The following is a 72089-nucleotide window of genomic DNA, read 5'->3' as shown; positions in this document are numbered from 1 at the left end:
AATATGAGTAGCCTATATACATAACAACAATAACACAAAAACAGAAAAATGACCAAAAGCCAAGAACATGTTTTACATAGCAAATAGGCATGAGAATATGCAGACCTTCATCAGTTTTTAGGAAAATGTAAATTCAAATTACAATGAGGTACCATTTTGTGAGATAGGCAAAACTGAAAAGTCCAATAATACCAAGTCTTGGTAGGGATACAGAGAACACAAAGACTAATTCATTTCCTATGGAAGTATAAATTAATACAAACACTGTAAAATTAAACAGGTACATATTTTGATCCCCAGTAATTTCCCTTTTATATACCTGAGAGAATCTTTTGTATTCCTTTCTATGAGGTTGATTAGAAGACAGTTCACCTAGTAATTACGAGTGTGACTTTTGAGGCTAGATCATCTGGTTTCCAAATCTCTTCTAACATTTCTAGGTCTAAACCATGGGCTCATTACTAAAACACTCTGTACTTCAGTTTCCTTACATTTGCAGTAGGGATAATACTGGTACATGGTGTTTTCCTCATAGGTTTGCTCTGAGCATTATATGAGTGAAAGCTTGCTAAGTAACTTTGAAATAAATGATGATTATGATGGTTATGGTGGTGATAATGATGATGATAAAGAAAAACGTGGTAGCTGTACTGATTGAAATAAGAGAAACTGGAAACCCCTCAACTGTTCATGGACAGAAGAGTGGATACATGTAATGCAGCAACAAAATGAATGAGCTATGACTACAGGCATCAACCTGAATGAACTGAATAAAAAATTCGAATGAAAAAAATCAACTTACAAAAAGATACAAGCATACTATCATGTATAAACAATTTTAAACATTCAAAATAAAAGCATATTTCTTACGAATCTTGTATTATCAGTACAACTCTAAAGAAAATTGTGATAAACACAATTTCATGCTAAATAATGGGGGACTAGGTGGGGGAGAACAGGAACAGAAAATGATATATTTGGGGAAAAGAGGAAAATTCAGCAGTATTGACAATATTCTCTTTCTTACCCTCTGTAGTGGGCATGCTAGCATGTTTTATTATTCTTTATATTTATATAATTTATACTGTTCACATTTATAACATTCACATTATTATAGTATTCACATCTTTTCTAGGTGTGGAATATTTCATGACAAAATGATTATTTAATAAAAAGGAGTCACTCCTTTTGTACTATCATCATTCCAACATGTGCTTTTCTTTATTCTTTGGAAAATATATAATCACAGACTCCCTAACTTAAATGCTTTCAAGTTCAGTTCTGATAACTGCTGTGACACAGAGACATGGAACAACCAGTATGTCATTCATGAATTAAAAGTAAAAAGTCCTGGATTCCCTTATGTTATCTATTGCCAAATCTTAATTTACTCTTCAAATGTAGAAACTCTTGTGATCCCCATGAACATTTTGATGCTCTTCTGCATGACCTTATTTTCAAGGGAAGCCTTGCAATTTACGGGATTTATTCCACTGCTCAAATTCAGCTAAGATTCATCAAGTGTCTACCCCATGTCAAGTGTTGTGCTAGCTGCCCAGAGGAGACTCCCTTGTACAGGATAATCACAGATCCTGGCTTCATGGTAATTAGAGTCCAGCCAGGAAGAGTAGCAATAAACAAGTAGTTTCAAGTTTGATGACTGTCATAACAAGGCATGTTCCTAAGCAATACATAGCAAGGGATCGTAGTATTTTCCTCTTGTCCCAATCAGTAGGATATCATGGACCTAATGCAGGTGGTCTAGCCTAATGGTTAGGCACATAGGATCCTGAGTCAGAAGATCTGGTTTCATGTCTCTGCTACACCATTTACCAACTTTTGACTCTTAAGTAATTTACCTAACATCTCTGATCTCCAGATTCCTTATAATATAGTACCTAACGTGATATAAATGCTCAAATATTTGTTGAATTCATGAATGAATGAACTGAGTGGATTGAATAATCATAGATGGTATTTTATACCATATGTGTTAGAATTACTATTAATTGGCTATTAATTATTAATGGGATAACCAACAAGGACCTACTGTATAGCATAGGAATATATACTCAATATCTTGTAATAACCCATAATGAAAGAGACTATTAAAAATATATATATTTATATGTATAACTGAATCACTTTGTTGTACACCTGAAATTAACACAACATTGTAAATCAACTGTATTTCAATAAAGATTAAAAATATTAATGGGATAATGATAATAAGGACATAATTTTGTCAGGTAATTTGGAATTACATAATGATTGTTTTCCTGCAGAAGTTATATACCCAGGAAAATGTTGGTGAGATTTGTATATAGTAGCAGCAAAACAAATATAATTGCTGAGACTACTCGCATTTATCTTAGAGCTTTATTTATTTTCCTTGTTTATGCAACAGAGTGAACTTACAATCATGCAAATGGAGAAAATTTTATTTTTCTCCACATTCTAATTCAAATATAAATCACCCTTCCAGATCCCTTGACCATAGAAATGACAGACTCCCAAATTCCCCTCTCTCCAGTTAAGGTCTAACCATTGACTCAGAAAAGGATAGTCTTCTGCTTTTCTTTCTTACATCTTCCCCTTTCTCCTGTTAGGACCTTCAAGATCAGGAGAGGGACGGTAAATAAAAGGAAAATAATCAAAAAGTCATTTACTTAGATGCTGCTGTTGTTTCTTCTCTCTTGCTATTGATGCCATCTGTCATGGGGGACTTCTAGATTGACAGCTTTTTATATTTCAGGACACTCCTTTCTTGCCTCCCGGCCCCCTACATGCATAAGGATCCCTGCACTGGACAGCTTCTGGAGTGAAGGATGCTCTCTCCAACTGACCATTTGGGATGTACCATTAGACCTGTTCTCTCCTGTCCTACCCTCTATTAATCAGGGATAACATCAGGCATCTCAAGCTCAGCTACCTCTGCTGCATCCACTGGCCTCAGAAAACTTACAATTTTCTTTGAACGCCCTGAGGTAAGTCAACAATTGGCTATTCTTTTTCTTTCCTGTCATCATGGACTGTTCCAGTCAGATACTTGCCTGCAAATCTTCAGACAAGAGTCAGACACCATCATTTTGTTCCTGTTCCACCTCAGACTTTGAGAGATATGGTTGAAGTTCCCCATTCTATTACCCTATTCTGGTCAAATGGTAGTCAGTGGGCCAGTGAGCTCAGCAAACTTCCAGACAAAGTAAGACAAGCCACCTACTCTTTCTCTGTGTTTCCTTGGAACCTTCTCATTTAGATTAAAGGCAGATGCTTAAAATCCAACCTCTCTGGCAAGAGGACAGAGGCAAAACACCAAGCACTCCTCTCCCAACAAACAATTCTTTTTCCTCTTTGACTTTCTTAATGCAATCTAGTCTTCTGCTAATAGGTATTGGGTGGAGAATTACAGGGGAAAGTGTAGAAGGACCCATATGGCTTCCTTTTATCCATCCTTGAGGTGAGTATGTGGAAGTCCCTGGGTGTTCTCTACAGAATACAGAGGTACTCACCACCCATTGTGGTCAGTTGGGCCCTCCAACTGGAAAAATTCCTTCCCACAATATATTACTTTTACTCTCTAGATGGAAGCAGAATGAAGGAAAATAAGAACCAGAATCATGAAGGGATTGTTAGTAGAAGACCCATAAATACACACAGGTCCTAGATCATGACTGGGTTTAAATAGAAGCCTGTGAGCTCTCTGTGGGGCATATCAGAAATGAAATGAAGCTGAATTCAAGAAACCCAGTAGACCAATGAAGTAACAGAGAAAGTGATTCAAGCCTAAGAATATAAGCTCTTTGAAGACAGGTACTATGCCTATGATCTATCTTTGATTCTCTGAGTTTAGCAAGGCACTGAGTATATAGGTAGACTTGATACATATTTGTTAAATTAATGATTTTCATAATGAGCCAATGTAGTTCTGGAAGAAATGTCTTAATTGACCTTCAGTAGCAGTTAGCAGCTTGGTTTCAAGAGTCATAATATATAACTGGTGGCCACACCAGGGTCTCCAATCTCAGACAAATTATATCACATCTCCTGTTTCTCAGATTTCTCAACTGGACAGTACTTTTATAGTAGCTTTTTATAGTTACTGTAGAATATTTATTACATGCTGGACACTGAACCAGGTGATATGGTCCAAAAGATTAAAATGATCCAGTCCCTGTTCTCAAGAATCTTTCTGGCTAATTGAAGAGGAGGACAGATAAACTAAAAATTGCAGTAGATTTATGACATGTGCTTTGTTAGTCATAACAAAGTGTTGCGGTTATAGAAAGAATGCATATTTAATGATCAGGGAGAGGTGAATACAAATTGAATCTTAATGGATCAGGAGTTGTTTGGCAAACAGACAAGAAGGTGACCCAAGAAGAGGGCACTGCATAGTCAAAGACCCAAAGGTATGTTAACATCACTGTGACATGATTATTACCAAGCTATAAATGGTTTTGTGAAGCTGGAAGGTGAGATGCATATGGAGGAAGGGTGGAGCATGGGGCAGTTCCTGGTGTAGACTGGTGTTGCCTGCAAACAAATGCAGAGTTAGCAGCTCTCATGTCAGAATACCTTTGAATTATGATACAGCGTTAACATGACTATGAAACCTCATCCACAGTCTAAGGAGGGTGGCAGGAGAACAGGGTAACTTGGGGTTCTAGGAAAACATCCAAATTCTGCTTCTACCCTCTTGTAGAAGTCAGGCAGTTTCCATAAGACCAGGGTTGAAATGGGGTGATCTGCTGAGAACAACGGGACACACCAGAGTAGGGGGCAGAATGGAGGGAGAAAGAAGAAAAGCAAGTCCAAGAAGTCTAAAAAATGAAATGAGGGAGTCTGAATCAGGAAGTTTCTAAATTGTAGGGAACAGAGACAGTAATTTTTCTACAGATCAAGGAAGTCAACTGAGGGTCTGGAACAACTGCTTAGAGTCAGAACTGTTGTCGACAATGTGTAGGGTGTTTAATGATGGGATATAAAAGCTCTCATTTAGGATGGATGTAAGCCACCAAATTTATCTGAATAATTCAAGGAAGAAAGGAGTACAAGCAGAGAATAGCTAAAGATATAAATCACCTATGTAGTTACAATTTCCCAAATGCACAATGTCAAGAACCATTTCACTAATGTTTTACTTCATTTGGGTCAGATTTTTAGCGCCAAAAAGACAAATGTTCTTTGAAAATATATGGACTCTATTGGAATGGCATAGTTGCCACAGAAACTCATAGGTTTTGTTAATGCACATAATATTAAGAGAAGAAAGTGCAGTTTAGAGAAAGCTAGCATACTACCCTTCAGTGTCTAACAAAACATTCATGGAATGTCAAGTGCATGTCGGTGTCAACACAGTAATAGCTGTGCCTTGGTATTCAACATCTTGCTGCATGACTTGGAAGCAATGGCCATATATGGCTATCTTATTAGGACACATAGTCATTTTCCTATGCACAGCAAGCACAGTATACCATGTGAAATAACAAGATAAAATCCAAACATGGCAACAACCCAAAACACATCAGCATCACTGAAATAGAGACCATTGTGATTTCAACACTGTTCCCTGAGGAAGCTGTGTGTCTTGACTAGGGGGCTTTAAAATCCCAAAAAGAAATTCTACTAAGGGCAGCAACGTGGCTTCATCATTACTGAATGAATGATAGGCCATTGGCCTTTTCGCACAGGAATGCAGATAAAAGCCCATTCCACGGAATGTCGAATTTCCAGACACTATCTTTAATACGTGCCTTTCAACCACAGCATTTGAGTCTAAGGAAGCATAGGTGCTGTGTTATTGTATATTTTGGATACATGAGAAAACCAGGTAACTCATTTACATAATAACATTTCATATGCAACTCACCAAAAGCTGATCTCACAAGGATCACTATATTCCAACACAGCATCACAAGCTCATGTGATTAGATAGAGCAAATATCACTCTATTTTTACAGGGTGGAAATTGTGGTTTGGCGGTTACCTGCTCAAGATTAAACAGTTAGTAACAGTAAATATTTGCTCCAAGTCTTTTGACTCCAATCTAGTATTCCTTTGATTTATAAAATGTTACAGGGCTTCCCTGGTGGCGCAGTGGTTGAGAATCCGCCTACCGATGCAGGGGACACGGGTTCGTGCCCCGGTCTGGGAAGATCCCACATGCCGCGAAGTGGCTGAGCCCGTGAGCCATGGCCACTGAGCCTGCGCGTCCGGAGCCTGTGCCCCGCAATGGGAGAGGCAGCAACAGTGAGAGGCCCGCGTACCACACACACACACACAAAAATGTTACAGCAGTAGAAAAACATGTATGTTTTTGCTAGAAAAATTAGACCAATAAAATATTCTGTATATTTTGAGTGTTTTATTTGTAACATTAAAATATGTTTATAGGCAATTTATTTGCAAAATTGGCAGAAATTGACATTAATTTTCCATTAAAATAACACTGAATAGGAAATTATATTAATAAAATGAAGAAATTAGGGCTAATAGATTTTAATAACAGAAAGTAATGACTTCATTGTTCAAAATCACCTTAAAAATCATGTATTTTTTTAAGGAAGAGTATTGTAACTAAAGAACTATCTCCTGAGGGCACATTTTATCTGAAGTCTTCTAAAGTACCTAGAAAAATGGTACAGATGAACCTATTTCCAGGGCAGGAATAGAGACACAAACATAGGGAACAGACATGTGGACACAGAGGGAAGGGGGGATGGGATGAACTGGGAGATTGGGATTGACATATATACACTGCCATGTGTAAAATACATAGCTAGTGGGAACATGCTATAAAGCACAGGAAGCTCAGCTCGGTGCTCTGTGATGACCTAGATGGGCGGATGGGGTGGGGTGGGAGAGAGGACATATATGTATACATAGAGCTGATTCACTTCATTGTACAGCAGAAACTAACACAACATTGTAAAGCAGTTTTACTCCAATAAACAAATAAATAAAATAAAGTAGGTTGAATTTTCTCTGAGATTCCAGGTACCTCTGGGCCAAAATATAGGGTAAGAGTCTTCTTTACAATAAACTTCCAGAATAAAGGAAATTACAAGATACCCAGTAGTCAGTGTATAATTGGAAATACAAACCTGAAGCTTCATAGACAAAGATTTCAAACTCAGTAATAATGATGAAAGTAGTACAAAAAAGATTTGAGATCATTAGGATTTATGTGAATAAATTCAACACCTAACCATAGATCTGCAAAATCTTCCAAACACAAATCAAAAAGTTCTGTCATACATAGTTCTGTCATTCTAAGATGAGAATTCTCTGAAGAATCACCTCCATCTAAAGCTGTAAGGAAAACTCCCTCCATGAAATAGAAGATCATCCAGTCAGTTGATATTCATTTGAAGTTAGCAATAATGGAAAGAGCAAATAGGCTTTAAACTTGGAAATTCTCGACCTGCTTTAATTCTGTTAATCTCCAAAGTGAATTTCATGGGTACTTAGATTCCAAATTCAAATCCTAATTTGTTCTCTGTACTGTGCCTTATATATATGGGTATTCTGCATATAGTAGTTACTTCCCTGTGTCTTAAATATGGAAGATATAATAGAATACTTACTATTGAGACATAAAGAAGAAAAAGTATGTTTCTTTACTATGGGGAAAATTGTGCCATTATGTAACTAAATATATAGTAAATGACTTCATTTTATGATCATGAAAAATCAGAAAAATGTAAAATATATCTGTCAATGTCAACAAAAAAGTCACTGCATGATATAATAGGAAAATCACTGGGCTTGTGTTCAGAATACTATATCCAAGTCCCAACACTACCATTTATTAACTGTGAGAATTTAGGCAAAAAATTTAATCTCTCTAAACTTTTTAGTTTTTATCTAAAAAAGTGAGAGGAGGGGCTTCCCTGGTGGCGCAGTGGTTGAGAGTCCGCCTGCCGATGCGGGGGACATGGGTTCGTGCCCCGGTCCGGGAGGGTCCCGCATGCCGCGGGGCGGCTGGGCCGGTGGGCCGTGGCCGCTGAGCCTGCGCGTCCGGAGCCTGTGCTCCGCAACGGGAGAGGCCGCAGCAGTGAGAGGCCCGCGTACCCCCCCACCCCCCCAAAAAGGTGAGAGGAATAGTACCTAACTTGTAGGGTTGTCATTGTAATTAAATGAAAATCCACATAGAAAGCAATGTGTAAACCACTTAACATTATGCCATGTAAATTTCAGTTAAGCATGGCCCCTTTAACCAAACGTTCATTAAACAGATAAATAGGAGAAAACCTTGACTGAAATTAAGTCCCAGGCATGACTTGAGAACAACAGAGGATTGGGTGTGTAGCTAGATCAGTTATATTTCTACCTAAGACATGCCATTCAATAGTCCTAGAAGTAATAGGAAGCTAAAGAGAGTTATTTCTTATAGTCTTCCAAGTTAGGTGGGGTGCTGGGAGAAAGAGGAGTGCAAAGAAAAAGAGGATTGCAGAGTCGACAATCTCATTACCTGAATTATAATTGAATAAAGACAACTCCATTCAAACGGCTTAAGTGCCAATTAGTTCAGTGACAAATTTAAGCTGTGATTCCTTGCTTAAGGACAAGGTGAAGCTCTAAAATTAGTGGTGTGAAATCCAGAATACAGTGGCTGTCTGCAATGCCTGATGTGCTGAAGCTCATAAGCTATTATTAATGACTAAGAAAAGTCAAAATTGAATCTAGAAGAAAATGCTTTTCATGAGATGTAAATGTTAGTTTATATTCTATATTGTTTTGCAAATAATGTATACAAATATTACCTTGTTCTAAAGGGCATTGACCATGAAATAAATGCAGCATTAGTTATTATAAAAAATTAAAACCTCAGTTTTGGTGAATGAGGTGTGGTATCTAATAAAAAATTGAAAAACTAAAAAGAGAATTTTAAACTCTTTTATCTAAGTCAGAAGTTCTCAAACCTAGCTGATCATGAGTAGCGCCTGAGAAGCTTTGTAAAAGTACCACTTTATGGGCTTCATCCCTAGAGCTTCTGATTTAATATGTGTGAGTAAGACCTGGGGAACAGCAGTTTTAAAAGCTCCACAGGACACTGAACATGTCTGATCTCCACATAAGATGTACAGCCTTTACATAGATCCTAGAGCTTTCATGCATTTAGACCTTTTAAGCATTGTCACCAGAAGTCACTGAATAGACAGAGTGGAATTGTGACAAATAATATTTTAATTTAAAGAGACATAACACCACGCCATGCCCTAATCACTCTATAATTATTCTTATTTAGTTTCTCCAGACACTGCCTTAACAAGCAAGAAGATTAACATTCTCCTCTATTCTGTTCATCTTCTGACCAAATATTACCGTACATAATAGCTCTATACGACATTTGTCAAAACCATCAAAATCATCATCTCTCCTTACAAAATCTCAGCTGATCAGCTTAGCTCATTCATTGATCTGGCAGTACATTTTGAAGAATATTTAACCTAGGAGACCAATCAGAATGGAACCATTCTCAAAGGTATTAGATTTGTCAGGAGTCAAGTTAAAGTTTGCATGGCAGTGATGAGCAATTGATCGTTGTCTTGCTCCAACTTCTCCAGAACTCTTGGTCCTGCTAGTAAATTCTTTGCAGAATAGAGCACCAAATTAGCAGTGTACTATATAAATACTGTTAGTTTTGTCTTTAGGCTGTTTTGCATCCTCCATTTATGCAAACATTCTGTAGCCCTCCATAGAGAATACATGTCCAGTTCTTTATCCTTCATAACACATGTACACACCTGTTATCTAAAAACATGATCATGACACTTCAGGCAAACCCACTCCAGATGATTTGCTAAACTGCTCTACAACTCCTGACAAAAGCAGTGCTAACGTACTGAATCTTTTTTTTTTTTTTTTTTTTTTTTTTTTGCGGTATGCGGGCCTCTCACTGCTGTGGCCTCTCCCGTTGCGGAGCACAGGCTCCGGACGCACAGGTTCAGCGGCCACAGCTCACGGGCCCAGCCGCTCCACGGCATGTGGGATCTTCCCGGACCAGGGCACGAACCCGTGTCCCCTGCATCGGCAGGCGGATTCTCAACCACTGCGCCACCAGGGAAGCCCTATCGTACTGATTTTTACATTACCTGAATTCTAACTCACTAACTACTCATTTATTTAGATTATAAGGTCTCCCCTGATAACAAAATAGTTGATTAGAAAGCTAAATAACTGGTCTAGTTCTTAGAAAGTTTTAAATTGTCATCATGTCGTGTTTGCTTACCAGACAATAAAGTAAATTTAAACATATATACATGATTTTAAATAAAATATATAGTATATACAACATAATATTACCTTGTACATGTAATATTTTAGACTAGTTATTACTAAATTTCATAATATTAAAACCAACACTAGCCCATGGAACTTTCTACAATGATGAGAATAATGAAAATGTTCCATTCTGTATGAACGAATAAAATAGCCACTGGACATGGAACTATGTGGCTACCACATTGAACCTTAGTAACTTTGTAAGACTACCACTTTATGGGCTTCCAATATGTCTCACATGTGATATGTGGCTAATAAAATTGAGAAATTTAATCTTCAGATTTATTTAATTTTAATTCACTTTACTTTGATTTTAAATAGACACTTATGGACAGCTATGATTTAGACAAATTTTGAGTTTTTCAAATACAAAATGATGAATGCTGTAATTGCTTATATTATGTATTTAATAAATAGCTTTACTTGTCAAGAAGCACCTATGAAATGCCAATATGTACTCTTAGGATTTTTAAACAAATATATATTAAAATGTAGATTATGTAATAATATGAAAAGTTGATAACCATATATAATATATATACATATACATTATTTAAAATACGGTGTGTAAAGTTCTTGTATTTCATGGTTTAAAAGTCACCTACCTTCTGTTTATAATTTTGATGTGTTGTTTCTAAATTATAACTTAAGAAAGAGTCAACTTGATCAATCAAAGTACGTCTCCTCAAATCATGAATTGAGGGATTTGTGAATAATCTTATTCCCAATTTGTACAAACCATAACTATATTTTCTTATTTTAACATTTTTCTGTTCTTTTGAATACTAAAGACATCCTAATGTGCTCTAAAAGAATTCTGATGAAATGTACAATATGTTGATATAGTAAAGAGAATCATAAAAGGAATTACCAGAATTAGTGCCATTCGTACACTCCTGATTAACTTATACTTCAACAGCAGTCCTTAACAGTGTTTCACTATTGGTATTAATTATTTTATCTAGGACTAAAAATAAAACGGATTTAAAACTAATATACAATGGCCAAAATCATCGTACTGGTTTAAAGTGCTTGGGTGATTGATAAGCTGACTGACTGAGTTATGAATTATGCTTCTAACTATTTGGTATTCACTCAGAGACTTCTCATATGGCTCCAATTCAAAAGAGAAATTTGGGGGAAAACATCCTTTTGTTTGTTTCTCTTTTAAAACAGTAGTTTCAAAAGCAGAATTTTTAACAAGGCAATCCCCCAGGGGCACCTTTAAGAACCTCTAGATAGTTTCTATCCACTGGTTAGGAAATGCTGCTGCCTCCAGTTTATGATTCACTTGGTTTGCTACCCAAGTACCTTTAGATACACTCTGCACAAGAGCATCAACAGGTGCTGCAGAGCAATGTGCAGTAGCGGTCTTCCTTCTCCCTCTTATTGAGACATCCACAGCTTGGAAAGGCACATTCTTGGCCATGGAAGCTTTCCAGAAGATAAAAAGTATCTCTTGGGTCAGGTCACATTTCCTAGCATTTTTATTTTATTTTTATTGGCTTTATGGATGAAAGAGACCTGAGGGTACAATTATTTTTATAGGTGAATCACTCATGGAATAATTCCAAGATTTATCAGGAACTTGAAACAAGTGTAAAGAAACAAACCAAAAAAAAAAAAAAAATTGCAAATTTGATGCTATGTTTAAAAACCACATCATATAATTTGTGAGACATGGAATACTTAACAAGGAAGCTTTGAAGTAAGGGTTTCTGGGAAGATGACAGACTAAAAGTTTATACATATTGCTCTCTTTTCCCAATTTCAATCCAAGCACTCTCCACTTCTCCAAATCTGGGACTTAAAGTACAAAACTGTTTTTATTTAGCTAACTGTAGAAGCCTAAAAATGGGAGTAAACATTTTAAAGCCATATGGTGAGATTCAGGAGTGGGAAGAGAAATTTAACATGTTAAATATCTAAATATCTCATTTTATTGTGAAGGGAATTTGAGGATTAGAGTGTAGTAGTTGGGTGTGGGGATAGACTTGGTTATTTATATCCTTAAAATGAGAAAATTATGTGTTGGATTATGAATATTAGCTATACACAGGTAATCACTAATGGAATAAAAGTTAGAGCATTCAAAAATTTAAAAATATATATATAAGAAAAGAAGAAATGATAACTTAACTCAAACCAGCAGGATTAAAAAGAATCAAGAAAAGGAAAAAACAAAGTAAAATGTATAATTTAAAGAGACATAGATTAAATCAAGTACATCACTTGTTATAATAAATGTGAGTTGGTAAATTCCACATTAAAAAGACAATTGTGGGACTTCCCTGGCAGTCTAGCGGGTAAGGCTCTGTGTTCCCACTGCTGGGTGGGTGCATGGGTTTGATCCCTTGTCAGGGAAACTGTATGCTTTGCAGCACGGCCAAAAAAAAAAAAAAGACAATGGCCCTAGAGTTTCAGAGTTGAGTATTAACTTTAAAAAAACAAGCATATTTTAAATATAAAACTTTTAAAATATAAATCTTTAAGTGAGACATAATATTATTTGTTATTCTCAGTCAGATAACAATATAGAAAATGTAATCTCACTTGTACTTTTTCCAGTGCATATTCTATTGAAGTATTATTGACTTAAAATATCTTAGATTCAGGTGTACAACATAGTGATTTGATATTTTTATACATTACAAAATGATCAGCACAATAATTCTAGTTACCATCAGTCACATATAAAGTTATTACAATATTATTGACAATATTTTCCATGCTGTACATTACATCTCCCTGATTTCTTTATTTTATAACTGGAAGTCTGTACCTCTTAATCTCCTTTGCTCATTTCACTCATCCCCTCTGGCAACCACCACCAGTTTGTTCTCTGTATCTATGACTCATTTGTTTTGTTATATTTGTTCATGTGTTTTGTTTTTTAGATTCTACATATAAGTGAAATCACATTTTGTTGATAGTGTCCTTCACTGTGCAAAGTTTATTTTTGCTTTTGTAGCCCTTGCCAGAGGAGATATATCCAAAAATATATTGCCAAGACCAATGTCAAAGAGCATACTGCCTATGTTTTATTTTAGGAGTTCTATGGCTTTGGGTATTACATTTAAATCATTAACCCATTTTGAGTTTATTTTGGTGCATGGTGTTGAGACAGTAGTCCAGTTTGATTTTTTGCATGTAGCTATCCAGTTTTCCCAGCACCATTTATTAAAAAGTGGGGTTTTTGTTTCTTTTCTTTTCTTGGTAATATGTTGATTTATATCAACGATGACTTCTTGTTCCATTTTGTCTTTCATATCAACTATTAAAATTAGACATAAATACTGAGTGAGCAGGCACTTCAGATCTACTCTACATCCAATCCTCAAATTTTATGGATATGAAAATTCAACACCTTTTGCTCTAATATCTGAGATTCAAGTATGCATAATTGGGCTTCCCTGGTGGTGCAGTGGTTGAGAGTCCGCCTGCCGATGCAGGGGACACGGTTTCGTGCCCCGGTCCGGGAAGATTCCACATGCCGCAGAGCGGCTGAGCCTGTGTGTCTGGAGCCTGTGCTCTGCAGCGGGAGGGGCCACAACAGTGAGAGGCCTGCGTACCGCAAAGAAAAAAAAAAAAAAAGAAAGCATAATTTTATTTACATTTTAGAATGGCTACTATTTACTGAAAACCACATAAGATCCAGGAAGAATCTTTGAATGTAACTTAATTATCAGCAGTAATTACACATGGAAAATATGTTGCTAGTTTATTTTGAGAGGTAGCTCGGCATAGCACATGTAGCTGATGACACCCATTGTCTTTGCTCAGCTGAACATGAGCTATCTCATCTCTACATTTTACATCATAAAGCTTCCTCAATTTAGAGTCACTGAGATATTTACTGTTTTCATGTTGTCTCCACTTAAATGCTCCTCTTGGAACATATACTTTCAACAAATAAAAAATGTATAACCCTGGGTAAGTGATTAAATGAAAAATATGGGATCTTAAGAGTGCTTTTCAAATGGGTCTAAGGACTGAAATATTACCTATGTACTTTTCCTTTCTCACTCCCTCACCCCTATGTGGGATGATCTAAGGTAACTTAATGGTTACTATTATCATTTGGATGCTAAAAAATGCACATACACATTATTATCGTTACCGTTGAGTTATTTTTATATATATTTTATGAGTTTTTGCAAAGTACAGTAAAAACAGTACTCCAAACTTTAGAACTGTGAATATATATTTATATAAATTATTGTAAATAAAATGCTCCAAACTTTCACAAACACTCTTATCCTATGAATAGTTAACTCCTAATTAACTGTTTTTCTTTATTTGGTGAAGATGAAGAAAAGTGTGTTTTTGTGTGTGCATATGTGTATATTGGCTTTGAGTTACAGTTATAGAAACAGTCAAAGATGTTTCACAGAAACAAGAAGCAAGGGCCTTGTATCTTTGTTATGAGTTAACATTCCATATATGGCTTTTGAAAACTCCTATATTGACTTTGTGTCCTAATTCTGGTGAAGTTTTCATACCAGTCTAAGTTCTGGGGCCGAAGGTTTATAGGGCCTGTAGTAAGTATAATAATTCTTTGACACCAACAGAAAAGGAGTTAATATACTAGGTTGACAAAATTTTAACAAACACACAAAACAAGAGCCAAGTCAAGATTGAAGCAGAGATTTATTTCATAATATTTTTTAAATTTGGGGAGATTTTTTTCTACTCTTCACATAAATATATTATTTTAAAGATATACACATTCAAAAACAGGAATCTATGAGTACTGGCTCCAGCCAGATAAAATTATTAAAAGCATAGACTCTGCACTATTCTTCCCCCAGATTTACTTAATTGCCTTAAGAGATCTGAGACGAAACTGTCATTGAACCAACTAAGTAACAGGTCAAGTCTCTGGAATGGAGTATTCTAGTAATGACTCGCATTGAGTTTGCTGTAAGTCCAGGTACATGTAATTTGTAAATAATTCTCCCAGTCACATAGTAATCTCAGGCACACAGTCAAAATACCTGTTTTCAAAATAACGTAACCTTTGCATTTCTCACTCTTCACAGGATAGTTTCCTCCTCATAGTTTTTTTCAAACACATTTGGAAGAACAGAAAATATAATTGGAAGATAAAATGTTTTTCTTTAACATAAAAAAATATTGTCATAGACCAAATCTGAGATGGAGATTTGCATGAGAGATTTTTATCTGGGAGTGTTCTTGGTCACAAACCTTGTGAGGGAGTGAGGTCTGAGTAGAAGAAAGGGTGGATGGAGATGCAATGTCAAATAGGACTCAGCAGATTCCATGACTTGTTGTGGAGTTGGGATAATTCTGCAGAGATGTCCCAAGGGAGCCATGAATTGTAACCCCTACAAGACCCTGTCCTTGAATGCAGGCTGCCCCCAGTGAGAAGGTACAGCCTTGGGGGAGGCAGCTCTGCTTGGGCAGGGGAGAAAGACTCAGCTGTGAGCTGTCAGCATCCTCACTCCCAGCAGCTGGGAAATGAACACACGGATCCTGAAGGATGATCTGTGTGGTGCACCTCAGCAGCCACGACATTTAGTAGAAATTTTGTGGTAGCAAGTTGGATCCCAACAGCACATAAAGGAATGATGGGTGAGTTCAAGGAGGAGGAATCAAGTACCTTGTTAAACAGCTTCCTGTTTTTCTTCCTTTTTTATTTTTTAGTAATGGTGTCCTTACCACTTCTATCTTTGGTGAAGGTGGAGGGATGGGTAAGGGGAGATGTTTGGACAATTCTGGAGCCACTATTAGTTGGCTTCACATTCTCTCTAATTTATGCATTGAGGTACACCCCAAACATTGTTTACTGGTTAATGTCCCTTGGTCTTTTTATCTATGGATTTTTAATATATACAGAACTAAGAGAGTTAAATTAGAAAAATATCTGTAACTAAGAAGAAAATGTTTTCTAAAAAATACACTGCAAAATATTAAGAGTTCATTGTTTAGGACTTTGAGACCTCCAGGCTCCACGTAATATCAAATGGTGAAAATCTCCCAGAGATCTTCGTCTCAACGCCAAGACCCAGCTCCACTCAACGACCAGCAAGCTACAGTGCTGGACACCCTATGTCAAACAACTAGCAAGACAGGAACACAACCCCACCCATTAGCAGAGAGCCTGCCTAAAATCATAATAAGGTCACAGACACCTCAAAACACACCACCAGATGTGGACCTGCCCACCAGAAAGACAAGTTCCAGCCTCATCCACCAGAATACAGACACTAATTCCCTCCACCAGGAAGCCTACACAACCCACTGAACCAACCTTAGACACTGGGGACAGACACCAAAAACAACAGGAACTATGAACCTGCAGCCTGTGAAAGAAGACGCCAAACACAGTAAGTTAAGCAAAATGAGAAGACAAAGAAACACACAGCAGCTGAAGGAGCAAGGTAAAAAACCCACCAGACATAACAAATGAACAGGAAATAGGCAGTCTACCTGAAAAAGAATTCAAAATAATGATAGTAAATATGATCCAAAATCTTGGAAATAGAATAGAGAAAATACAAGAAACATTTAACAAGGACCTAGAACTAAAGAGTAAACAAACAATCATGAACAATACAATAAATGAAATTAAAAATACTCTAGAAAGCATCAATAGCAGAATAACTGAGGCATAAGAACGGTTAAATGACTTGGAAGATAAAATAGTGGAAATAACTACCACAGAGCAGAATAAAGAAAAAAGAATGAAAAGAATTGAGGACAATCTCAGAGACCTTGGACAATATTAAACACACGAACATTCGAATTATAGGGGTCCCAGATGAAGAAGAGAAAAACAAAGGGACTGAGAAAATATTTGAACAGATTATAGTTGAAAACTTCCCTAATATGGGAAATGATATAGTTAATCAAGTCCAGGAAGAACAAAGAGTCCCATACAGGATAAATCCAAGGAAAAACACACCAAGACACATATTAATCAAACTATCAAAAATTACATGCAAAGAAAATATATTAAGAGCAGCAAGGGAAAAGCAACAAATAACATACAAGGGAATCCCCATAAGGTTAACAGCTGATCTTTCAGTAGAAACTCTGCAAGCCAGAAGGGAGTGGCAGGACAAATTTTAAGTGATGAGAAAGAAAAACCTACAACCAAGATTACTTTACTCAGCAAGGATCTCATTCAGATTTGATGGAGAAATGAAAATATTTACAGGTAAGCAAAAGCTAAGTGAATCCAGCATAACCAAACCAGCTTTACAACAACTGCTAAAGGAATCTAGGTAGGAAACACAAGAGAAGGAAAAGACCTACAATAACAAACCAAAACAATTAAGAAAATGGTAATAGAAACATACATATCAATACCTACCTTAAATGTAAATGGATTAAACTTTCCAACCAAAAGACATAGACTGGCTGAATGGATACAGAAACAAGACCAGTATATATGCTGTCTACAAGAGACCACTTCAGACCTAGGGACATATACGGATTGAAAGTGAGGGAATGGAAAAAGATATTCCATGCAAATGGAAATCAAAAGAAAGCTGGAGTAGCAATTCTCATATCAGACAAAATAGACTTTAAAACCAAGACTATTACAAGAGACAAAGAAAGACTCTATATAGTGATCAAGGGATCAATCCAAGAAGAAGATAAAACAATTGTAAATATTTATGCATCCAACATACGAGCACCTCAATACATAAGGTAAATACTAACCGCCATAAAAGGGGAAATCGACAGTAACACAATCATAGTAGGGGACTTTAACACCCCACTTTCCCCAATGGACATATCATCCAAAATGAAAATAAATAAGGAAACACAAGCTTTAAATGATACATTAAACAGGTGGACTTAATTAATATTTATAGGACGTTCCATCCAAAAACAACAGAATACACTTTCTTCTCAAGTGCTCATGGAACATTCTCCAGGATAGATCATATCTTGGGTCACAAATCAAGCCGTGGTAAATTTAAGAAAATTGAAATCGTATCAAGTACTTTTCTGACCACAATGCTATGAGACTAGATATCAATTACGGGAAAAGAAAAGTGCAAGAAATACAAACATATGGAGGCTAAACAATACACTACTTAATAACCAAGAGATCACTGAACAAATCAAAGAGAAAATCAAAAAATACCTAGAAAGAAATGACAATGAAAGCATGATGGCCCAAAACCTATGGAATGCAGCGAAAGCAGTTCTAAGAAGGAAGTTTATAGCAATACAATCTTACCTTAGGAAACAAGAAACATCTCAAATAAACAACCTAACCTTACACCAAAAGCAATTAGAGAAAGAAGAATTAAGAAAACCCAAAGTTAGCAGAAGGAAAGAAATCATAAAGATCAGATCAGAAATAAATGAAAAAGAAATGAAGAAAACAATAGCAAAGATCAATAAAACTAAAAGCTGGTTCTTTGCGAAGATAAACAAAATTGATAAATCATTAGCCACACTCATCAAGAAAAAAGGGGTGGGCTTCCCTGGTGGCGCAGTGGTTGAGAGTCCGCCTGCCGATGCAGGGAACACAGGTTCATGCCCCAGTTCGGGAGGATCCCACATGCCATGTAGCGGCTGGGCCCGTGAGCCATGGATGCTGGGCCTGCGCGTCCAGAGCCGGTGCTCCACAACGGGAGAGGCCACAACAGTGAGAGGCCTGCGTACCACATAAAAAAAAAAAAAGAAAAGAAAAAAGGGGAGAAGACTCAAATCAATAGAATTAGAAATGAAAAGGAGAAGTAACAACTGACACTGCAGAAATACAAAGGATCATGAGAGATTATTACAAGCAACTATATGCCAATAAAATGGACAACCTGGAAGAAATGGACAAATTCTTATAAAGGCACAACCTTCCGAGACTGAACCAGGAAGAAATGGAAAATATGAACAGACCAATCATAAGCACTGAAATTGAAACTGTGATTTAATATCATCCAACAAACAAAAGCCCAGGACCAGATGGCTTCACAGGCGAATTCTATCAAACATTTAGAGAAGAGCTAACAACTATCCTTCTCAAACTCTTCCAAAATAGAGCAGAGGGAGGAACACTCCCAAACTCATTCTACGAGGCCACCATCACCCTGATACCAAAACCAGACAAAGAGTCACAAATAAAGAAAATTACAGACCAATATCACTGATGAACATAGATGCAAAAATCCTCAATAAAATACTAACAAACAGAATCCAACAGCACATTAAAAGGATCATACACCAAGATCAAGTGGGGTTTATCCCAGGAATGCAAGGATTCTTCAATATACGCAAATCAATCAATGTGATACACCATATTAACAAATTGAAGGAGAAAAACAATATGATAATCTCAATAGATGCAGAGAAAGCTTTTGACAAAATTCAACACCCATTTATGATAAAAGCCCTCCAGAAAGTAGGCACAGAGGGAACTTACCTCAACATAATAAAGGCCATATATGACAAACACACAGCCAACATCATTCTCAATGGTGAAAAACTGAAACCATTTACACTAAGATCAGGAACTAGACAAGGTTGCCCACTTTCATCACTGTTATTCAACATAGTTTTGGAAGTTTTAACCACCAAAATCAGATAAGAAAAAGAAATAAAACGAATCCAAGTTGGAAAAGAAGAAGTAAAGCTGTCACTGTTTGCAGATGACATGATACTATACATAGAGAATCCTAAAGATGCTACCAGAAAACTACTAGAGCTAATCAATGAATTTGGGAAAGTAGCAGGATACAAAATTACTGCACATAAATCTCTTGCATTCTTATACAATAATGATGAAAAATCTGAAAGTGAAATTAAGAAAACACTCCCATTTACCGTTGCAACAAAAAGAATAAAACACCTAGGAATAAACCTACCTAAGGAGACAAAAGACCTGTATGCAGAAAATTATAAGACACTGATGAAAGAAATTAAAGATGATACAAATAGATTGGAGAGACATACCATGTTCTTGGATTGGAAGAAGCAACACTGTGAAAATGACTATACTACCCAAAGGAATCTACAGATCCAATGCAATCCCTGTCAAACTACCAATGGCATTTTTCACAGAACCAGAACAAAAAATTTCACAATTTTTATGGAAACCCAAAAGACCCCGAATAGCCAAAGCAATCTTGAGAAAGAAAAACGGACCTCGAGCAATCAGGCTCCTGGACTTCAGACTATACTACAAAGCTACAGTAATCATGACAGTATGGTACTTGCAAAAAAACAGAAATATAGATCAATGGAACAAGATAGAAAGCCCAGAGATAAACCCGTGCACATATGGTCACCTTATCTTTGGTAAAGGAGGCAAGAATACACAATGGAGCAAAGACAGCCTCTTCAATAAGTGGTGCTGGGAAAACTGGACAGCTACATGTAAAAGAATGAAATTAGAACACTCCCTAACACCATACACAAAAATAAATTCAAAATGGATTAAAGACTTAACTGTAAGTCCAGACACTATCAAATTCTTAGAGGAAAACACAGGCAGAACACTCTATGACATAAATCACCGCAAGATCGTTTTTGACCCAGCTCCTAGAGAGATGGAAATAAAAACAAAAATAAACAAATGGACTAATGAAATTTAAAAGTTTTTCACAACAAAGGTAACCATAAACAAGATGAAAAGACAACCCTCAATGGGAGAAAATATTTGCAAATGAAGCAACTGACAAAGGATTAATTGCCAAAATTAACAAGCAGCTCATGCAGGTCAATACAAAAAAACCAATAACCAAATCCAAAAATGGGCAGAAGACCCTAAATAGACATTTCTCCAAAGAAGTTATACAGATTGCCAACAAACACATGAAAGAATGCTCATCATTAATCATTAGAGAAATGCAATCAAAACTACAATGCAACATCATCTCACACCAGTCAATATGGTATCATCAAAAAATCTATGAACAATAAATGCTGGAGAGGGTGTGGAGAAAATTGAACCCTCATACATGTTGGTGGGAATGTAAATTGAAACTGCCACTATGGAGAACAGTATGGAGGTTCCTTAAAAAACTAAAAATAGAAATACCATACAACCCAGCAATCCCACTGCTGGGCATATACCCTGAGAAAACCATAATTCAAAAAGAGTCATGTACCACAATGTTCATTGCAGCTCTATTTACAATACCAGGACATGGAAGCAACCTAAGTGTCCATTGACAGATGGATGGATAAAGAAGATGTGGCACATATATACAATGGAATATTACTCAGCCATAAAAAGAAACGAAATTGAATTATTTGGAGTGAGGTGGATGGACCTGGAATCTGTCATACAGAGTGAAATAAGTCAGAAAGAGAAAAACAAATACCATATGCTAACACATATATATGTAATCTAAGAAAAAAAAAAGTCATGAAGAACCTAGGGGTAAGACTGGAATAAAGACACCGACCTACTAGAGCATGGACTTGAGGATATGGGGAGGGGGAAGGGTAAGCTGTGAGAAAGTGAGAGAGTGGTAGTGTATATATGGACATGTATACACTACCAAATGTAAAATAGATAGCTAGTGGGAAGCAATCGCATAGCAGAGGGAGATCAGCTCAGTGTTTTGTGACCAGCTAGAAGGATGGGAAAGGGAGTGTGGGAGGGAGGGAAATGCAAAAGGGAAGGGATATAGGGATACATGTATACGTATAACTGATTCACTTTGTTATAAAGCAGAAACTAACACACCATTGTAAAGCAATTATACTATAATAAAGATGTTAAAAAAGAAAAACAAAAAACTTATGAAGCTTACGTAACCCTGATTTTCATATATGTCAAACTGGAGCACGCCTGTATCTCTTCTTTGATTCCTTTCTCTGTTATATGACCGGAAACACCTGACATCAGCCTCCTTTCCAACGACTTTGTTTCCCATACTATTCATTGGATTTTGGTAGTTTCCAAATTACTGAATGCCGGATTTTGATTTGCTAACTATTAGGCACCTGTTATTAGAAAAGAAGCAGAAAGAAAATGCAATTTCCTTAAGAAGAAACTGATAGATAAAAATTGAGCCTGCCCTTTTTGGCAAGAAAAGAATAATTGTCTTATTTTTTGAAAACACAAAGCCTATTATTGTTAGTATGGTTGTCATATAACCTTTGGAATCAGGTGTAATATAAATGCATTTCAGTAATAAATAAATAATGTTACTATGGTTACAATATGGTTCTCTGATGAGAGACAATATCCTAAATCAATTCTAATGAAGCAGCTCAAGGATTTATGATAACACAAGCTGCAAAATTCATTATGATGTCTTCCTCTCCTTTATACTCCATAGTCATCTTGTCACTAAAATCCAGTGGACTCTTAATCTGCAATACAGCTTATAACTACGCCTTTATTTCCATCCTCACTGCCCTTGATTTACTTGAACCTTTGTCATTTCTTACCTGGACTTTGCAGTAGTCTCCTAATGGACAGCTTCTCATCTCTTTCTCTTCCAAGGTAGCCCTCGTATAATTTAGTAAATCAGAGATCAGGTGTCTTTTAGTCCTTTTTTGTTTCCCAAAATCCCTAAGCTGGTATTTATAAAATGAAGTTCAAAAGTTTTTAGCATATAATTCAAGGCATTTCCTCAGCTCTGTGATTTCAACTGATAGCATTTTCTTTATTCTTCCATCATGTCCACTCCTGTCACACTCTCTCTACCCTGATCATACCAAGAAAATCTGTGCATTTTGTACATGATCCCAAAGTTGAGTATGGCTTTCCTTAGCTATATGTCTTTGATACTATTCAAGTTCAGTTTAATACTCCTTATCCATTAGTTTTCCCTTATATCCAAGAGCAGAATTCTGGTATACTTCACTGCCAACTGATCACATTTCATTTACTTTTTGAGTATGAACTTCATCACTCTGTCTTGTAATATAGATTACAAATGCTTTAGCATAATTATACTTTTGTCTTAATATTTGTATTCTTCTTTCTCTCAGAATCTAGAATTTACTTATATGTGAGATGTAGTACCTAAAAGTGGTAAAGAACATGGGTTGTGGAAATCATCTTGGTTCAAATCCTGAATCTCATATTTAGCAGCATCAGATATTGAACAAATTATTTAACTTCTTTAAAACTGAGTGTGATCCCAATGAAATGGTTATGTTTGTAGTACCTGTATTAGAGAATTCTTATGAGGGTTTATTCAACACATATTTATTGAGACACTTCTTTGGTCCAAGCATAGACTACAGTATACAGTGGAGAAAAAAATAGTTGTGCTTTTCTCCAAGGGTTATTATAAAGATTAAATGAGATAATGAATATGATAAACACTTTATACTTACATTTTAAGTGCTAAAAGAAGGATTAGCAGTTAATAATGTTGTTGCTCTAATTTTTTATTTATAAATCTTCACTCAACATTTATTGAAAAACTACGGGTGCCAGATTCTGTGATTACTCTGGAAAGAGAGAAATAAGGATGTCTCTTAAACTCTAGAGCTTAAAGCATAGCAGGAGAGCAAAGTAGTATGCGATCAACATGGTGCAGAGAGATGGGTATTGATGTACCAAGTATTATGAGAACACAGGGATGGGATATAATCCAGTGCCAGTAGAGGGGTGGAGGTTGGAGAAAGACACTTTTGTCATCTCTTTATGGTCTGAGAGAGTTTTTTCCAGATGATAAGAGAGAGAAATACCTTCTAGGCAGAGGAGCCTGTGCAGAGGAAAGAGACATGAGGGACCATAACGTAAATAAAGACTTACAAGTAATTGGATAAAACTAAAAAATATGGCAAGAGCAGGGAGGCCTACAGGAGCCAGATCATGATGAATTCTCAGTGTCATGCCAAGCAGTTTGCACTTCATCTTGAAATACATAAGGAACTATTGAGAGATTTTAATCGGGTTAATAATGTGAAGGAATTTGCATCATTGAAGGATCATAAACTCTAGTTTTGATATGGAGAATGAACTCAAGAAGAAAAGGCTAAAGGCACACAAAGAAGCAAGAGGTATTATAGTAATTCAGGCAAAATGACTGTACCTGGGAGGTTTTCAATAAATGTTACTTGTATAAACCAGCAATTTTGACAGTTTACACTCTTCAAATCCAAAAACAGAATCTCTACTCTTATTTTATCATTTAGAATTGGCTCACACCACAGCTGTCTGTTCTTAAACATTTAGGTTGTATTCATTAAGGGCCGGCCATTGTTCAATAAGTTATATGGTGATGTGAAAAGATAGAATTATAAAATACAGTCCTAGCCTTCGAGAAAGCATATTACTTAGACACTAATCTAGCACAAAGGATATAATGGCAAACATAAAAATAATAAATAAGTAAATATACACATAATTAATAATAATAGATTTTTAAATGCCAGGCCTATTTGAAATACTTATTAAATGAAAAGGAGATTGTTACGGACTGCCTCAGTCAGGAAGGCTTCCTGTGGACTGACCAGGAAGGAATTTGGCTAAGCAGATTTAACTTAAAACAAAAAAAGTAATTATTTTCATCTTGCTTTCTGATTATTAAAACTGAGAGAATTTGGTCAGGAGGACCACAACATAGTTGGAGTGGAGATAATATTAAGTAATTCCTGTTACCTTTGGCTTTTTTTTTTTTTTTTGTGGTACACGGTCCTCTCACCGTTGCGGCTTCTCCCGTTGCGGAGCACAGGCTCCGGACGCACAGGCTCAGCGGCCACGGCTCACGGGCCCAGCCGCTCCACGGCATGTGGGATCTTCCCGGACCGGGGCACGAACCCGTGTCCCCTGCATCGGCAGGCGGATTCCCAACCACTGCACCACCAGGGAAGCCCCGTTACCTTTGGCATTTTTAAGGCAGACATTATGAGGAACATAGTTGGGTATTTCTTGATCAATCACCTTAGTCACTTCAAAATATCAATTAGCAGCCCTTGTAAATGTTAATAATATAAGCCATAAAGAACAGATGGCCGCATGATCAGAAAACAGCTGCTGTTTTCCCATCAAACCAAAAGATGTGAGCAATGTTTCTAAACGAGGGCCTAGCAGAGAAATCGTGGTGATGAAATTTTCTGCTCTAAGCCCAAGCCATAGATCTTCTATCTAAAGCTGCTTAAAGGCATTTACGGGTGCTATGGGCCATAATGGTGCTGATGATCTCCACGGTGTGAAGTGCTCTGAGATAAACAGGCAGGTCACCTTTGGCAGGCCTGCCAGCCAGCCTGGGGGATAATCTCTTCAAAGCTCAGGATAAGCTCCCTGGCATCATTCTGTTCTCTGCTCTTAGGATCTTCAAGAGCTTAGGAACCAGGCTGGAGAGACACTTAATCTAAATGGGCTCCAGTGTTCCACACAGATGGGATCATTGCCATCAACAAAGACAAAAGGAGGCTTTTCCCGAATTTACCAGGAATGGCCATTTATGCCCCATACGCTGCCTGCACTGGAGGTTTGATATCCATCTGCTTGATCTTCTTTCACTCTTCCCCTCCCTTCCCATCCCCCCACCTTTCTCCTGTGCCAGTAGAAGCAAAACTGAGGACGTGTGTCAGATTCTTTGATAAAAAATTTGATTGATAACATTAAAAGAATCCACTGTGCACAGATGCCTTCTGAAATATTTTTTTCCTTACATTCATCTGCTAGAAATACGTGTATTATGTATTTTGACTCACTTCTATATACTCACAGACTAAACTCTCAAATGACCATAAATATCAAATTGTTAAGTGTCTAAAGTACCTGTGTATGATCTATTGTGTGTTTGGATGGGCAAGGAATTTAAGCACATACTTGGAGTCAGAAAAGGCCAGGTTTCAGATGCTTGGCCTCTTCTTGCTGACAGCAGAAGTCCTACAGAAGACATATGTAGTTCCATCTATCTGGACCTATGGCAAACTTAGGTCAAAGCAACTGATATGCTGGCTCATGGAAAATGAACTTTCCGGAGCCAGCAGAGTGTTTGTCTACAGTGAGATCACTTAACGTAAGTTCATACAGTTTTGGAAATTTTTCTCTCTGAGGATGGAAGGGAAAGGGTCGGGCAGGTACTCTTGAGCAGAACATGCCTGCTTCCGGGTCCAAGACCAGATGAATGACCCAGAGTGGATCATGTTTCCACAGGCAGGGAAACCCTCCAGCCTCTCTCCCTTCCTCAGCTACCGACGGGCCCTCCACACCTCTTATGCATAGAGATTGGCTAATTACACACCAGAGTTAATTCCATTCCTTACTGGCTTAAAGCCAGACCACATTTCCCAGTTTTGCGTGGAGTATGGCATGGATGTGAGCTTGTGTTCTTAAGTAATGGGATCTAAATACCAATAACATGGACTTCTTCCATGCCTGGCTCTTACCAATGTCCCACGTGCGATCTTCATCTTTTTCTCCCTCCAGATGCTTGATACAAACAGCATGATGACTTTGAGAGCCCAGTGCTGAAGATGAAAGAGATACAAGATGGAAGAATCCTGGGTCCCTGAATGACTTGTCTTTATTCTTTATTAGGGTAGTTGTAGCTCGGTTTGGTTCTAAGAGTTTTAGCTCCTATAGTATGACCCTTATCCTAGGAATGGTTCTTACTTGGAAACTTTGGCTTTCTTACCAGAGTACTCAGTGAAGTCTCTCCACCTCAGCTGTGCCAGAACCCCACCATCTCTCAGTACTTCACATCCAGTGGCAGCTCTGTTCAGCCCCTATCCCTGCGGGACCCTCTCTCTGCAAAGTCTAGGAAGTTTCTCCTGTTCATGTGGAACCCAGTGCTGGAGTGAAAATCTGTAGTGAACTAGTGAACATCCACAGAGATGTCTTCTTCTACCCCCATGCCCCACACAAAGCTTTCACTTCCCTTGTGCCCTGCTCTGTAAGTTCCTCCAGCAACTTTGAATTATAATATGTGCCACTTACAACTCAATAAAATTGTCACTCTGCTTGGACTCCACCTCATTGCACCAAAATTACTCACCCAATACTCTGAATATCACTGAAGCATGTCAATCTACGTTATTCTTGACTTCCACATCACTAAAAGTAATTCACTTGTGAGATTCTACAGCTTTATTTTTTATACAATCTGTTTTCACAATTTTATGTGCATCTATTTTGCTAGCAAGTTACAAAAATCACCTGAGATTGTTTATAACTTCAGGAGAAAACAGTAGTTGCTTTAAAATATCTGTTGTTTAAAATGTGGCAAAAGCATGATATAAACAATATGTTCAATTCGAAATCACAAGAAAGTGGTTTGTTAAAGATGTTTCTCATAAAAGCAGGGAGTTTAGTGTCATTTCCAGGCATGATTTAACTTGAGTGTAATGGGAAAAGAAAGAGGCATTTCTGATATTCAGAAAAGAATAAAGAAAAGTCCATAAGTAAAATATTAAAAGTTGATTTTTTAAAAAACATGAAAGTAGCCATCCTGGAAAAGAGACAGAATATAACTTTATATGAATGTGTCCTGTTAAAGAAATATATTAATATTGTCTACCAGACACATTTTTACAATGAATGTATATCACATAGTGAAAATGTTTTTTTTAAAGGACATGTGGCCATACGTTGATAGTAGAAAATTTTTATAATGAAAACAAAAGAAAAATAGTGAAGATGTAAAAACATAATGTATTAGATTCCTTGAACAAAATTTTATAAACTTTCTGCTGTCAGTTAAAGTAATAACAATGGTTAGACGTGTAAATAGCTATTTAGACACTATAATACATTATCAAACTCTCTGGTATATGTTGAGTTAAAAAATATATTCCCACCAACAGTGCAAGAGGAATTTAAATTGATACAGCCACTGTGGAGATGAGTATGGAGGTTCCTTACCATAGTTCTAAAAATAGAACTACCATATGACCCAGCAATCCCACTACTGGGCATATACCCTGAGAAAACCCATAATTCAAAATGAGTCATGTACCCCAATGTTCATTGCAGCTCTATGTACAATAGCCAGGACATGCAAGCAACCTAAGTGTCCATCAACAGATGAATGGATAAAGAAGATGTGACGCATATATACAATGGAATATTACTCAGCCATAAAAAAACCGAACTGAGTTATTTGTAGTGAGGTGGATAGACCTGGAGTCTGTCATACAGAGAGAAGTAAGTCAGAAAGAGAAAAACAAATACCATATGCTAACACATATATATGGAATATTTTTAAAATGGTTCAGAAGAACATAGGGGCAGGACAGGAATAAAGAAGCAGACATAGAGAATGGACTTGAGGACATGGGGAGGGGGAAGTGTAAGCTGGGACGAAGTGAGAGAGTGGCAGGGACATATATACACTACCAAATGTAGAATAGATAGCTAGTTGGAAGCAGCAGCATAGCACAGGGAGATCAACTCCATGCTTTGTGACGACCTAGAGGGGTGGGATAGGGAGGGTGGGAGGGAGACACAAGAGGGAGGGAATATGCGGATAAATGTATAGGTATAGCTGATTCATTTTGTTATAAAGCAGAAACTAACACACCATTGTAAAGAAATTATACTCCAACAAAGATGTTAAAAAATAAATAAATAAAAATTTAAAAAATATTAAACATATTGATTATGTGATAATTCAAAGAAAAGGTTATTGAATTTAAGTTATTTAAATTAACAAATGATGAAATTACTTTGAAAATGTTAAAATTATCCTAAATTTTGTTGTTATTTGTCTGTCCCTTCTTTCTTATTAATACAATAACCATGGTTTAATTAACTGATAATTTCCAATAAAACCTTTATTCTTATGATTCAAAAATTGAACAAGATACTGGAACTCAAAAGACGCCAATGAGCAAACCTTGCATTTTAGCTGTCTTAAAGATTCGTTTGAGAAAACTCAGCTAAATTGTATACTTTTGATGTCTCAGCTTTCGAGTCAGTCCAGACTCTGAGCTCCAGTCTAAATGCAAGGATATTGGATACCTCCATTTCAAAGCTTTTCATTTCTCAGGATGAGGTGTTCAATTTTTGAAATGTAACATTCCAGTTCCCTCATGATCAAATGGTTTTTGAAAAAGAACAGAAGATTCTGAAACATTGTTATAACCGAAAAAAAAAAAAAAAAAGGAAAAATAACTACAAAGGAAGAGATTCTTGCTTAACCAAAATTAAAGGCAAAAGGACATTTTCCAAATAGTTCCATCCAAGGACAAAAACCAACAAAAAAACAGAAAAACCTTTCAGCAGGGGCAAAACACTGCAAATAAAAGACGTGTCCCAAGCCTGTGTGTCTCAAAGAGCTAAAGGTTATGTAAACTTTTTCATATAACTCACTGAATATAGAGATACAGAACCACTCAGCAATAGCAGTTGGGTGGAGGAAATATGAACTGTTAAAGACTATCATTATTCTTGTATATATGTTAATAATGAAGGGAAATAGCTGATTTCAGTTAAAACACAGCAAAATTTATAGTAAGGAAGTGCTATGCGAGTTGGTGTGTGAGTGTGTGCATACACATAAGTCACACACACAAATATGTATGTACTTAATTAACTAGCATAAAATTAGTCAACCCATAGCTCCTGTTTTCAGTTAGTCCTTACTCATTCAGCAAATGTTTGTCCTCCTAGGAGCCAGATGCTGTGTAAGGCTTTGAGGATACCTTGATGAATTCAACATACTTGATCCCTCACTTATTGTTCTTAGAAGTCCGTTAAGAAAGATGGACAATAGTCACATAAACAAAAAGATACAAGAAATGTTTAGGTGGTTAAAATAAAGAATAATAAGTGCCCCCCAAAATGAGGGTTTTCATGGTTGCAAAAGAAGGCATTTACGGAAGCAATCTCTGAGTCAGCTAAAGCAAGTTCAGACATTCTGAGTCCAAGTGCATATTCTATACAAGCTACATCAAGGAAAATAGTGATTAGCTGGGGGCGTCAAGTTTTCCCTGTGAGAGTATCATAACTTTAAAATCTCTATATTGGACAATAGTACAAATGAACTTGAATTAATAGTAAAGCATTTTATAAATATCCACATCTAATATTCTGCATGTATGTATTTGGGGGATCATTAAAAGTTACTACTACTACAACTATTATTATTATTACTATAGCCTTTTTAAGAAATGTTACTGTTACAGTGGCAATGAACAGATGTGTCAAATTCTAGGGACAAACATTCGCAGTGTGATTGTCAGACCAAGAATGCATAGTCAAAAGCTCGTCTTCTGAATACTGAATATGGATTTCAGACTTGGCAGAAACAGCCCGTGAAACAAGTTGTCAGCTCAGAATCTGCATAAACAATAATTTCTAGTTTTTACCTGTAGGCAAATCCTCAATCATTTATATTTAATAGAAAGACAATAAAGTTCATGAAAGTCATCACAATAAAAAGGCTTCCTGCTTCAATTTCTCCACACCCTTTGTTCTTGAGTTAACTTTGCAGAATGGTTTCTCTTCCAAAGACCAATATCAACAGCCATTTCCCCTTCTCTTTACAGATTTTCCTCGAAGACAGAAAGCTCACTCAGTATTATGTGAAAACAAGATTATTTTATTATAAATGCAAAGGATGTTTAAGGTCAAATTCTAAGCAGAATTAATAGATAACAGGTGCATAATCTCACATATCTTAGTTCATTTTGGCAGAGGTTTGTGAAGGCTTGGCTTTCACAGATACAGGGGTCTTCTTTCAACCCCCTGGGCAGCATCCAATGTGTGATTAGAGTGGTCTTTTCAGTCTGGCTGCCAACTCCCTTGATGAGTTGTGGGTCAAGACTCTTCTCTGAAAAAAACCTACAGACCAATTGGAAAAGGTTCCAAGTCTCCCTAGACTCTCTAGCCGTGGTTCTCAAAATGTCGTCCCAACCAACCAACAGCATCAGTATCACCAGAGATCTTTTTACTAATGCAAATCTCAGGTTCTACTCTAGACCTACGGAATCAGAAACTCTGGGGTGTGGTCCAGCAATCTGTGTTTTAACAAACCATCCCTGTGATTCTCATACACATTCATGTATGAGAAGCATGGCTCTAGGGTCCCAAATTATTTTCTTCCATCTTTGGGCATGAAGTTGCTTACCAGTTCTCCTAACTTCCTCCACAAGCTCTTCTCTCAGCATTTCTTTTAAAATGTTCATCTCTTCTATGGGCTTGTTTTGTCTATCTTTTCCTGTATCCATAGTCTTTCCGAAAGATCCATGTTCTTTTGGTATATCTACCACATGGAATCACATTACCCAGAGACTTTCTTCTTCACTACAGACTCATCCTGAACAATTTTAGAGCTGTAAAGGTGTAAAGAGCACCAAAGAGATCCAAAAATACAGTGACCTTACTTAAAAATGCAATGGCTTTAAAGTCATTCAGGAACTCAAGTTCCTTCTATCTTGTGTCCCCAACCTCTGCCCTGTCCTCATCTGCATAGCTGAAACTGGATGTGGGCATCTCCTTGTTCCGAATCAAGAGAAAGGAAAATAGAGGAAGTCCAGGGAGAGGGACTTCCTTTTAGGCAAGTGACCCAAAATTTTCTACTCACTTTCCCTCACATTCAACTGTTCACACTTTGCCTCAGGGGAGTCTGGTCAGCCATGTGCCCAGGAAGGAGAAAGACTTGACTAGACAATGAGCTGTCAGTACTGCCCCTTCCCACTGCTGTCCTTTCCAGAATGCCCTCTCCCAGCCACTCCCATTGTATACTATCTTCTCTTTGCAAATTGCGGCATGACCATATCTTAATCAATAATTTGTTATAACTTAGTTATTTATGAATCTTCTTTCCATGATTCATCGTGTGGCAGGGGCAGAGGTCTCAATATGTAGATCCAAAAGATCTGTCTGCAATGTACAGAAAAAAATAGGTGTCAAATTAGAAGCCAGAGTGCCAGTGCTTAGAGAATCCAAGTGTCCCTCCTTCTGTTCACAACTCATCTTCAATTTAAATGTATATGTGTGTACATACATGTGTGTATATATATTTGTGTAAATGTGTACATGTATAAGTATACACACAAACACAAACACACACTTATACATATAGGCATTAACCAATATATACATTGAGTTTTCTCCATACAATTATTCTTAAAATCCACTCCTTAAAATTCATAAAATATTTCTCCTTAGGAGAAAAATGATTATAAATGAGGGGGAAATTCCTAGTCTATGATACAAAAGCATCCTAATGTCTAATAAATTAATATAAGGCTATACTATTAATATTTGTGAAGGCAATAAAATGAAATGCCCTAACTAAATATGTTTTTCATGAACTTCCACGGGGAATTTATAAACCTTCTCCTTCCTCCCCTCCCACCACCCCCTGCCCACCATAACGGGAACTGGGGAGTGCTCATTACTCTTACTAAGCTCATACCTGTCAACCACAGAGAACAAGGACTAACTCTAAGCTGCTGGGGTGTCCTTGGCTTTGACCAGAGGTCTACCTGGACTGTGAGTGTTAGAAGGGCTGGGAGTCAAGATTTTTCTCTAGGGAGCTCCAATTACGCCCTGTGGGTCAGGATTTCCTGGTAAGATAATATCATAGAGAAAATTTCCGGTCTTCAGGGCATTCTCATTCACACTTCATCTCTCCTTCTGAGATCCCCAGAGACTGGCCCATTTGTATCATTTTTACATTCGACCCACATACTGTTTACAGCTAGAGTTTTGGTCTGGTCTATCCTGTAGGTGAATACATTCAACCACCACTATATTTATGAGACATGACCCTTTAGATGATGACAGTAGTGGATCAGTAAGAGGTGAGATGTTCTTATGCCTCGTGCCCTTCACTTTCTCATTTACACTCTAAGGGAAGCCCAGGTGCAGTGTTGTTCTGGTGGGGTCTGGCTGTACGTGAGAGATTCAGAGAGCTCTACATGCAGAGTAAAAATAACTGGACTGTCTAGGATGACATTTCACCGTAAGAGTGGGCATAAAAAAGGCTGAAATGAGTTAAGTGGGACATGGTAGGGGGAGGGAATGCAGAGGCCACAATAAAATGTAAGAAGGCATTCAACTAAGACTGAAAACTTTTTAAATTACAGTTACAGGAATATGTGAAAGTTTTACAAATAAAGTATATGCATAACACACACGAGTATATTTTGTTGAATTTTTACATTCGCATACTTAAGAGTCACCCAGTATTGCATTGACATGTCCATGTATCTGTGGTAGCCATGTGGAAACAGCAAACGCACATACAAAATCATATTACTGCGGGTGGGAAAAAAATGTGGAAAATAGAAGAAACTATTTTCAGTTTATTTAAAAGGTTCTGATGAAAAATATCTTTAACAAGCAATATATACATTTACGTATAACTTGAACTAAAATTTAGGCATCTTATTAAACTACTAGTTCTGAGGTTTTTACTCTTTAATTAAGTTTAAGTTCTTCTTAGCATAATCTTTTCAAAGGAAATTGCCAAGCAAGAAATAACTATAGGTTATCTGAAAATATCCTTACTCAGAAGAATAAAGTATTTTTTAAAATTTTAATTTATTTGTTTTTGCCTGTGTTGGGTCTTCGTTGCTGCACGCAGGCTTTCTCTAGTTGTGGAGAGTGGCGGCTACTCTTCGTTGTGGTGCACAGGTTTCTCATTGCAGTGGCTTCTCTAAAGCACGGGCTTTAGGCGCGCGGGCTTCAGCAGTCGTGGCTCACAGGATTAGCTGCTCCGCGGCATGTGGGATCTTCCCAGACCAGGGATCGAACCCATGTCCGCTGCATTGGCAGGCGGATTCTTAACCACTGCGCCACCAGGAAAGCCCCAAAGTATTATTACGTAGTGCAGGGTTCTCTACTTGCATGGAATCCATGAATGTATTGATATCAAAATATCTTTTTTGATTCGTTAACTCCATTGTTCAAAATATCGTCAGAGAAATGTGACCCTACTTATTTGTTTAGCATTATTTAAAAGTAAATACATTTTATCAGCTAAAACTTCTACTTATTAAACAATTTCTACTTATTAACAATTTCTACTTATTAAACAATACCAGCATCTTCTAGATCAGGGTTCTGACTTTAACTCAGGTCCACATACAGCTACAAAGGTTTTCTGTTGAGTGTCTAAAAACTGATTTAAGAAATCCAGCTTCCAAATGCTCAGATTTCATGTGCTCTCTTCGCAGAAGTGATCTGCCAAGAAAGGGTCAGACCTCAAGTTCTCCTTTCCCACATCTCCTTTCAGAATCACATTTCTCCCAGCTGGAAATAAAAGACGTACCCCTCGCTCAGCTGGTATTTTATGATCATGTGAAAACCTCTAGAGTGCCAGACAAAGGAATAATTTTTCAGCTCCTTTAATAGAAGCACATGCTCCAATAGTTTTTATTAAGAGATGCAGTCTCAATAAATTTTATTTTCATTATCAAAATTTCTTAATATGCTTTGATCAAGTATATATTACTAATAATGGTTGTAATAATGCAAGCAAGACCATTTAAAAAAATGGCTACAGGGGGTTAATAGAAACAATTAAATTTTCAATCCACACTCTTTCTTTCTGATTTTTTTTTTTTTTTTTGCGGTACGCGGGCCTCTCACTGTTGTGGCCTCTCCCGTTGCGGAGCACAGGCTCCGGACGCGCAGGCTCAGAGGCCATGGCTCACGGGCCCAGCTGCTCCGCGGCATGTGGGATCCTCCCGGACCGGGGCACGAACCTGTGTCCCCTGCATCAGCAGGCAGACTCTCAACCACTGCGCCACCAGGGAAGCCCAATCCACACTTTTTTTTTGGGATCATAAGGAAATGATAGATGATCCATAAAAACTTCCAAACATTAGAGGATATTACTTTAGAATAAAAGTCCGTGAAGGAACTTGGAATTGAAACATAAGTTCAGGGAGACAAAGAAAAGATACAAAACTTCCAACTACTTAAGAAGCACTTGTTCATGTATTGTTTAAATGAACAATGGAAGATAGCAAATCACTGTGTTATTTGTACTCCATTTGATGTGCTTAAAACAATACAACAGTTTTATTTTAAAATAAAATATTTTAGTATTTAGTATTTAGTGCATTCTGACCATTATACCCTTTAAAATTATCTAAACTTATATTGAAGATTTTAAAATATCAATCTTAAAAATATGCAAGAAGATAAATAATGTTCAACATTCTTTTATGGAGTATGCAAAGAAATAAATTATTTGAGGACCACTTCCCTACATTATTCTGAATTATTGAGGATCCAATTTGCTCAGCATTTGTTCATTCATCCAATCCAACATATACAAAGAACTAGTAAATGTCAGTAATTGGGAAAAGTGTGAGGTATTGGGAGTATGGGGCTACCAGGAGATAAAATAAGAGTTCTTAAAGAGTTCACAGTCTACTGAGAAAAATAACAAGTAAAATGTTGATACATTATAGTGTCATAATGAAGATCAATGAAAGCTGCTATGGAAACAATAGGAAGGATACCAAATTCAGGCTGATGTGGGGTGGACAGTCCAAAAGACAATCAGATTTCACAGGTTGTATGGCGATCCCTTTGATGAATATTATAAGATAATTAAAACTTACCCAGATGAAGTACATGTACACATATGTGTGTTGCAAGATGGATTATTGAAACAGATGCAGCTAGAAACTGTAAACTGGAAGTCAACGTGTGTGATGGAAGAATAATCTGGAATATTCACTGTGGATTATCAACAATTCTTCTCCTAGCACTGTCCCAGCAGCATCTCCCACTCAAAACATGAAGACTGGCTCACCCAGATAGGAATTATTAGGCTGAACAAATACACCAGATTTCCACTTCCAGCCTGAAGTAACTGTGAGAAGAGTATAAAAGAGAATAAGTTTGAAAGAAGACACCATCAAATTGAAAGACTCCTTTTCTGGCTCACACACCAAGAGCAGGGATGTCCTTCAACCTGGGAGAAGAGCATGTTTGGAGAGGAGAGGGGAGTTAGATGTACTGTAGGATCCACTTTGCCCCACCCTCAGATAACCTAGGAACATGATAATTTATTTACCAGTTCTTCACATTTGTTGATTTAGCAGAATCTGAATTCAGAATTCGGGAGTAGTATCTCTTTACTTCTGGAACTCTTCCTCACCAATGCACCCCTTGACACAAGGGCATGGTGAGGGAGTATATACAGGGAGGTGGGATGGATCCAGGAAGAAAGAATTACAGAGAGACCCCTGCTGAGTCCCTAACTCCTCTTTGATTAAATAAACAAGGATATTGAACTTTCCAATGGCCCCTCAGGATGATGAAGTGAGTGGAGAGAAAAACTCTCTGGGACTTGCCAAGGGCACTGCACAGCATATTGGGGGTGAACCATTTCCAGTAATATTTTGAGGAGGTTGGACCACCAGTTCCAGGGACCCAAGATGTGCGTGACATCAGTATCCCTAGGGAAACCAGTTTGGAACCCATTCAGATTAGATTTCACACACAATGCACCCTGTATCACACTCACCCTGGTGTCCTTTGAATAATTCCCTGAGGGATGTGGTCAGGGGAGAAGACATATAGGAGTCACCCTGATTATGACTGTATTTCAAACAGGAATTGACTGAAAAATGTGTGATTTGGACAGAGCAACCTGGAAAGGGTCTAGATTAAGTTGTCTGTCATTATACAGAATTCCAAGAGTCAAAAAATCAAATTGAGTTATTGAAATAAAGTTACATTTTTGCACATCAGAGTTTGTAACTTAGATATTTATAGCTACTGCACATGAAAGGTCTTGGATGTCAGACTGAGGAGTTTGGGTTTTGTCCTGAAGGCAATGGGAAGCAATTGAAGAATTTTAAATAGAAAAATGTGAGAAGAAGAATTGAATTGTATAGAACTCATTCAGGCAGCAGTGTGGAGAATGGATTGGTGAATTAGGGGTCAGAGAGATGGAAAACCAGAGGAAGGAACACAGCAATGAGCCTTTTGACCTAAACATGGACAGAAATAAAAGGAATAAACCATAACAGTGGAGATGGAAAGGAGAGGATTCATTTGGGAGTGTTTACATGGCATGTGTCTCAGCCCAGCTCTGCCCATTCAACCTCAGCAGTTGGGTCATTGGGGCAAAATTCTGACTATGATGCCACCTGTAAACCACCTCCATTTCAACCAGTGTACTGCTCCTGTACTGTCTCAGCAGCTCCTGAATTCATGCCTATTTGCTATCACATTTTGTTTTATTTCACTTATACTTCTTAAAAGGTAATAAGTTACCATCTATGTACACTCACACTATTTTACATATACTTACATTATGTCCACTGACCATATACTATAGCAAAAGTCCATGTATAAAGTCTTTCAAATTAAAACTATAGAATTTAAAACAGTATTGGTTGACTGAGTGTATCCTTCTATCCTTAAAACTCATTTGCTCTTTCATAAAAGCTTCCAGCAGAATAGCATTTGAGTTAATAGTCTCTGAGAACAGAATTCCTAGGTTCAAATCCAAGTTCTAAAACTTACTAGGCTCATGATCTAATAAGTTGGTTTATCTGTCTGGACCTCTTGAAATCTGTAAAATGGGATGATACTACTGTCCATTTCATTAGCCCATTTAAGGCATTTAGTACAGGGTCAGGAACAAAGAAAACACACAATGATGCTAACAATTGACTGTGTGGCAAATTTGACATTCCTTAAATGTGTTTAAATTTTTAAGTTGCACATAGCACCAAAAAGTTTCCTCACCAAAATCTGTCTGATGCTAATATATATTTAAACAAGGTGACCCTCATGTTAAAATCTGTGGGTATGAAAGGACAAACAACCACATAATTTACACATTTCTCCTTAGTCTTCACTTTGCTTTGGCCAACTACATACAGATATCTATTTATCTTTACACAACTCTAAAACATTTTCTAGAAGGGCAGGATGGAAGCTGTCCTCTGTATTTTATGTGGTGCTGAGTTCAGATGTAAGCATTCAATTTACAACAATAATAAAGGCTAGATAAGAAATATTCCAGAGATATGGGAACATATGTATAAGTATAACTGATTCACTTTGTTGTAAAGCAGAAACCAACACACCATTGTAAAGCCGTTATACTCCAATAAAGATGTTTAAAAAAAAAAAGAAGAAAATCCAAATGGAAAGAAGACTTGCCAGTTGGGTTATTTCTACTGAGCAGAATGTTTATTTTTTCATAGAACAAATTAGAAGTTTTCCAGATGGTTTATCTAAAGTATTTTTCTCTCCTCCAAGGAGAGGATAAATTAGAAGTGTTCAGAAAAGGTCATTCCCGCCTCTCCAAGAAGTACATTTTCATAATTTAAAGAACTAAAGTTCAACAACATATCAAGTGATCTCTACTCAATGTAGGAGTTACGTCTGTCTATTACAGGTAATTGTGTAATTTGAAATTTTTCAAAAAATATTTTAAAGCAAATAATTGTCTTTTGTGGCTGTCTCTTTGTTGGAAGCACTAATCTTCAACATAACACTAGCAAAAGAAATGCATTACACTAATTTGCCAACAGCAACAAAGGGAGAATTTTTAAATTCAACTTGCTAGCTAGAAACGTCTAGGTGGGCACATGATTTGTCACATAACAACACATTGTCAGGGTATTATCAGAGAGAAGAAGGGTTTTGTCCCTGGTACAGCATCTTCAGATTAGGTAAACAATTTATTTCTACCTCCATCCTCCTGAGATGGTGAAGAGGGAAGAATTTAATATTGAGATTTTATCACTTGTCAAATTAAGATAGCTGCCTTTGTGAGATGGAAAATGAATCAGAAAACAAAGCTGAGGCTCCAACAGAAATTCATCTCAATTCTGTGATGCTCTGCAGAGATCCCTTCCATCTGCAGTTCCACAGGACTGTGAGCTCTGGAAGTAGGAGGAGGCCAGGCTCCCAACCTGCCAGCCAAGCAGAAGTCAGACCTCCATGGGGCCCCACGCTGACAAACCTGCTATGAGCTTCTGTCCTGGTCTTGAACACATTATCGACTTCTGGTCCTGATCATGCAGTTCAGCTAAAGGAGCAGGGAGGTATTTCCCAGTAATCATGCAAGCAAAACAAGATGAGTCCAATAGAGAAGCATTGTTCTTTTCTTGATAGTCATGAGGCAATCGTAATTTTAAATAAAGAGATATTGTGGAGGCATTATAGAGCCACATCTTGGCTCTTCCCTTGTTTGAGGGGATCAGTTGCCCTGAAAGTAAATCTAATTTTTGGATGGTGGAGAATTTACTTATGTTTTAAAGGGGAATATGGGTCAAGTGTGATGGAAGATGATTTAGGGTCATCTCAATATCTTCAAGTCTAAGATTCAGGAGAGTGAAGACATAGTAGCATCATCTATGGTCCTTAATAACTATGAAACTTGCTCAATGAAAGTAAGCTTCTAACGTAAGTTGCTATCAATGTACCAATTCATTAAAGTGACAGATGAGTAGAATTATTCAGTCTACAATTAGGGAGGACTAATCTGTTCCTCATTATGAAAGTTTCCCCTCTCTCTCTACTAAGACTACATGTGGCAATTTATTGGCATACTTTTATGATTCTCGCTTTATTAAAAATAAACAATGTTATAGCTGTAACATTTAAGTCCAAATATCCAGGGGAATTTTAACGACTCTTATCACGTCCCATGAATAAGTTTGAACATAAACTCCAAGTCAATAAAAAGACTCTGTAAGCCCCCTTGCAATATTCCAGCTAGGAGGTGATAAATCCTCTAAGATTTATTTAGCTCTATGAGAAAAAAGATGTACATTTTTTTGCACGTGAAAAAAGTCACTTCAATGTTTTACCATCTTCCCTTGTTTCTCATTCACATTGAAAATGAGAGAAATCAGAGTTTCTTAGCTTTCCAAATAATTTGGCATAATCAGAACCAGTCTGTGGTTGTTACTATGTGTGTTGGGGAAACCATCTCACGATGCCTTTCTGAATCAAAGCACTGGGCTTTCTGGGGAAGGCAACATGCCTGTATACGCTGACACAGCAGCCTCCAGAATGTCAGCCTTCACCCTGAGAGGAGGGGCCATTCTCATAGTCTCTGCCCTAAAACCATTTGGGGGAACCTTTCTTTGGGAAGAGATTTTATTTTCTCAATTCTTGGATTGCTTCTATTCGATTTCTTCTTCTTCTGGTGCGAGGATCCAAGGGAAAAGCTTTGCAAGGGGAAGTGGGTGGGGGAGGTTTTGTCCACACTCATCCATAGGACACCCCTCCCACCTCCCCAGGGATTTCCAGCATGCATTTGTGTGCATGTGTTTTATAAACTATTTTGTTTGAACAAAGTACTCCCCAGCTGATAAAACAAACATATTAGCTCTTCTACATTGAGTTTTGGACTCGGATAGTTGCCAAAATTGCCAGTGTAATATATTATTGTCCCTGGTGAGAGGAGAAAAAGAGATCCCAATGTTGAAATCTTAATATTATTGTGTTAGAATTTAAGGAGGTCATACTATTTTTTACAGGGGGAGCCAGAAATATGTTATTTGTCTCCACTGTTTTATTAGTTGTATTTACTACCTTGTTTAGGGTATGTAAAATTTAAACTATGTATGTACTATAAAATCTATACTATGTATGTACTATAAGAGCTACAAACAGTTAGGTTCTAAAAAGTTTGCTTTTCTTTAGAAAGGCTTGTAATAATTTGCAGAAGGGAGTTTCCCACAATTAAAGTTCTTCCTAGGAGTATAGATGAGGTTCTTTATTAATAATTTAGTTTTAGAATATCTCAACCCCCCAAAATAAGTGCTCATTAATTATCAAACCTTGTCAGAAGTGCTATAAACATGTAATTGTTATTCTCATAAGATAGTATTTAAAGGATAGACTAATGAAGGCAGAAATAACTGTAAGAGTCCCAGTGTGACCTCCAGCTGTTCAAAAGGAGACACCTGACCCTCCAGCTGTTCAAAAGGGGACACCTGACCCACCAGCTGTTCAAAAGGACACACCTGACCCTCCAGCTGTTCAAAAGGGGACACCTGACCCACCAGCTGTTCAAAAGGACACACCTGACCCTCCAACTTGTCCAAAAGGAGACATCTGACCCTCCAGCTTGTTCAAAAGGAGACACCTGACCCTCAGATGCTCTTTGTGAAATGCCAACTTTGTTGTTTAATGGCCTCAAACAAATGTGGGATAACTTTATTAGCCAAAAATAAGTATATCAGATTCCAAAATATGACATCACAACCAAGGCCATATGTTTGCATTAGAATAATAAGCTATTTTTGGTTATATCAGAATGTGTTCATTATTTGTATAATTTATTTTGTTTTGTCATCTGCTAAAATACAGCAGCAGGAAAATAGTAGCAGTCACCAAAAGTTAAAGAAAAAAATGATTGGAGGAAAACTTCAAGTTCAGTATTTAAGTGTCAGGTAAAAACCTCCAATATTTCATTTCATCGAGAGAAAAGCTGGACCAAATTCATAAAGCTTTAGGGTTCCTTAAGAGTATAGTTTGAGAACCATCAATCTAATCCTTTTACCACATCTTATAAATGAAGTGAGCAAGCCCCAGAGCGGTGAACAACCTATTTAATGACATCTTGTTATTAGCAGAGCTAGTCAGAACCCAGGTCTCCAGCTACCAGTCCAGCTTCCTGGCTTTCTTTTTCCCTCTGTGTCAGGACTTATTCCATGTGGAATCTTGTAAGAGTTTTTCTTAATTTTGTGCCCATTGTTGGCTCAAAATATATCTGCTGAGTTAGTTTCACTAAGTCCCGATATGTCTGTAGCACTTTGCATGCCCCTTACTATTAGTGCATGAGTGTCTCCAGCATTCCTCATCCTCAAAACAGTCAACGTGGGAGAAGCTATTAACTGTCTTCTCCGAAGTCCTCCATCCATCCTTTTGCCTTACTAATTTTGTTTGGATTGACAATGAGTTCCAGGGGCAGTCGTTCTAAGCTGATTTCTCTTTGCTAGATACACGATTTTCCAGCATCCTTGCAGTTACTTCTGAGCAGTGAGATGCAAGAGGAACTCTTCTAGGAATTATTTCATTTTCCCGTAGAAAGAGACAAGCATGCAAGGAGGCCCTCTTTGAACATCCTCGTCTCTTTCTCTGAATGTTGTCTTGTGACCATATAATGCATAGAATATCAGCAACCACCTGAACTCCTCAAAGTGACCACTTTAAGGTGAAAAGCCGAACAAATGAGGAAGCCAAAGGAAAGAAGGTGGCCTTGATGGCATGGCTGAATTTCTGTACCAATCGAGAGCCACACACCTCTACACTCCTCGCTGTGTAAGATATTTTGATGTCTCGGTTGCTTAGACCAATGTTAGATGGATATTCTGTTACTCATAAACTAACAGAAAACATGAACAGACATCCTTGCAATTGCATGACTTTTCAATTAGTCATGCCAATGAATATAAAATGGTATCTCACGTTTTGTATTAATTTGAATACCTCTGATAATTAGTGAGATTAAACATCTTTATCATACCATTGTTAGCCATTAAAGTTTCATGTCCTGTGAATTTACAACCATTGCCCATTTTTCTATTGAAGAATTGCTTCAATATTGTGTCACTTACCTGTTAGTTCTTTGTATGTGTCCTTTGTTAAACAAATAAAATAATTAATTTTAATAGTCAAATTTAGTTGTACAATATGTGCTTTTGGAGTCATGCTTAAAATGTTCTTTCCCATCCCTTGGTTATAAGGGTATTCTTCTATATTTTTTCTATTTTTTTAAAGCTTCACCTTTCATATTAAGTATTTAATCTGGAGGTTAAAAGTTTAACTATGTTCTCAGGCAGGGATTAAACTTTATTTTTCTCCATACAGTTAGTCACTTTCTCCATATCGTCTATGGGACAGCCTATCTTTTCCTCTCTGATTAATGATGTTACCATGATCTGACAAGATTACCATTTAGACAGGAGTCTTTTCTGTCCCAATGGTCTAAGTAGTATGTCTTATTTGGTAGAGGGTGTCTCCTTTAATCTTAACTAATCTTGAACATGTATTTTTCTTTACTAATTTTAGAATCAGTTTGTCACTTTTCTCAAAATTTCTACTGCAATGTTGATTATAATGGCACTGCATTTGTAGATTAATTTGAAAAAATATCTTTATATTTGTAATTTATATCATCTATAAATGTAGTGTAACTCTTCATTTACACAGCTTTTATTTACTTTAGTTGTTCCATTACTTAATTTATTTTCTTTACTATTTAGTTATTCCCTATTTGCTTATCTCCTCTAGTATTTAGTTTTTTATTTCCTTTAAAGCTTTTTAGTTTTAATGAATTATTTTATTAGGTTATTTCTGAAATACTTTATAGTTTTAATTCTTTCATGAACGTACTTCATTTCCTATCATATTTTCCTGCTTTCTATTCTCGGTTTAGAGAAGCAGTCTTAACTTGTAAATTTACCTTGAATTTAACAATATTGTTGTATTCATTTGTTAGTTCTAATTGTTGAGGGACTGTTCATTCTGATGAATCTTATATGTAGATAATTTGCAACTGTAAATAATAACCATTTGTCTCTTTCAACTTTTTTTAAAGAGATTTCCCTTTTTATTTTTAATTAATTAATTAATTAATTAATTTATGGCTGCTTTGGGTCTTCGTTGCTGTGTGTGGGCTTCTCATTGCAGTGGCTTCTCTTGCTGCGGAGCACGGGCTCTAGGCACGGGGGCTTCAGTAGCTGTGGCTCAAAGGCTCTAGAGCTCAGGCTAAGCAGCTATGGCACAAGGGCTTAGTTGCTCCATGGCACGTGGGATCTTCCCGGGCCAGGGCTCGAACCTGTGTCCCCTGCATTGGTAAGCAGATTCTTAACAGTGGTTAATCTTGCGCCAACAAGGAAGCCCTCTTTCAACTTTTATAGCTATTATTTATTTTCCTTTTCTCATCTTTGACCAATACCTCTAGTATTAAATTCAATAACAGCTGTTCTAGTGGATAGCTTTCTTGTATATCAAGATTTTACCAGACTCAAATAGGTATGACAGTGCAGGGGAGAGCTTGAAGTAAGAGAAATCCCACCAAAATAGCTCTAAAATATAATAAGCTGGCTTGCCAGAGTTTCATGGATGCTGGCAGAAGATATAAAACACCAGGGTCCGACACAAAGGACTTTATTATCCATAACAATAGCAGTAGCCAGAGTAGTAACATAATCAGTAGTTCCCCAAGCCCCAAATCCTATAGGGTGTCATAAGTGCTGGGTGGAGCCTCCATACACAATAGGGTGCTTCAAAGGGGAGGAGTCTTGTGCTTTTATAACAAGCAGTTAGGAAGACTGAACTTTGTCTGAAGGGAGACCAGATCTATTGCAGGATTATGTGACCTACTCTGGCAAGGCACTATCTCACTTTTTAGAATTTCAGTCTACAACAATCCTGCAAATAGCCCAAGTGAAAACATGGTCAGGGCCTTCCAGTTTGGGGTTTCCCAGCACTGTGTTATTGTTGACCTCCAATGGAATGATATACAGTGACATTTTCTGCTAAGTATGATGATAACTTAAGATTTTTGTTAGATAGAATCTGTAATTTCAGGACATTTCCTCCTATTTCTTTCCAAGAGATTTATCATAAAGAGATATTGAATATTTTTAAGGGCTATTGTTTTATTTATTGAGACAACCAAGTGATTTTCTTTTTTAGGCCATTAATATGATAAATTATAGGTATGTGAATATTCTCATGTTTGTAGGATAAATAGTGCTTCATGACAATGTATTTATATATATATATATATGCCTGGATTCACTCAACTAATATTTAACTTAAACTCTGGTATCTATGTTTAAAATGAAGTGGGACTATAATTTTCTTTTCAAGGACTATTTGCTCTAAAAACTAAGGTTATACTAGCCTTAAAAATGAGTGGCGGGCTTCCCTGGTGGCGCAGTGGTTGAGAGCCCGCCTGCCAATGCAGGGGACACGGGTTCGTGCCCCGGTCCAGGAAGATCCCACATGCCGCAGAGCGGCTGCGCCCGTGAGCCATGGCCGCTGAGCCTGCGCGTCCAGAGCCTGTGCTCCGCAACGGGAGAGGCCACAAGAGTGAGGGACCCGTGTACCACAAAAAAAAAAAAAAAAAAAAAAAAAAAAAGAAAGAGTTGGACCATATTCTCTCATTTTCCTATTTTGTGCAACAACCTACCTGTCTCTGTAAAGTTAGGTAGAACATACCTGTATAACTACATGGGTGTGAGTGTGAGTAGTGCATGTTTTATGGGATCTTGGTTTGTTGGGATTTTGTTTGCTTTGCCTTTGGATTTTGTTACTGAGAAGCTCTGATTACTATTTTAATACTCTTTAATGGTTATTATTCAATTCAATTTTTATCTTTCTCCCTGTAAAACTGTACTACTTTGTCTAAGTTTAGAATTTATGAATTTGAGCATAATATTTTTTAATGTCTCATGTCATAGTCTTTTTCTTTCTTTTGCAATATGCATAATTTAGGGGGTGTTATTTTTATGTTCTATTCCACTGAGTTCTGCTCTTATTTTTTATTTTCTTACTTGTTGTTTCTTTGGGCTTATTCTGTTGCTCTTTTTCTCATGTCATATTGAATACTTAGCTCATTTGTTTTTATTTATTCTCCATTGTGTATTTAAAGCTATAAATTTATCTCTAAGTGCTGTATTAGTTGGTCCTCACAAATTCTGAAAAATAATGCCATCATTGGTTCAAACATAAATATTTCATTGTTTCCTTTATGAATTTCTCTTTTACCGAAATGCTGACTTTTTTTTTTTGACAGTTTTAGTTTCTTGACATAAAGAGGTTTTTTTTTATTTGACACTCTCATGTTATTTAATTTTTAATGTCATTAAATTATGGCCCCAAAACATAGACTAGAAGATGGTGGCTCTTTCTTACTGAAACTTCCTTTGACGCCTAAGAAATGGTTGATTCAACATCACCTTAAAAATAAATATATTCTCTGTTAGGTATAAAGTTATTTCTATTAATATGTATATTGGTACAGATACATATAGAAGTATAAACAAGCATATTAATCAAATCTTGTCTTTTTTTTTCTGCTAGATCTTTCAAATATTGATACAGTTATGTTGAAAACCTCCAAATACATTTTTTTATTTATCTACCTCTTCTTACATTCCTGGCCTTGTTTCTTTACCTACTTTTATCTATTATTTATATATTTGATATATCCTATATCAAAGGATATATTGTTAGTGTATTTAGGTTCATGATCATTTTATTTCTTTAAACTATTGTTTCTTTTCAGAATAGAAAAATCTATCCATTTTAGGGTGGGAAATATATTGAAGAAAGACTATCTTTCCCAGGAAGTTAAGGACCATAATATGTAGCTTTTAGTAGTTTTTAAAAATTGTTTTTTGTACTTTTCTTTTTAATGTAATCAGTGTCATTGATTATGTAAATCATTATAATATTGGGGTGGTATCACCTCCCAAGCTAATCAATACATATATAGAACATGACAGAGAGATGGATTTTGAAAGTAATTCAAGAGTTGAATCCAATTCTGTAACTATCACACAGGGTTTCAAACAGTCCACAACCCTCCTTTGTAACACCTTATATTCACTTCTAAGTGCTATATCTTCCTCCACTGTAGTTATTCCTATAAAAGAATCTTACAAGTGCTCTTATCGAGGTTTATATAGGCTTGGTCTGATGGCTTTGAACAATAGTGGCAATTTGCGGTATACTGGCTTCTCTCTCCAATTCTCAGAAAAATCAAAGTATACAAAAACTATTTCTCCTGATGCAGTTTAGGATCAAATGAAAGAAAAAAAAGAGTTTGTCCAATTTAGGAAGACTACTTTTTACTTCACACATTTTTAGTAAAAAAAAAAAAAAAGTTTCTGATATTTATTTCATGTGTGCTTTGTTATATAAAGAGAAATGAGAAAATATATACATTTTTCCACTTTAATATTTCATGGCATATTTATTTGGAGACTTTAAAGAATAAATGTTCTTTTCTTAATCAGACTATGAATTAACCAAGTATGATAGATTTAATTTAAACCTACTGTAATAAAATATTTTGTTTCTATGTCTTCACTTCTCCTGTACAGAATATTTCAAATAACTTTATAATCTTGGAAAATGGATGAATCATAAATATCAAATATTATTTTCTAAAAACTAAGATCAACTTTAATTATCAAATGGACTATCAAGAATAAAAGTGTTAAATACCTGAGATTTCAATCATCTTATGGAACTGAATTACTGTTAACTTTCCACGAGTCTCTTCTTGCTAGAATTTTGAAGACCTACAAACCATAAACATGTAAGCTCAGTTTAATAAAGATCAATCCGTCAATGGAAAATTATTTACCAATAACTACTATTCACTTATCAAAGAATTGAGTAGCTACCATATGCCAGCTAACAAAAAGCTGCATTTTGACTCCTTGTCCACAAGAAGCTCACAGTCTAGTAGAGTTCAAGGTATACCCTGAATGGTATACATACATTCGTATGTGTAGCAGGGTGATTCATTGATAACAACCAATGCTTTCTTTTCAAATTTTGTAATTCCCTTCTGCCTGGTAACCCTTTCCCCACCCCTCTATCACCACATGGCAGCAGGTAGGGCTCTCCTTTCCCATAGCCCCAGAGAATGGAAGTGACAAGGAAAGGGTTTAGAGTCAAAAGAACCTTAATCAAGTATCCCCAAAAGCCAAACTCATGTCATAAATAATGAACTTGGAAACAATGGTGATATAAGAGTCAGGTTTCTTTTAGCTCACTAGTTTTTTGTTTGTTTGTTTTTTATCCTATACTTGGTGAAACTTCCATGGCCTGAAAAGTGAAGTGAATATTCTAAAGAAAGCAAAAGAGTTGCAACCGACTGGGACGTCTGAAAAGGAGCTATGATCATCCTCTAACATACCAACAAAGGGCTATTCTTTGTTAATAGGAGTTTATGGAAGGAGATATTACCAACCATCAAAGTATGGAGAATCTTAATACAAAAGAGTTGATTTGGACCTGCTTCCCATCAGCAACATTGGAAGGTAAAGGTAACACTTCCTTAGAAGTTTTCCATGTCACCATAGTCAGAAAATTAGAGTAGCAACAAGGCACTGCATGACATGTCAGGTGTAGAGAGAGCCTGAGGCAGCACTTTCAGTGTCTCCTACTGCACAAAATGACTTTGAAAAGCAGCTGAAGTTTTATGTTCCCTTCAGAAGGGAACACTAGTTGAGAGTGAGAGTTTGTGTGTCAACAGACCTGAAGGTGTCTTGGGGAATTGACAACGGGATGCCACAGAGGAATATGGTATAAACCAGAGATGAATAAAATGTTAATGTCGACACTAAAGAGGTGTCAATAAGGACAAACAAAAATAATTGAGGACCAGACTCTGTAGCCCCCTGTTTCTAAACCTCCCTTCCCAGCACTCCCTATGCCATCATAGGACATTGAATATCCAGAAACTTAGGTGGTATACTAGAGCAAAAGAAGAAGGAAAACAATCTCAAGATGAATGAGTTTAAACCTGAAACATACTAATATATTACTGAGAAACTCTAATACATGAGAAACTGGAATATACTAATCTTCCTTTCTTGAGGGATAATTGGTATGGGGGTTTAAAAGAAAAGCAAAGTTGAGTTCTGGAAATATAACTTTTCTGCACCTCTAAAATTTATGGACATTTAGAGAGTTAAATAAGAATGAGTTTTCAAAGTGCTCAATATAGTGTCTACTGCCAGAAACTGTGACAGGTCTGAAATTTGAATTTTCTTCCAAGTTTGCTTGACACAGTTATGTGGAGAGTAGAAGACAAGATTCTGAACTCATTGATGAAAAACTGTTTATTAGTGACAACAATAACAGTGACCAGAATATCAGCATTTTTAGTGCCAGTTCCTTGAGCTCCAGCTCTCATGGGGTGAAGATAATGAGGCCAAATGACCCCAGTAGTGGCTTGCATTACAAGACAGCAAGTCTGATTATAAAATCCTCCTTTCTGTCAACCAACAGCAAGATCATTTTACACTATACTATACTATAAACTTTATATACTGTAATATATACACACATATACACAGTAGATATCAATATCTTCATACTCATGTTCTTTTTAGCATGTACAACCCTCCTTCACCAGCTCCACATTTATTAACTTTTCCATGTTAAACCAATCCTATCTCACTAGCCCTTAAAAAAGAAGTTTCAACAAAACCACCTCAATCCCAAACGATTCAGAATTGCTTTCCTTAGGAAAACTTTTCTTTTTTCAACCTTATTTGGAAGTAATATTTTCTTTCTTACTCGTGTGTGTGTGTGTGTGTCTGTGTGACCATGATTGTAGAAAGCAATACATTTTCAAGAGAAATGAAATGTATTTAGATGTCAGCTTCCAAACTGCATCATAGTTTTTTGGATACAGTCATATAAACTAAAGGAAACTAGAGTCACTAAAAATGCTATTTACCCCCTAGTGTAACAAGACAACAAAGAATGAAACAACAATATGATTATTTCTACCATAGTGAAGATCCTTAGCACCATGGCAAACTTCTCAGATCAACAAAATGTGTTTAGTTATAGGTAGATCCAAACTCTATTGACACTGCCAAACATTTTTGTAATAAGGGCTTCCCTGTATTTCTGCCAGGAAAATTAAAATGTCATCTGATTCACTACATGGTAATTGCAAAAAATGTTGGAACTCTTCACATTTTTTAGCAAGGTTTTAATCAATCCAGTTGATGTCTACGACTTGCCTAGTGATGCAAAAAGTGAGGTACTAAACATACCCCAATTTCCTGTTTGAATCAATAACAATAATTGAGTTCTCAGTATATGCCAGACACATATATTATTGGACCTTCACAACATATAAAATAAATATATGAGAGTAGGTTCTATTATTATCCTTATGTGGGAAATACTGAGGAGTACACAAGAGGAGGAAATGATTCAAAATAGAGGCAGTGACGTATCAGTGGGGGACATGGGAGATGTGGGGAAACTGCCTCAGTTCAATATACAATATACACAATGTAATGAAGTTTATATATGGATAAGGATGTCTATATTAGATGTATTTATATATTGTATATATATATGTATATATATACATATATTTATACATGTGTAAAATGAGGGACAGCAATGTATATAGAGATAGATAGATAGATAGATTAACAGATGAGAGACTGCATTGCATATAGAGAATTTGAGAACAATAATAAAAACAACTAAAAGCCAGTCTGCTTTATATTATGGACATGCACTGATAGTGATTACATATCTTCCCCAGAAAAATTTTTTTGTTTAAAAAAAGTCTATGCCTGAACAGTTGCTACCATTACAGTTGAGATTTAAATTAGCTTACTTTTATCACTTGCTTTTTAATAAAATGTATTCTACATGGTGATTGTAAGGATGAAAAAACTAATCATGTTTGGATGTGCAGTAAACCAGGAGTACCATTATACCATGAATAAAGAACATATATTAGGGCTTCCCTGGTGGCGCAGTGGTTGAGAGTCCGCCTGCCGATGCGGGAGACACGGGTTCGTGCCCTGGTCCGGGAAGATCCCACATGCTGCGGAGCAACTAAGCCCGTGAGCCATGGCGCTGGGCCTGCGTGTCCGGAGCCTGTGCTCCGCAACGGGAGAGGCCACAACAGTGAGAGGCCCGCGTACCGCAAAAAAAAAAAAAAAGAACATATATTACATATTGCTTACAGCCATTCACAGCAAGTGAGTTGTTGGTCTTTTTCTGGAAACATTTTTACTCTTTCCCTGAGAAACTAAGATCATGGTTATCTTTTCTGTCTGTATTGCATAAGTAAATACATACATACATGAGGCATGGTTGGGAATTGGATGGACGTTTGAGAGCATTTGGTATTATTTCACTACAGGATTTTGGACTATCCAAGCTATGATCTACACCCTTTTCCTCGTGGGTTCCTGAAGAAGATACTGAAGAAAAACTGGGAAATGAGGCGCTTCATTACTAGCTAGACCACAGCACAATTCCTCCCAAACGTAAGTGCTCATGAATCATGATGGAAGTAGGAGACTCGGGGTCCTATCAAATACAAAACTACAAGGCCAGTGTGCCTCTTTCAACTATGAGTTAGCTTTTCAAAGATGACAATAACACTCCTCTCTAAATTTTGGTAGTGTATAAGGATTACAAGAGATGAGAAGTCTCGGAAGAGTCAGCTGATCCCAAGATTAACTGTAGAGGCCACACATGGCAGAGGACCCCAGGGCTGTACAGCTGCACCCAGTGGTGATAAAAGGCAAGATTACTGAAGGGCTGGAGTGGAGCCTGCATGGCTATAAAGGAGCTGCCTCCTGTCTCTCCCTCTCTCATTATCCTCCAGCTCGTGGCCTCCCGAACACCTCTGATATCTATGGGTTGACACTCCCCAGCCACAGAGCTGATTGGTCTGTGTGAACCTTATAATAAAGGCTTCTGTGGTTTTCCCAGGGTCTTTTACTTCCTTCTTATAACTGTGACTATTTATTCTTACTCCTGAGTTATCCTCAGATGACGTCCCCTGACTTTCTAAAGGACTAGAGAGAAAGGAACTAAGCCACTTTTGTGCCTTGTACCATATCTAGTCCCACTGATTCCAATTCTGTCTGCTCTCTTTAACTTTCGGTGTCTCTGAAGATGAGGACTTGTATCACAGAACACACACTGGTCCATCTATGGCCTGGAACCCTTTTCCTCTTATATTCTTCATTTATTATGCTGCACATTTGCATTTTATCACTAAGCAGTTCACCCCAAGTTGCAGTACAAGATATTTTGAGGGTGATCTACACAACTTCCCTTCCCTGGGAACCTTGCCTCCCCATTCATATGGGAGAAAGCTCCCAGCAGACGTGTTTGTCCTCTGGGATACCATCTCCTTGGCACATCTGATAGGTCCAGGGTGGGCAGCTGACCCAACATGGCCTCTGAGATCTGTGGTTGGCAGGAAGAGATTATATTTTCAGTGGGGAGTGGTTTCTAACATTTATAGGCTATGAGGGGAACTTAGGTTTCGCATAGACACTGGGAAACACAGAAGACTGGTCTTCAGAGATACAGAGAGAGACTGAAGCAGGAATGCAGGGAGTTGAGTGAGAAAGAGAGAGAGACAGAGAAAGCCCAAGCTCTGTGAGTGACCATGTGTGACTTGATAATTAATATGTACTCAGAGGCTGGCATAGCCCTGGCACAGAAGAAGTGCTCAATAAATATCTGTTAAAAGAATGCATGAACAAATATGAAAATACTCCAAACAGCTCTCCAGTCCCTGATTCCAATATTTTCCTAAGGTCTATGAGGAACCCATTTTATTCATACATAGGCTTTTAATTTAAACTGGATCAATTATTTTTTTTCCCAAAAGACCAGAAAAAAAAGAAATATAGTTTATTTCTATATACCTACTAAGGTCACACTCTGCTAAAAAAAAATTCAGTGTGATAACATTTACAAATCCCTTTCAATTTCAAGTCCATGGAACAGGCAATTTGCTTCTCTATGACTTTTCATATTAGCACCAAACATTCCCATACCTGACTTTAGCACATTCACCTCCAGAGGAACCATACTGAAAAAGTGAAAAAGTCACACAGACACACACACACACACAGAGACACACACACACACGCACACACACACACACACACACATGCCCCTTTATGATTTATGTATCCACTCGTTACTCCTTTAGAAGCTAGAATGATATTGTGCAGAGACAATGTGACCCTGTAATCCTCCCTGAACTGAAGATCTATAAAATGGTGTTTTAAAATGATTGAAGAAGACAATTTAGGTGATGCAAACAAACTTAAACACTTCATGAAGCAAACAGTCTCTTTTTGGAGAACTGCAAAATGGGGCAGGAGGCAGAAAGCTTTGATAGGTTAAAGAATAAAGAACAAGGGAGAGAAAAATAGAAAATTTCTGATTGGCTGGAGCCAAACTTGTCTGGGGTGAGAAGGCCCATAGTTGGCTCGGTGTCTGGGGACTGGCTGGCTGAATACATTGCGTTTCTGATCAAGTGGAGCATCTACAGGGACATGAACATGATCTAAGTTAGAGTTTGCTAATGTGGCACCCTTGGCAGGAGCAGCTCCATCTTGAGCCTAGAAAGTTATTTTAGCAATGGTCACAATACTGTCCATTTTACCTCTGATGAAATGTTTTAGGCCTATAATAAATATCATATCCACCTTCTTACATCTTCTTCATTCTTTTTTTTTTTTTTTTTGCGGTATGCGGGCCTCTTACTGTTGTGGCCTCTCCCGTTGCGGAGCACAGGCTCCGGACGCGCAGGCTCAGCGGCCATGGCTCACGGGCCCAGCCGCTCCGCGGCATGTGGGATCTTCCCGGACCGGGGCACGAACCCGTGTCCCCTGCATCGGCAGGCGGACTCTCAACCACTGCGCCACCAGGGAAGCCCTTCATTCTTATCTATGGGCCATATTGAGCATCACTTGACAGACTAGGGCAGTGGTTCTCAGCTAGAGATGATTCTAGCTCCAAGGAGCACATTGGCAAAGTCTTGAGACATTTTGGTTGTCACCACCCAGGGAGGGGGTGCTACTGACATCTAGTGGGCAGAGACCATACACCTTACCAGACACAGACAGTCCTCCACAACGAAATTTTATCTGTTCCGAAATGCAATACGGTCAAGGTTGAGAAACCTTGGTCCAGGGAACACTTATACTGAAGTCCCAGAATAGAGTTAAGTTAGCACAGGTGTACCATTGTGATTTAAACAGAGATAAGATGGCTGGTAAGACCTCCATAGATGGGTTGAGGTGAGATAACCATTAGCAAAGTGCTCTGACAAAATATGTAAGGCCCCAAGGAGTAGTAGCAGAGCTGATAAAGTGGTATCCATATAGATGATGGGAAAGTTAGATGGCGGACAAGTCTCAAAACATGACATTGGGCTGCCCTGGTGGCGCAGTGGTTGAGAGTCCACCTGCCGATGAAGGGGACGCGGGTTCGGGCCCCGGTCCGGGAGGATCCCACGTGCCGCGGAGCGGCTGGGCCCGTGAGTCATGGCCGCTGAGCCTGTGCGTCCGGAGCCTGTGCTCCATAACTGGAGAGGCCACAACAGTGAGAGGCCCGCGTACGGCAAAAAAAAATAAATAAATAAAAGCATGACTATTTCCAGTGCTCTTTGACAGAGATCCCAACTGAAGTGTTAAAGCTTCCCGAAGCTTTGGCTGTATACCACCAGCAGAGAAAACAAAGCTGTGGGCCACATCGGTAACTTTGCTCTCATTCAACGGACTACACACTTCATCAGTAGCATCTTCAAACGTGAATGGCAAATACAAGTGTACTTGGGTCTATCCCAGCTAAAAATCAGGCAGAAAGCAATGTCCAGCGCAAGCTGAAACTGATGAGAATAGAATTGTAGGCAGGAACACACTGCAGCCATTCCAAAAGTATAAGCTTTAAAAAATCCTCTACCTAATTATTAATGCCATGACATGAAAATGTGGCCAGAGCCTGCAGTCTTTGTTCTGAATGAATTCCATAATGTTGTCTAAACTTTGAGCACACGATTAAAAATTTAGCATACCAACTCATGTTAAAGACTACAGGTAACTTCAAACTGGCAAAGAGTTGGAAATAAAAGATAATTTAACAGCGTTCTAATCAGTAAACATTAATTATTTTTCCTTAGTTCTAGGTTAATTTTTAGTTAATTAAGGTAAACACACCTACAATTACTTCCCACACAATGTCATAACATCATTTACCCATTTTCTTAGCCTGATGAATGTTTATCACCACAATTTGACTACAAACCTAAACTAAACTAGGTTTTTCTTTGCAGGCCCTACATCAGAGATTTTCAGACCATAGGCCACAGGACTATTGTAATGTATCTGTCAATCTATCTATTAACACAAAACACAGTCTTTAGAATAATTTATGTTCTTTACACTGCTTTTTTCTCTATATGAAGTTGCTGATGTAGTTAATAAAATAAATATTTTCTTTGAATTATTTAATTAAGACTAATGTATTCTCAATCAATAAATGGTAGAATTACAATTATTATCAACTGGACACCTTTTTATTATTTTTAAAATGAGGTCTTATCTTCAAAATACTAAGAAGCACTCTCTTATGCTAGGATAGCTGGATTTCTGTTTTTATGTTCCTTGCATTTATGTAAAAAAGAGTCAGTTAACCATGGGATATTTCTTCTGATTCCACAATTTCTCACTGTGGCATTCATAGCACAGCTGTCCAAATCTACCTTGGAATTCATATTTTCCTTCAAGATAAAAGTTTAGTGTACCTAGCTGTGGGCTTTGTTGATCCATTCCTCTTGAACTTAGTTTGGGCCCATAATTATATGTCCAATATAGAGAAAAATGTCAAGAAAGAAACAGATTTCAATTTCAAGCTTCAGAGGAGTTCTGATAATAAAAATGTGGTGAAAATGACGAAAATTACCTTGACTGATGTACCCTTGTTTTTAGGGACAATGTCCTATGCAGTGGTTGAAAGAAAGGATATGTGTCAGTTCTGAGATCAGGTCTTTGCTGGGGACAGTTGTCATTTTACAAGAGTAAAAACTCTTTTGACGTAGGAAAAATGTTCAGCCATGCTACTTGCTATGCAAAAGCAGTAGGATTGCTTTCTGCATGCCAGAAGCGGGGCAAAGGTACAACACACCCACTGCCGAGCTCCATCAGCATCTTTTGTCATAATACATGGCAAAAGGACCAGTCACTACCCACTGCCAATTAGAGTGATGATGAGGCAACCTAAAATAGTTAGGTGAGCAGACTAAGTGCCCCTGTGGTTTGCCAATTACCTAAATTATCTGCGGTAGTTTTAGTGCACAGCTACCATGAATACAAATATAAAACACTCTAGTATTCAGGGGAGTTAGTCCCTGCTTGGTGTCAAAAAGCAAAAAGAAAATATGCAGGATTTACATAAGCAGAGTTCTAGCAACTTTGATATCCAGTGTCACCCAGATGAAATACTATCCTGCATTTTTTTTTGACAATTCTGTTTCCTCTAGGAAGGGCTCCCAAAAGGAGGAAGCATCAATTCTGTATTCAGTGTCACCAATCAATTGTACAAATCATTCTCAGTGATCCTCACTAAATGGACATTGGAACAGATCTATGGTGGTGAATGAAGAGTTGGTATCAGAAGACCTCAACTAAATAAAACAACTTTTGGCAAAAGATGGTTCTGGCAACTTCTTTTCAAACTCCACTCTTCCCATAACAATCATGGCACCACAACTTCTGGTTCGAGGTGGCAGCTGTTGCAGGGGCAGACTATGCCAACTCAGGAAGCCACTCCAGGAACCCAGTCAGAGGAGAGCAATGCTTTGGACCTGCCATCAGTTTATTATGTAAGGGATTAAGTGTTGCAGAGACCCAGGTAGGAGGACAACAGTGAGAATTTTAGTTCTGAGGAAGCCCTGTCTATTCCTTGCTCTTCTGATGTGGATCCAGCCTTGTGGCTGACAGGGTCTCGGTGTTCCGGTCTGGTGTCAGGCCTCAGCCTCTGAGTTGGGAGATCTGAGTTCAGGACATTGGACCAACAGAGACTTCCCAGCCCCACATAATATCAATCAGCAAGAGCTCTCCCAGAGATCTCCGTCTCAACAATAAGACCTAGCTCCACCCAACAGCCAGCAAACTACAGTGCTGGACACGTCATGCCAAACAACTAGCAAGACAGGAACACAACCCTACCCATAAGCAGAGAGGCTGCCTAAAACTATAATGAGTTCACAAACACCACAAAATACACCACTGCACGTGGCCCTGCCCACCAGAAAGACAAGATCCAGCCCCACCCACCAGAACACGGGCCCAGTCCCCTCCCCAAGGAAGCCTACACAGGCCACTGAACCAACCTCATCCACTGGGGCAGACATCAATAACAACGGGAACTACGAACCTGCAGCCTGAGAAAAGGAGATCCCAAACCCAGTAAGTTAAACAAAATGAGAAGACAGAGAAATATGCAGCAGATGAAGGAGCAAGGTGAAAACCCACCAGATTTAACAAATGAAGAGGAAATAGGCAGTCTACGTGAATAAGAATTCAGAGTAATGATCATAAAGTTAATCCAAAATCTTGGAAATAGAATGGAGAAAATACAAGAATTGTTTAACAAGTATCTAGAAGAACTAAAGAGCCAACAAACAATGATGAACAACACAACAAAAGAAATAAAAATTTCTCTAGGAGGGATCAATAGCAGAATAACTGAGGCAGAAGAACGGATAAGTGACCTGGAAGATAAAATAGTGGAAATAACTACTGCAGAGGAGAATAAAGAAAAAAGAATGAAAAAGAATTGAGGACACTCTCAGAGACTTCTGGGAGAGCATTAAACACACCAACATTTGAATTATAGTGGTCCCAGAAGAAGAGAAAAAGAAAGGGTCTGAGAAACTATTTGAAGAGATTATAGCTGAAAACTTCCATAACATGGGAAAGGAAATAGCCAATCAAGTCCAGGAAGTGCAGAGAGTACCATACATGATAAACCCAAGGAGAAACATGCCAAAACACATATTAATCAAACTATCAAAAATTAAATACAAAGAAAAAATATTAAAAGCAGCAAGGGAAAAGCAAATAACATACAAGGGAATCCCCATAAGGTTAACAGCAGAACTTCAGCAGAAACTCTGCAAGCCAGAAGGGAGTGGCAGGACACATTTAAAGTGATGAAAGGGAAAAACCTACAACCAAGATTACTCTACCCAGCAAGGATCTCATTCAGATTCGACAACGAAATTCAAACCTTTACAGACAAGCAGAAGTTAAGAGAATTCAGCACCACTAAACCAGCTTTACAACAGATGCTAAAGGAACTTCTCTAGGCAGGAAACACAAGAGAAGGAAAAGATCTACAAAAGCAAACCCAAAACAATTAAGAAAATGGTAACAGGAACATACATATTGATAACTGCTTTAAATGTAAATGGATTAACTGCTCCAACCAAAAGACATAGACTGGTTGAATGGATACAAGAACAAGACCCATATATATGTTATATACAAGACACCCAGTTCAGACCTAGGGACACATACAGACTGAAAGTGAGGGGATGGAAAAAGATATTCCATGCAAATGGAAATCACAAGAAAGCTGGAGTAGCAATTCTCATATGAGATAAAATAGCCTTTTATATAAAGACTATTACAAGAGACAAAGAGGGACACCACATAATGATCAAGGGATCAATCCAAGAAGGAGATATAATAATTGTAAATATTTATGCACCCAACATAGGAGCATCTCAACATAAGGCAAATGCTAACAGCCATTAAAGGGGAAATTGACAGTAACACAATCATAGTAGGGGAATTTAACACCCCACTTTAACCAATGGACAGATCATCCAAAATGAAAATAAATAAGGAAACACAAGCTTTAAATGACACATTAAACAAGATGGAATTAAGTGATATTTATAGGACATTCCATCCAAAAACAACAGACTGCACTTTCCTCTCAAGTGCTCATGGAACATTCTACAGGATAGATCATATCTTGGGTAACAAATCAAGCCTTGGTAAATTTAGAGAAAATTGAAATTGTATCAAGTATCTTTTCTGACCAAAACACTATGAGATTAGATATCAATTACAGGAAAAAAACTGTAAACAATACAAATATACGGAGGCTAAACAATAAGCTACTAAATAACCAAGAGATCACTGAAGAAATGAAAGCAGAAATCAAAAAATACCTAGCAACAAATGATGATGAAAACATGACAACCTAAAAACTACAGGATGCAGCAAAAGCAGTTCTAAGAAGGAAGTTTATAGCAATACAATCCTACCTCAAGAAACAAGAAAAATCTCAAATGAACTACCTAACCTTGCACCTAAATCAATTAGAGAAAGAACAACAAAAAAACCCCAAAGTTAGCAGAAGGAAAGAAATCATAAAGATCAGATCAGAAATGTATGAAAAAGAAATGAAGGAAATGATAGCAAAGATCAACAAAACTAAAAGCTGGTTCTTTGAGAAGATAAACAAAATTGATAAACCATTAGCCAGACTCATCAAGATAAAAAGGGAGAAGATTCAAATCAACAGAATTAGAAATGAAAAAGGAGAACTACTGACATTGCAGAAATGCAAAGGATCTTGGGAGACTACTACAAGCAACTATATGCCAATAAAAGGGACAACCTGGAAGAAATGGACAAATGCTTAGAAAAGTACAAACTTCCAAGTCTGAACCAGGAAGAAATACAAAATATAAACAGAGCAATCACGAGCACTGAAATTTAAACTGTGATTAAAAATCTTCCAACAAACAAAAGCCCAGGACCAGATGGCTTCACAGGTGAATTCTATCAAACATTTAGAGCTAACACCTATCCTTCTCAAACTCTTCCAAAATATAGCAGAGGGAAGAACACTCACAAACTCATTCTATGAGTTTGGTATCACCCTGATACCAAAACCAGACAAAGATGTCACAAAAAAAGGAAAACTACAGACCAATATCACTTATGAACATAGATGCAAAAATCCTCAACAAAATACTAGCAACAACAATCCAACCGCACATTAAAAGGATCATACACCACAATCAAGTGGGGTTTATCCCAGGAATGCAAGGATTCTTCAGTATACTCAAATCAATCAACGTGGTGCACCATATTAACAAACTGAAGGAGAAAAATAATATGATAATCTCAATAGACGTAGAAAAAGCTTTATACAAAATTCAACACCCATTTATGATAAAAACCCTCCTGAAAGTAGGCATAGAGGGAGCCTACCTCAACAGAATACAGGTCATATATGACAAACCCACAGCCAATATCATTCTCGATAGTGAAAAACTGAAACCATTTCCACTAAGATCAGGAGTAAGACAAGGTTGCCCACTCTCACCACTATTATTCAACATAATTGTGGAAGTTTTAGCCACAGCAATCAGAGAAGAAAAAGAAATAAATGGAATCCAAATTGTAAAAGAAGTAAAACTGTCACTGTTTGCATATGACATGATGTTATACATAAAGAATCCTAAAGATACTACCAAAAAACTACAAGAGATAATCAATGTATTTGGTAAAGTAGCAGGATACAAAATTAATGCACAGAAATCTCTTGCATTCCTATACACTATTGATGAAAAATCTGAAAGAGAAATTAAGGAAACAATTCCATTTACCATTGCAACAAAAAGAATAAAATACTTAGGAATAAACCTACCTAAGGAGACCAAAGACCTGTATGCAGAAAATTTCAAGACACTGATGAAAGAAATTAAAGATGATGCAAACAGATGGGGAGATATACCATGTTCTTGGGTTGGAAGAATCAACATTGTGAAAAGGGCTATACCACCAAAAGCAATCTACAGATTCCATGCAATCCCTATCAAACTACCAGTGGCATTTTTCACAGAACTAGAACAAAAAATTTCACAATTTGTATGGAAACCCAAAAGACCCCGAATAACCAAAGCAATCTTGAGAGAGAAAAAAAGAGCTGGAGGAATCAGGCTCCCTGACTTTAGACTATACTACAAAGCTACACTAATCAAGACAGTATGGTACTGGCACAAAAACAGAAATATAGATCAATGGAAGAGGATAGAAAGCCCAGAGATAAACCCGTGCACATATGGTCACCTTACCTCTGATAAAGGAGGCAAGAATACACAATGGAGAAAAGACAGCCTCTTCAATAAGTGGTGCTGAGAAAACTGGACAGCAACATGTAAAAGGATGAAATTAGAACGCTTCCTAACACCATACACAAAAATAAACGCAAAATGCATTAAAGACCTAAATGTAAGGCCAGACACTATCAAACTCTTAGAGGAAAATGTAGGCAGAACACTCTATGGCATAAATCACCGCAAGATTCTTTTTGACCTAACTCCTAGAGAAATGGAAATAAAAGCAAAAATAAAGAAATTGGACCTAATGAAACTTAAAAGCTTTTGCACAACAAAGGAAACCATAAACAAGATGAAAAGACAACCCTCAGAATGGGAGAATATATATGCAAATGAAGCAAAGGATTAATCTCAAAAATATACAAGCAGTTCATGTGGCTCAATAATAAAAAAACAAACAACCCAATCCAAAAACGGATGGAAGACCTAAATAGACATTTCTCCAAAGAAGACATACAGATGGCCAAGAGGCACATGAAAAGCTGCTCAACATCACTAATTATTAGAAAAATACAAATCAAAACTACAACGAGGTATCACCTCACACCGGTCAGAATGGCCATCATCAAAAAATCTACAAACAGGGCTTCCCTGGTGGCGCAGTGGTTGAGAATCCGCCTGCCGATGCAGGAGACACGGGTTCGTGCCCTGGTCCGGGAAGATCCCACATGCTGCGGAGCAACTAAGCCCGTGAGCCATGGCCGCTAGGCCTGCGCGTCCAGAGCCTGTCTCCGCAACGGGAGAGGCCACAACAGTGAGAGGCCCACATACCGCAAAAAAAAAAAAAAAAAAAGAATCTACAAACAATAAATGCTGGAGAGGGTGTGGAGAAAAGGGAACCCTCTTGCACTGTCGGTGGGAATGTGAATTGATACAGCCACTGTGGAGATCAGTATGGAGGTTCCTTACCATAGTTCTAAAAATAGAACTACCATAAGAACCAGCAATCCCACTACTGGGCATATACCCTGAGAAAACCATAATTCAAAAAGAGTCATGTACCACAATGTTCATTGTGGCACTATTTACAATAGCCAGCACATGGAAGCAACCTATGTGTCCATCAGCAGATGAATGGATAAAGAATATGTGACACATATATACAATGGCATATTACTCAGCCATAGAAAAAAACTAAATTGAGTTATTTGCAGTGAGGTGGATGGACCTGGAGTCTGTCATACAGAGTGAAGTAAGTCAGAAAGAGAGAAACAAATACTATATGCTAACGCATATATGTGGAATCTAAAAAAAAAAAGGTTCTGATGAACCTAGGGGCAGGAAAGGAATAAAGATGCAGACGTAGAGAATGGACTTGAGGACATGGGGAGGGGGAAGGAGGGTAAGTTGGGATGAAGTGAGAGAGTGGCATGAACGTATATATACACTATCAAATGTAAAATAGATAGCTAGTGGGAAGCAGCTGCATTGCACAGGGAGATCAGCTCGGTTCTTTGTGACCACCTAGAGGGGTGAGATAGGGAGGGTGGGAGGGAGACGCAAGAGGGAGGAGATATGGGGATATATGTATATGTATAGTTGATTCACTTTGTTATACAGCAGAAACTAACACACCATTGTAAAGCAATTATACTCCAATAAGGATGTTAAAAAAAAAAAAAAACTACTTTTGCCAAGGTAAAAAATTATTTATGGTGGATATAGGGAAATAAAAAGAAAGAAGAGGCAAACAAGAGATTGGGATTCCTTCCATTCCCTAAAATTACGAAGATCATGAAAGAAATCAACAGCATCCTTTGCGGCAGACACTTAGGCAGAATCATGAAGTCTGAGAGATAGCCTTGTGAAAAGACTTCATTCTATAGGACTTCGACTTTGGCAATTGCCCCGCCTACATTATCAGTGGAAACCACTTTCAATTTCCACTTGTTCTCACATTTTCAGTTACTAGGAACAAGGAGAGTGCTCAATACTATTTTAAAGGTAATGCAAAGTTTTCTAATTAAAAAAAAAAAAGATGCTAACTGACGTGTTGAACATTTCCCCATTTTTCAGAAAATTACACATACACTTGCCTCCGAATACAGCGCTGGGTGTGACTACACAGTCTGATGCCATTATATTCATGTTCACTTAAACTCCATAATAGATTAGTACGTTGCAAATGATTTCAGAACAGTGCCATGCTCGCTGGATAATACGTACAGTGGCTGGGCTTAATGTTAATAGCAGCAGTCAGAAATCTGAGTTATATTGCTCCGGGACTGAACTAATATGTGATCTTTGACAAGTCACTTAATCTTTCATCTTTTTTAACTGTAACGATAGTTTATCTAAATTATAATAGCAGATAATAATACCTTGCTTGGAGTAGTGTGGTAAGACGTGATTAATTGTCATGCGTGGAGCACTTTCAGGTCTTTGGATAAAATGTATTACTAAAGTGCACGGCATTAATATTATTCACCCATTAACAATGTTTTTCTGTGTAATGGTCCAATATACTAGCAGTTTAAGACACATTTGGGGATACTGTGAAGGTGGTGTCATAGAATGCTAAGCATTGTACTGCTCCCTGCATACATCTGTGTTGTACAAACTAGTCTACTTTATAGAATATTCAATATAGTTACTAAATTCCACACTGACTGTTTTATTATGCTAATTGATAATCTAGTGTGTTCCAAAGATTAAAGAAAAATGAAATTAAACCGAAAAATCAAAGGGTAACAACTTTATAATGCCTCTTTAATTTAGCGAAATACAATTAAAGTCACACAGTGATAGAATTGACTGTGAATACTAAGATGACTGTAATTGACAAAGTAAATGTTACAGAGCCAAGCTGAATAAAAGCAAAGAAAAATGCCAGTAGGGTTCAGCGCCGTGGGATATCTATGTAGGCTTACAAAATTGAACTAGAAGACTTCTGGCAATGTCACTGAAAAGATTCTGAAGAACGCTTAAGTCACTGGAAAAGGTTTTTCGAAAAACATTGCGTTTTTCGATTAAAACGCACATGTTTAAAAGTAACACAAGAATTCGTTATTGTCTTTACTAAGAGGAAAAACAGGATGCTGAGAAAGAATCGGACTTTACTAAGTTTATTTGAGTTACTTGATATTTATAAACACATAGGATTCCACAGTGCCTGCTTTAAATAAAAACACATGCACAAAAATAGCATAAGCATCTCCCTGCTGACACACGTGCACACACAAGAAGTCTATGAATATATGGTTTTAAAATCCAATTGAATTAGTAATTCTAGTGAGCTTCCAGTATAAAACCAACAGGATCGGTGCTCTCCCATTATATAATTCTACAGTTGAAGGTCTTCACATGATTACAGCTTGACTGGAAATAAAACGAGTAGACTTAGATAATGCTGGTGGAATGGTAAATTGTTTCAAAGTCTTAGGTCAGCAATGCATAATATCTTTATTTATTTATTTATTTTGTGATACGCGGGCCTCTCACCATTGTGGCCTCTCCTTTTGCGGAGCACAGGCTCCGGACGCACAGGCCCAGCGGCCATGGCTCACGGGCTTATCTGCTCCGCGGCATGTGGGATCCTCCCAGACCGGGGCACGAACCCGCGTCCCCTGCATCAGCAGGCAGACTCACAACCAGTGCGCCACCAGGGAAGCCCGCGTAATATCTTTAAAATACTTATAAAATTCCCCTTCTAGGAATTTAGCATCCCTAAGGCTGTATCCTTGCATTCTCAAATTTTTTTCACCAAAAAACCTGGAAGGGCAGAGCAACCTTCATGAAGGGGAAAATATTTCTGAAGAGTAAGATTCCAACTTTTAAATTAAAGCAAGTATCAATATTATATTTTACTATTATATGCTTCGTTTTAGACATAAGTAAACTTTTTCCCAAATCTTTGAGATAAACTTGACACACTAAGATGGTATATCGTGTGGATCCTACATCGGTCTGTAACCCTCAACAGCATATCACAAGCAAAGATACAAATATATAAGTAGAAATTGTGAAAAAAATAGCATGAGGTAAATGAACAAAGGACAGTGATAGAAAACAAGTCATTGGGAATAATTCTTATTTTAATAGAATGTCATCCTTGAGGAACAGGCTTGTGTGAGAGTGGGGGGTGGCAAGGGTAAGTTGATTTGAGACCTTTTCCAATAAATATATATATATATCTTCACTCTTAATTAGCTTATTTATTATAACATTGTGAGTTTTAAGAGCACATGCCATGTTTTAGCAGAGCTGACTGTACCAACTTTCCCTATGTGATAGGATTATGGATGATTTTAAAATAAACTCTCTTTCTTGAGTTTTTACAATGTTTGTACTGGTTTTATGATTAGAAAAAGAAAAAAGCTATTAACATTTTTTGGCAGAATAAAGGATACTGTTGCTTCTTGAAACATTGAAGATTGTTCCAAAAGTTCCAAGTTTCCTCTCGTCACTGATAAAATTTTAATATGTGGAAATTACATGATTAAGATACGAGAATGATACTTAGGTTTGCGAACACTGGAGTCCCAGAAGCACCTACTCTGTTTCATAATTTTGAACAACACACCTAGAGCTTTCATAAGAATCATGAAAAAAGTTTTTAAAGCAACACTGAGTGTCTCCTGAATCTATCACTTGGAAATTATTTCACTCCAAAGTGAAATTTCAGGGAGGCTGCTCCCAACAAAAGACAATAAAACATTCTAGATTCAGGATGACACTTTTATATAAAGTAGCTATATATCTTCTGAACCTGGGTGCCAGAAATAGCAGGAAAAGCATTGCTAATGCAAAATTCCTCCTCCACACCTACACAAATGAATGTTCATCATGCTTGCCAAGGACATCAAAGGGAAAATGAATTCCTACTCTCTTCATAATATTTCTAGAAAGGAATCATCATTAGTAACAGAAATAGTGCATAAGAGTAGGACCATGACAGACAAGATTTATGTGCCAGTCTGTTTACATAGGTCTCTTCTCAGTTGGATTTCTTCAGAGTCTCACTCACCTCTTCCTTAAAAGGTAAACATATTGGCTACAAACACCCATTCGCTATGGGCCACCCAACCAGAACAACCTCAGGAACTCTATATAATATGTAAATTTAATGGATATGCACCACATTTTTTCCAAAAGTTTTAATCTCTCATAATATATTTTGAAATTTATATTACAAATTTCTGCTAAAGAAAATAATAAGAATTCATTCCTCTGTATGTGATGTTGTACATTTGGCTAAATCAATACTGGTCCTTTGGTATTTCTAAGAAATTACTTTCTTGTTACATTAACCAGGATATAGTCTGGTTAGAGTTGTTATTCAGATGAAATTAGAATACATATAACTTTCTGGGAATGTATTACAGCTCTGTAAAATACGTTATTATGAAAAAGTTGAAGCAGCATACTAGTAAGGTAAGATACTTTTCTTCAATCATAGTCATGTCCTCATTTAACAAATTCTATTAATTTACCAATAATTCATTCTCTATAATTTTGTTATTAGTTGTATTATTAGCACCCACTGGAAATTAATGAAAGAACAATGTGTCACTTTAATGGGCAATGAAGTACAGTTTGTTTTTTTTTTTTGCGGTACACGGGCCTCTCACTGTTGTGACCTCTCCCGTTGCGGAGCACAGGCTCAGCGGCCATGGCTCACGGGCCCAGCCGCTCCGCGGCATGTGGGATCTTCCCGAACCGGGGCACGAACCCGCGTGCCCTGCATCGGCAGGCGGACTCTCAACCACTGCGCCACCAGGGAAGCCCTGAAGTGCATTTTTAAGAGCGAGGCACTACAGTTATTTGCCTGGACTCTTATTTATGGTTTCACCACTTACTATCTATGACCATGGGCAAATTAACTGGACTCTAAATATCAATGTACCCAGTAAGAATCTCATAGGAGTGTCACAACAATTAAGTGAGATAATCTATGTAAAGCAGTTAACACAGTAATTAACATATACTAAGACCTCATATTGTACTTATTATTAGAATTCATCTTCAAAATAATAATTTTTCAAAAAAGAACACTGCCATCTTGCAGACTACAGGGAAACTGCTATTAAAGAAACAAAAATAACAGTTGAATTTTTGTAACTAGAAAAATATAATTTATTTTGTTTTCATTGCTATATTGCCACTAATTTAGGGTATCTTTTTTTTCTAAGAAAAGTAATTTAAATTATTAGGCTTCTGGATAAGTAATTTTAAGGTTTTGCCTTCACACATCTGATGATGTTGGCTTCAGTGAAAATGTTAGTTAGATTTCATTTTTTACCTAAATGATGATAAAGAACAACTAAATCTCTTAATTTTCACTAATCATTTTAGAATCTTCTAGAAGTTGAGGTATAAAACATATTATCTTACTAAACAAACAATGCTGAGACATTTTACATCCGTAAATAATGCACCAGATATTTAATTTTAAAATGTCTTTTTAAAAAGAAACTAAGCTCTGTTGTCATAGAAAAACATCTGGTCTTTGTCCTTGGTTCCTGGCATAGAGTTTCCCAAATCCTTGGAATTTCTTGAGCAATAGGGTGATAGGAACGTCTTTTGTTCTAATGAGGGGACTCTTGGTGGGTCCCTAGATAATTTCAGGGTGGAAGCTAGTGGCCAGAAACACCATCCTTGATTAGAACTTGGAACTGTCAGCCCTACCCCTGACAATGAGATGGGGGAAAGGGACTGGAGATTGAGTTAACCACTATTACAGACCAAATGCTTGTGTCCCCCCAGAATTCAAATGTTGAAATCTTGAATGTGATGATATTAGGAGGTGGGGCATTTGGGAGGTAATTAGGTCATGAGGGTGGAGCCCTCAGAAATGAACTGGTGCCCTTGTAAGAAGAGACACTAGAGCCCTTGCTTCCTCTCTCTTGCCCTCCACCATGTGAGGACACAGCAAGACAGCAGCCACCTGCAAACCAGGAAGCAGACTCTCACCAGACACCACATCTTCTGCTGGCACCTTGATCTTGGATTTCCCAGCTTTCAGAACTGTAAGAAATACATGTTATTTAAGCCACCTTACCTACAGTAATTTGTTATAGCAGCCCACACTAAGACAATCATCGATGGCCAAAGATTTCATCAATCACGCCTACATAATGAAACCTCCATTAAAAAAAAAAACCTAAACTACTGGATTCAGGGAGCTCCTGGTTTGGTGAAGACATCGATGCACTGGGAGGGTGGTGAACCACTATTACAGGGTCCAGAGGTTCCTGTGCTTAGTACCCTTCAGACTTCACCTATGTACCTCTTCATCTGGCTGTTCATCTGTATCCTTTATAATAAACTGATACATGTAAGCTAAGTGTTTCCCTGAGTTTTTCAAGCCATCCTAGCAAATTACCAAAACTGAAAGGTGATATAGGAACCCCTGACATTGTGGCCAAGCTGGACAGAATTACAGGTAACCTGGGACTTCATACTTAACAACTGGGGTCTGAAGTGAGGGAGGTCTTGTGGGACTGAGCCCTTAAACCTGTGGAGTCTGATGCTAACTATGAGTAGTTAGCCTTAGAATTGAATTGTAGAGAACCCAGTTGGTGTCAGAATTGGCTGGTGTCAGGAAGACAAAAGAACCTCTCAAGAGATCTTGATTTAATGTCTCATAAATTTATCTGATTGTTTCTTTTAGTTCTGAAAAGATTGTTTCCCCCCCTTTCTTTGCTTAAAAATGTTGCTATTTCAATAGAAAATGACATAAATTTTGTTAATATTAAGATTATTTACATTTGTATAGTTTGGAACTGTTGTCTAAAGTCTTTCATAATCAAAAAAGCTTAAAATTCCTCAAGTCTGTTGCCTGAAATCATGGAAATTTCATTTGGAATAATTCCACCTTTCAACCTGAGATACTGTGTCTGTAGAGTATCTGTCTTTTACTCCATTGGTTAGGTCATATCTATCTTATACTTTAATCACTGCTTGAAAATTTTATTTTTTCCTGAAAGTTTAATATACTTAACATCAGCTCAATAGTTTTATTATATGATTTGAATTATGCATGTGTATATATATATATATCCATAAACTTTTTATATATGTATATAAAGGTAAGCAGAATTACCTTGAAATTTTTATATACATAACATTCAAAGGGAAACATCTTTTTATTACTTATATAATTGCGACGGTTACATGATAGCATTCAATACTGATACATGATAGCGTTCAATGCCTGTGGCGACAAAATAATAGGGACGATAAAAGGTTTATTTGACTCCGTATTGCTTGATTAATTTGTAGCAGTTGTAGAAGCAAATTTTTGTTTGCTAGGAATAGTAATAATGTTGCAAACCTCTATTTTCTGGTAGAGTTAAGTTAGAAGTGCTTGAGGGGAAAAAAAATGCCCACATTAAAATCAAAAGCTAAAACCAAAAGCTAAGTGAAGAAAAGCAAGCAAACAAATAGGAAAAGGCCTATGTCAGTTTGGGTACTCCCTTTACCCAAGCAAAAGCCTTAACAATGGAATTTGTAGATTTTGAAAAACTCCTTTTAAAACAAAACTGTTGCAGCTTACCAAAACTGTTCAAATTGTAATTCTATATTTCACATATCAAGGTAAATGTTTATCTTAAAATTACTTAAAAATTAATATTTGGATTTTTTTCCCTGTAATAACACTGCAGTGTTTTTTAACTAACTATAGAATTATATTGTTTAAAAATACTCATAATTATTTATTTTAAAACTTATTCTATACCAGAAAATTATTTCTTTCCTTTCTAGCTCCTCCACAAACTCCAAAATGATAATGCCCCTTCTGAAATATTGTTACCACAACTGAACATGATTATTTTGGAATTTCACTGTGTCTGCAAGAGTTTAACCAACCCACTCCCTCATGTGACCTTTATCCCATTCTTCACCATAACATCATATTAAAGTTCTAGCAGCTGCATCATTTTGTTGGGGTCAATGAAAAACACAAGTCATTTTTACCTTAACTGATGTCTTGTCAAATTTCTCTCATTAGAGACTTGTGGGATTGATTTTTTTTTAACCTAAATGCATAACTTTACAATTATCTGTACAGTCTTACTTTAGTCCTTTGGGATGATTTTACATCTTAATTTTATCATCTATTGTATTGGACATATCTCCCACTTTTGTGTCATCTAAAAATATGAAAAACACACTATATTCTCATCCAATGTTTTCAAAGCCCTGAATTTTATTTATCTCCACTTGAAACTCTTCAAATAATTCTTGAACATTTCAAGACTTTTTAAAAAATGTTCCTCTACATATTTTTTTTCAAATATGGAACAGAATAACAAAGGCCATCTGACTCATCAGTAGGTTCTCTCCAAATCAGCACCATTCTATAAATCAACAGTCTCTGAATATGAATGTCAATAATATACAACCAAAAAAAAGAATGAGGTTAGGAGGCGATCACTTGTTCTTAGTGTATTCATGACTATTTCTATCAACCATATACGTTATTCTAAGGTCTCACAGTCCTACGACTTCATCCCCTGCTCTAGAACGTTAACAGACATCAATATTAACCTTTATGGAGTGTGTTCTCTGGAATTCATATCTCTATACATTTTTTAATGAGATAATTCTTGATCATTTTTCATCTTTTGGGAATTCTCTTCTTCCTATGATTTTCCATGATTTCTCCAAAATTATAGGCAAATTATATTTGAGAATATATCTACAATTCTTTTAGAAATGTGAGCGATTTAAGAGTCAAGGGATTGTTCAGCATTTCAGTGCAAAGGAATAAATAACTCACAAAATGTGGATTTCTCTTAATAGAATTCAGGATGATTAGAAAGTCCTTGGACAATAGCCAGGGGTGGTAAGAGGGTGTCAAAGCAGGGAGAAGCTGGGCTTTGATGACTTCTTGAGAGGGGAGGGAATTACCTACCACTGGGACTGTTAGTGCAATTGACAGTCACTTCAGGAAAGATGAGAAAGAGCAGTGAATATTCATGTCACTGAAAATTAACTTGAGGTCTACAAGCTGTCACATTGTCCTCTACACCTTAGGACTCGGGAACTGGTCCAGTTACAGATCCATCCCAAAGATGGTATCTATCTGTGTGTGTGTGTGTGTGTGTGTGTGTGTGTGTGTGTGTGTGTGTGTGTAGTAGAACAACTGACTGAAATCAAGAATGATGATTCACCACAATCAAGCTGCCATATAGATCTAAAAGGGAAAACCTATCTATTTAATTGAATAGTTACTTATTAAAGACCAGGATGGGACAAATGAAGTGTGAAGCCCTGCCATCAGGAGATATCAGTCTGGCAGAGGAGGCAGACAGCAGAAGAATTAGAGCATTATAATTCTAATGATTAATGAGGGCTTACTCTTGCTCGAATTTCACATTCATTTATTGACAGCTAAGTACTACAACCTCAACTCCTGCACAAGGTCAGGGATTTGTCCTCTTCGCCATCACATCCCAGTGCCTGGACGAGTACCTGGCTCACAGTGTGCCCTCAGTAAATGTTTATCTTAATTGATTAATGCTCCAGGAAAGAAGTATTATGAAAGAAGTATTATGATAACAACAATTTCAAAGATTAGGAAACTGATGCTAAAAAAGGCTGAGTAACTTGCTAAGAGTATATAGCTAGTAGTAGATGCCAGAGTCAGGATTCCAAGGCTAAGGACACTTGTATAAGATTTCCTATTTCAGTCACACATTTGCCTTTTAAATATCATTCACAAATAAACACTTTGAAACTGATATGTGGAAAAACAGGTGTGGTCTTTACTTAGTATGAGTCAATTTGTACAGCTGAAATAGAGAAAAACATTAATTGTCATTCGATCCACCTAAAATGCCAGTGCCCTTAAAAATAGGGCTATTAGTAATGCAAATATGCGGTCCCCAGGATTGTAAAAAGCTTGCTTAACCAAACAACTGGTCTCATGAGGCAAGCCTGCTTCCAGAATTCTTTCTGGCTGGGCTGCTCTCCATTTTCGTATAAATGGCCAGCCTGCCAGCCCCTAAAGAGCTCAATATCTATAGCTTGTGACAAAAATTCTGTAATGAGAAAACACTGTGTACTGTATATTCAAACTCTCCCACTTTTCATGTACTCTGATCACTACATGTCGCTGTTAGGGCATACAGATGGCCATTTTAAACCTCATCAGGACTAGGTCTTGAGGATACAGACCTGTCATTTCTTTTTACTGGAAGTACATAAAGCAAATATACTGGTGTGGTAGAAGCAACCCTTCAAGTTGAACAAGATGAAAAGTATATTTTCTTGAAATGGAAGTTTTCCAGGGCTCAAAGACAT

The 72089-nt window shown here is 37.2% G+C and overlaps 1 protein-coding gene across 1 annotated transcript; it reads left to right on the top strand.

Moving 5' to 3' along the window:
* The first annotated feature begins 56441 nt into the window (after positions 1-56441).
* On the top strand, positions 56442-56675 carry LOC131768245 (shieldin complex subunit 1-like). Its single transcript, XM_059083942.1, is given in 1 exon segment — positions 56442-56675. A coding segment is annotated over 1 exon segment (234 nt).
* Positions 56676-72089: the final 15414 nt, after the last annotated feature.

This window comes from Kogia breviceps, chromosome 13 (assembly GCF_026419965.1).
Source record: "Kogia breviceps isolate mKogBre1 chromosome 13, mKogBre1 haplotype 1, whole genome shotgun sequence".
In the NCBI taxonomy this organism is placed as follows: Eukaryota; Metazoa; Chordata; class Mammalia; order Artiodactyla; family Physeteridae; genus Kogia; species Kogia breviceps.
Note: the sequence above shows the minus strand (reverse complement) of the source record. Positions and strands in the feature narration are given on the sequence as shown.